The sequence below is a fragment of the Microchirus variegatus genome (assembly GCF_963457635.1).
Source record: "Microchirus variegatus genome assembly, chromosome: 15".
NCBI lineage: Eukaryota > Metazoa > Chordata > Actinopteri > Pleuronectiformes > Soleidae > Microchirus > Microchirus variegatus.
In genome coordinates, this window is record NC_139816.1 from 12,317,643 (window position 1) to 12,378,590 (window position 60,948).

The window sequence follows — 60,948 nt, forward strand, 5'->3', positions numbered from 1 at the left end:
AAAAGGTCACATTTTGGAGTTATAGTATAGTATAACATACTACATAGTATAGTATGACGTTTTTGTCGAGTTTTAGACCAAAAAAACGTTTTTCAAAAAAATGGTCAGATTTTGGACGACATAGTATAGTATGTCGTTTTTGTCAAATTTTGGACCCAATTTTTTTTTCTCCAAAAATAGTCACATTTTGGAGTCATAGTATAGTATAACATACTACATAGTATAGTATGACGTTTTTGTCAAGTTTTAGACCAAAAAAACGTTTTTCAAAAAAATGGTCAGATTTTGGACGACATAGTATAGTATGTCGTTTTTGTCAAATTTTGGACCCAATTTTTTTTCTCCAAAAAAGGTCACATTTTGGAGTCATAGTATAGTATGACATACTACATAGTATAGTATGACGTTTTTGTTAAGTTTTAGACCAAAAAAACGTTTTTCAAAAAAATGTCAGATTTTGGACGACATAGTATAGTATGTCGTTTTTGTCAAATTTTGGACCCAATTTTTTTTCTCCAAAAATGGTCACATTTTGGAGTCATAGTATAGTATGACATACTACATAGTATAGTATGACGTTTTTGTCAAGTTATAGACCAAAAAAACGTTTTTCAAAAAAAGTGTCAGATTTTGGACGACATAGTATAGTATGTCGTTTTTGTCAAATTTTGGACCCAATTTTTTTTCTCCAAAAATGGTCACATTTTGGAGTCATAGTATAGTATAACATACTACATAGTATAGTATGACGTTTTTGTTAAGTTTTAGACCAAAAAAACGTTTTTCAAAAAAATGGTCAGATTTTGGACGACATAGTATAGTATGTCGTTTTTGTCAAATTTTGGACCCAATTTTTTTTCTCCAAAAATGGTCACATTTTGGAGTCATAGTATAGTATAACATACTACATAGTATAGTATGACGTTTTTGTCAAGTTATAGACCAAAAAAACGTTTTTCAAAAAAAGTGTCAGATTTTGGACGACATAGTATAGTATGTCGTTTTTGTCAAATTTTGGACCCAATTTTTTTTCTCCAAAAAAGGTCACATTTTGGAGTCATAGTATAGTATAACATACTACATAGTATAGTATGACGTTTTTGTCAAGTTTTAGACCAAAAAAACGTTTTTCAAAAAAATGGTCAGATTTTGGACGACATAGTATAGTATGTCGTTTTTGTCAAATTTTGGACCCAATTTTTTTTCTCCAAAAATGGTCACATTTTGGAGTCATAGTATAGTATAACACGCTACATGGTATAGTATGACGTTTTTGTCAAGTTTTAGACCAAAAAAACGTTTTTCAAAAAAATGGTTAGATTTTGGACGACAGTATAGTATGTCGTTTTTGTCAAATTTTGGACCCAATTTTTTTTCTCCAAAAATGGTCACATTTTGGAGTCATAGTATAGTATAACATACTACATAGTATAGTATGACGTTTTTGTCAAGTTATAGACCAAAAAAACGTTTTTCAAAAAAAGTGTCAGATTTTGGACGACATAGTATAGTATGTCGTTTTTGTCAAATTTTGGACCCAATTTTTTTTCTCCAAAAAAGGTCACATTTTGGAGTCATAGTATAGTATAACATACTACATAGTATAGTATGACGTTTTTGTCGAGTTTTAGACCAAAAAAACGTTTTTCAAAAAAATGGTCAGATTTTGGACGACATAGTATAGTATGTAGTTTTTGTCAAATTTTGGACCCAATTTTTTTTTCTCCAAAAATAGTCACATTTTGGAGTCATAGTATAGTATAACATACTACATAGTATAGTATGACGTTTTTGTCAAGTTTTAGACCAAAAAAACGTTTTTCAAAAAAATGTCAGATTTTGGACGACATAGTATAGTATGTCGTTTTTGTCAAATTTTGGACCCAATTTTTTTTCTCCAAAAAAGGTCACATTTTGGAGTCATAGTATAGTATGACATACTACATAGTATAGTATGACGTTTTTGTTAAGTTTTAGACCAAAAAAACGTTTTTCAAAAAAATGGTCAGATTTTGGACGACATAGTATAGTATGTCGTTTTTGTCAAATTTTGGACCCAATTTTTTTTCTCCAAAAATGGTCACATTTTGGAGTCATAGTATAGTATGACATACTACATAGTATAGTATGACGTTTTTGTCAAGTTATAGACCAAAAAAACGTTTTTCAAAAAAAGTGTCAGATTTTGGACGACATAGTATAGTATGTCGTTTTTGTCAAATTTTGGACCCAATTTTTTTTCTCCAAAAATGGTCACATTTTGGAGTCATAGTATAGTATAACATACTACATAGTATAGTATGACGTTTTTGTCAAGTTTTAGACCAAAATAACGTTTTTCAAAAAAATGGTCAGATTTTGGACGACATAGTATTGTATGTTGTTTTTGTCAAATTTTGGACCCAATTTTTTTTCTCCAAAAAAGGTCACATTTTGGAGACATGGTATAGTATGACATACTACATAGTATAGTATGTCGTTTTTGTCAAATTTTGGACCTTTTTTTTTTTCTCCAAAAATGGTCACATTTTGGAGTCATAGTATAGTATAACATACTACATAGTATAGTATGACGTTTTTGTCAAGTTTTAGACCAAAAAAACGTTTTTCAAAAAAATGGTCAGATTTTGGACGACATAGTATAGTATGTCGTTTTTGTCAAATTTTGGACCCAATTTTTTTTCTCCAAAAAAGGTCACATTTTGGAGTCATAGTATAGTATAACACACTACACAGTATAGTATGACGTTTTTGTCAAATTTTGGACCCAATTTTTTTCTTAAAAAATGGTCACATTTTGGAGTCATAGTATAGTATAACATACTACATAGTATAGTATGACGTTTTTGTCAAGTTTTAGACCAAAAAAACGTTTTTCAAAAAAAGTGTCAGATTTTGGACGACATAGTATAGTATGTCGTTTTTGTCAAATTTTGGACCCAATTTTTTTTCTCCAAAAATGGTCACATTTTGGAGTCATAGTATAGTATAACATACTACATAGTATAGTATGACGTTTTTGTCAAGTTTTAGACCAAAAAAACGTTTTTCAAAAAAATGGTCAGATTTTGGACGACATAGTATAGTATGTCGTTTTTGTCAAATTTTGGACCCAATTTTTTTTCTCCAAAAATGGTCACATTTTGGAGTCATAGTATAGTATAACATACTACATAGTATAGTATGACGTTTTTGTCAAGTTTTAGACCAAAATAACGTTTTTCAAAAAAATTGTCAGATTTTGGGCGACATAGTATAGTATGTCGTTTTTGTCAAATTTTGGACCCAATTTTTTTTCTCCAAAAATGGTCACATTTTGGAGTCATAGTATAGTATAACATACTACATAGTATAGTATGACGTTTTTGTCAAGTTATAGACCAAAAAAACGTTTTTCAAAAAAAGTGTCAGATTTTGGACGACATAGTATAGTATGTCGTTTTTGTCAAATTTTGGACCCAATTTTTTTTCTCCAAAAAAGGTCACATTTTGGAGTCATAGTATAGTATAACATACTACATAGTATAGTATGACGTTTTTGTCGAGTTTTAGACCAAAAAAACGTTTTTCAAAAAAATGGTCAGATTTTGGACGACATAGTATAGTATGTCGTTTTTGTCAAATTTTGGACCCAATTTTTTTTTCTCCAAAAATAGTCACATTTTGGAGTCATAGTATAGTATAACATACTACATAGTATAGTATGACGTTTTTGTCAAGTTTTAGACCAAAAAAACGTTTTTCAAAAAAATGGTCAGATTTTGGACGACATAGTATAGTATGTCGTTTTTGTCAAATTTTGGACCCAATTTTTTTTCTCCAAAAAAGGTCACATTTTGGAGTCATAGTATAGTATGACATACTACATAGTATAGTATGACGTTTTTGTTAAGTTTTAGACCAAAAAAACGTTTTTCAAAAAAATGGTCAGATTTTGGACGACATAGTATAGTATGTCGTTTTTGTCAAATTTTGGACCCAATTTTTTTTCTCCAAAAATGGTCACATTTTGGAGTCATAGTATAGTATGACATACTACATAGTATAGTATGACGTTTTTGTCAAGTTATAGACCAAAAAAACGTTTTTCAAAAAAAGTGTCAGATTTTGGACGACATAGTATAGTATGTCGTTTTTGTCAAATTTTGGACCCAATTTTTTTTCTCCAAAAATGGTCACATTTTGGAGTCATAGTATAGTATAACATACTACATAGTATAGTATGACGTTTTTGTCAAGTTTTAGACCAAAATAACGTTTTTCAAAAAAATGGTCAGATTTTGGACGACATAGTATTGTATGTTGTTTTTGTCAAATTTTGGACCCAATTTTTTTTCTCCAAAAAAGGTCACATTTTGGAGACATGGTATAGTATGACATACTACATAGTATAGTATGTCGTTTTTGTCAAATTTTGGACCTTTTTTTTTTTCTCCAAAAATGGTCACATTTTGGAGTCATAGTATAGTATAACATACTACATAGTATAGTATGACGTTTTTGTCAAGTTTTAGACCAAAAAAACGTTTTTCAAAAAAATGGTCAGATTTTGGACGACATAGTATAGTATGTCGTTTTTGTCAAATTTTGGACCCAATTTTTTTTCTCCAAAAAAGGTCACATTTTGGAGTCATAGTATAGTATAACACACTACACAGTATAGTATGACGTTTTTGTCAAATTTTGGACCCAATTTTTTTCTTAAAAAATGGTCACATTTTGGAGTCATAGTATAGTATAACATACTACATAGTATAGTATGACGTTTTTGTCAAGTTTTAGACCAAAAAAACGTTTTTCAAAAAAAGTGTCAGATTTTGGACGACATAGTATAGTATGTCGTTTTTGTCAAATTTTGGACCCAATTTTTTTTCTCCAAAAATGGTCACATTTTGGAGTCATAGTATAGTATAACATACTACATAGTATAGTATGACGTTTTTGTCAAGTTTTAGACCAAAAAAACGTTTTTCAAAAAAATGGTCAGATTTTGGACGACATAGTATAGTATGTCGTTTTTGTCAAATTTTGGACCCAATTTTTTTTCTCCAAAAATGGTCACATTTTGGAGTCATAGTATAGTATAACATACTACATAGTATAGTATGACGTTTTTGTCAAGTTTTAGACCAAAATAACGTTTTTCAAAAAAATTGTCAGATTTTGGGCGACATAGTATAGTATGTCGTTTTTGTCAAATTTTGGACCCAATTTTTTTTCTCCAAAAATGGTCACATTTTGGAGTCATAGTATAGTATAACATACTACATAGTATAGTATGACGTTTTTGTCAAGTTATAGACCAAAAAAACGTTTTTCAAAAAAAGTGTCAGATTTTGGACGACATAGTATAGTATGTCGTTTTTGTCAAATTTTGGACCCAATTTTTTTTCTCCAAAAAAGGTCACATTTTGGAGTCATAGTATAGTATAACATACTACATAGTATAGTATGACGTTTTTGTCAAGTTTTAGACCAAAAAAACGTTTTTCAAAAAAATGGTCAGATTTTGGACGACATAGTATAGTATGTCGTTTTTGTCACATTTTGGACCCAATTTTTTTTCTCCAAAAAAGGTCACATTTTGGAGTCATAGTATAGTATAACATACTACATAGTATAGTATGACGTTTTTGTCAAGTTATAGACCAAAAAAACGTTTTTCAAAAAATGGTCAGATTTTGGACGACATAGTATAGTATGTCGTTTTTGTCAAATTTTGGACCCAATTTTTTTTCTCCAAAAAAGGTCACATTTTGGAGTCATAGTATAGTATAACATACTACATAGTATAGTATGACGTTTTTGTCAAGTTTTAGACCAAAAAAACGTTTTTCAAAAAAATGGTCAGATTTTGGACGACATAGTATAGTATGTCGTTTTTGTCAAATTTTGGACCCAATTTTTTTTCTCCAAAAATGGTCACATTTTGGAGTCATAGTATAGTTTAACACACTACATAGTATAGTATGACGTTTTTGTCAAGTTTTAGACCAAAAAAACGTTTTTCAAAAAAAGTGTCAGATTTTGGACGACATAGTATAGTATGTCGTTTTTGTCAAATTTTGGACCCAATTTTTTTTCTCCAAAAAAGGTCACATTTTGGAGTCATAGTATAGTATAACACACTACATGGTATAGTATGACGTTTTTGTCAAGTTTTAGACCAAAAAAACGTTTTTCAAAAAAATGGTCAGATTTTGGACGACAGTATAGTATGTCGTTTTTGTCAAATTTTGGACCCAATTTTTTTTCTCCAAAAATGGTCACATTTTGGAGTCATAGTATAGTATAACATACTACATAGTATAGTATGACGTTTTTGTCAAGTTTTAGACCAAAAAAACGTTTTTCAAAAAAATGGTCAGATTTTGGACGACATAGTATAGTATGTCGTTTTTGTCAAATTTTGGACCCAATTTTTTTTCTCCAAAAATGGTCACATTTTGGAGTCATAGTATAGTATAACATACTACATAGTATAGTATGACGTTTTTGTCAAGTTTTAGACCAAAAAAACGTTTTTCAAAAAAAGTGTCAGATTTTGGACGACATAGTATAGTATGTCGTTTTTGTCAAATTTTGGACCCAATTTTTTTTCTCCAAAAAAGGTCACATTTTGGAGTCATAGTATAGTATAACATACTACATAGTATAGTATGACGTTTTTGTCGAGTTTTAGACCAAAAAAACGTTTTTCAAAAAAATGGTCAGATTTTGGACGACATAGTATAGTATGTCGTTTTTGTCAAATTTTGGACCCAATTTTTTTTTCTCCAAAAATAGTCACATTTTGGAGTCATAGTATAGTATAACATACTACATAGTATAGTATGACGTTTTTGTCAAGTTTTAGACCAAAAAAACGTTTTTCAAAAAAATGGTCAGATTTTGGACGACATAGTATAGTATGTCGTTTTTGTCAAATTTTGGACCCAATTTTTTTTCTCCAAAAAAGGTCACATTTTGGAGTCATAGTATAGTATGACATACTACATAGTATAGTATGACGTTTTTGTTAAGTTTTAGACCAAAAAAACGTTTTTCAAAAAAATGGTCAGATTTTGGACGACATAGTATAGTATGTCGTTTTTGTCAAATTTTGGACCCAATTTTTTTTCTCCAAAAATGGTCACATTTTGGAGTCATAGTATAGTATGACATACTACATAGTATAGTATGACGTTTTTGTCAAGTTATAGACCAAAAAAACGTTTTTCAAAAAAAGTGTCAGATTTTGGACGACATAGTATAGTATGTCGTTTTTGTCAAATTTTGGACCCAATTTTTTTTCTCCAAAAATGGTCACATTTTGGAGTCATAGTATAGTATAACATACTACATAGTATAGTATGACGTTTTTGTCAAGTTTTAGACCAAAATAACGTTTTTCAAAAAAATGGTCAGATTTTGGACGACATAGTATTGTATGTTGTTTTTGTCAAATTTTGGACCCAATTTTTTTTCTCCAAAAAAGGTCACATTTTGGAGACATGGTATAGTATGACATACTACATAGTATAGTATGTCGTTTTTGTCAAATTTTGGACCTTTTTTTTTTCTCCAAAAATGGTCACATTTTGGAGTCATAGTATAGTATAACATACTACATAGTATAGTATGACGTTTTTGTCAAGTTTTAGACCAAAAAAACGTTTTTCAAAAAAATGGTCAGATTTTGGACGACATAGTATAGTATGTCGTTTTTGTCAAATTTTGGACCCAATTTTTTTTCTCCAAAAATGGTCACATTTTGGAGTCATAGTATAGTATAACACACTACACAGTATAGTATGACGTTTTTGTCAAATTTTGGACCCAATTTTTTTCTTAAAAAATGGTCACATTTTGGAGTCATAGTATAGTATAACATACTACATAGTATAGTATGACGTTTTTGTCAAGTTTTAGACCAAAAAAACGTTTTTCAAAAAAAGTGTCAGATTTTGGACGACATAGTATAGTATGTCGTTTTTGTCAAATTTTGGACCCAATTTTTTTTCTCCAAAAATGGTCACATTTTGGAGTCATAGTATAGTATAACATACTACATAGTATAGTATGACGTTTTTGTCAAGTTTTAGACCAAAAAAACGTTTTTCAAAAAAATGGTCAGATTTTGGACGACATAGTATAGTATGTCGTTTTTGTCAAATTTTGGACCCAATTTTTTTTCTCCAAAAATGGTCACATTTTGGAGTCATAGTATAGTATAACATACTACATAGTATAGTATGACGTTTTTGTCAAGTTTTAGACCAAAATAACGTTTTTCAAAAAAATTGTCAGATTTTGGGCGACATAGTATAGTATGTCGTTTTTGTCAAATTTTGGACCCAATTTTTTTTCTCCAAAAATGGTCACATTTTGGAGTCATAGTATAGTATAACATACTACATAGTATAGTATGACGTTTTTGTCAAGTTATAGACCAAAAAAACGTTTTTCAAAAAAAGTGTCAGATTTTGGACGACATAGTATAGTATGTCGTTTTTGTCAAATTTTGGACCCAATTTTTTTTCTCCAAAAAAGGTCACATTTTGGAGTCATAGTATAGTATAACATACTACATAGTATAGTATGACGTTTTTGTCAAGTTTTAGACCAAAAAAACGTTTTTCAAAAAAATGGTCAGATTTTGGACGACATAGTATAGTATGTCGTTTTTGTCACATTTTGGACCCAATTTTTTTTCTCCAAAAAAGGTCACATTTTGGAGTCATAGTATAGTATAACATACTACATAGTATAGTATGACGTTTTTGTCAAGTTATAGACCAAAAAAACGTTTTTCAAAAAATGGTCAGATTTTGGACGACATAGTATAGTATGTCGTTTTTGTCAAATTTTGGACCCAATTTTTTTTCTCCAAAAAAGGTCACATTTTGGAGTCATAGTATAGTATAACATACTACATAGTATAGTATGACGTTTTTGTCAAGTTTTAGACCAAAAAAACGTTTTTCAAAAAAATGGTCAGATTTTGGACGACATAGTATAGTATGTCGTTTTTGTCAAATTTTGGACCCAATTTTTTTTCTCCAAAAATGGTCACATTTTGGAGTCATAGTATAGTTTAACACACTACATAGTATAGTATGACGTTTTTGTCAAGTTTTAGACCAAAAAAACGTTTTTCAAAAAAAGTGTCAGATTTTGGACGACATAGTATAGTATGTCGTTTTTGTCAAATTTTGGACCCAATTTTTTTTCTCCAAAAAAGGTCACATTTTGGAGTCATAGTATAGTATAACACACTACATAGTATAGTATGACGTTTTTGTCAAGTTTTAGACCAAAAAAACGTTTTTCAAAAAAATGGTCAGATTTTGGACGACAGTATAGTATGTCGTTTTTGTCAAATTTTGGACCCAATTTTTTTTCTCCAAAAATGGTCACATTTTGGAGTCATAGTATAGTATAACATACTACATAGTATAGTATGACGTTTTTGTCAAGTTTTAGACCAAAAAAAGTTTTTCAAAAAAATGGTCAGATTTTGGACGACATAGTATAGTATGTCGTTTTTGTCAAATTTTGGACCCAATTTTTTTTCTCCAAAAATGGTCACATTTTGGAGTCATAGTATAGTATAACATACTACATAGTATAGTATGACGTTTTTGTCAAGTTTTAGACCAAAAAAACGTTTTTCAAAAAAAGTGTCAGATTTTGGACGACATAGTATAGTATGTCGTTTTTGTCAAATTTTGGACCCAATTTTTTTTCTCCAAAAAAGGTCACATTTTGGAGTCATAGTATAGTATAACATACTACATAGTATAGTATGACGTTTTTGTCGAGTTTTAGACCAAAAAAACGTTTTTCAAAAAAATGGTCAGATTTTGGACGACATAGTATAGTATGTCGTTTTTGTCAAATTTTGGACCCAATTTTTTTTTCTCCAAAAATAGTCACATTTTGGAGTCATAGTATAGTATAACATACTACATAGTATAGTATGACGTTTTTGTCAAGTTTTAGACCAAAAAAACGTTTTTCAAAAAAATGGTCAGATTTTGGACGACATAGTATAGTATGTCGTTTTTGTCAAATTTTGGACCCAATTTTTTTTCTCCAAAAAAGGTCACATTTTGGAGTCATAGTATAGTATGACATACTACATAGTATAGTATGACGTTTTTGTTAAGTTTTAGACCAAAAAAACGTTTTTCAAAAAAATGGTCAGATTTTGGACGACATAGTATAGTATGTCGTTTTTGTCAAATTTTGGACCCAATTTTTTTTCTCCAAAAATGGTCACATTTTGGAGTCATAGTATAGTATGACATACTACATAGTATAGTATGACGTTTTTGTCAAGTTATAGACCAAAAAAACGTTTTTCAAAAAAAGTGTCAGATTTTGGACGACATAGTATAGTATGTCGTTTTTGTCAAATTTTGGACCCAATTTTTTTTCTCCAAAAATGGTCACATTTTGGAGTCATAGTATAGTATAACATACTACATAGTATAGTATGACGTTTTTGTCAAGTTTTAGACCAAAATAACGTTTTTCAAAAAAATGGTCAGATTTTGGACGACATAGTATTGTATGTTGTTTTTGTCAAATTTTGGACCCAATTTTTTTTCTCCAAAAAAGGTCACATTTTGGAGACATGGTATAGTATGACATACTACATAGTATAGTATGTCGTTTTTGTCAAATTTTGGACCTTTTTTTTTTTCTCCAAAAATGGTCACATTTTGGAGTCATAGTATAGTATAACATACTACATAGTATAGTATGACGTTTTTGTCAAGTTTTAGACCAAAAAAACGTTTTTCAAAAAAATGGTCAGATTTTGGACGACATAGTATAGTATGTCGTTTTTGTCAAATTTTGGACCCAATTTTTTTTCTCCAAAAATGGTCACATTTTGGAGTCATAGTATAGTATAACACACTACACAGTATAGTATGACGTTTTTGTCAAATTTTGGACCCAATTTTTTTCTTAAAAAATGGTCACATTTTGGAGTCATAGTATAGTATAACATACTACATAGTATAGTATGACGTTTTTGTCAAGTTTTAGACCAAAAAAACGTTTTTCAAAAAAAGTGTCAGATTTTGGACGACATAGTATAGTATGTCGTTTTTGTCAAATTTTGGACCCAATTTTTTTTCTCCAAAAATGGTCACATTTTGGAGTCATAGTATAGTATAACATACTACATAGTATAGTATGACGTTTTTGTCAAGTTTTAGACCAAAAAAACGTTTTTCAAAAAAATGGTCAGATTTTGGACGACATAGTATAGTATGTCGTTTTTGTCACATTTTGGACCCAATTTTTTTTCTCCAAAAAAGGTCACATTTTGGAGTCATAGTATAGTATAACATACTACATAGTATAGTATGACGTTTTTGTCAAGTTATAGACCAAAAAAACGTTTTTCAAAAAATGGTCAGATTTTGGACGACATAGTATAGTATGTCGTTTTTGTCAAATTTTGGACCCAATTTTTTTTCTCCAAAAAAGGTCACATTTTGGAGTCATAGTATAGTATAACATACTACATAGTATAGTATGACGTTTTTGTCAAGTTTTAGACCAAAAAAACGTTTTTCAAAAAAATGGTCAGATTTTGGACGACATAGTATAGTATGTCGTTTTTGTCAAATTTTGGACCCAATTTTTTTTCTCCAAAAATGGTCACATTTTGGAGTCATAGTATAGTTTAACACACTACATAGTATAGTATGACGTTTTTGTCAAGTTTTAGACCAAAAAAACGTTTTTCAAAAAAAGTGTCAGATTTTGGACGACATAGTATAGTATGTCGTTTTTGTCAAATTTTGGACCCAATTTTTTTTCTCCAAAAAAGGTCACATTTTGGAGTCATAGTATAGTATAACACACTACATGGTATAGTATGACGTTTTTGTCAAGTTTTAGACCAAAAAAACGTTTTTCAAAAAAATGGTCAGATTTTGGACGACAGTATAGTATGTCGTTTTTGTCAAATTTTGGACCCAATTTTTTTTCTCCAAAAATGGTCACATTTTGGAGTCATAGTATAGTATAACATACTACATAGTATAGTATGACGTTTTTGTCAAGTTATAGACCAAAAAAACGTTTTTCAAAAAATGGTCAGATTTTGGACGACATAGTATAGTATGTCGTTTTTGTCAAATTTTGGACCCAATTTTTTTTCTCCAAAAAAGGTCACATTTTGGAGTCATAGTATAGTATAACATACTACATAGTATAGTATGACGTTTTTGTCAAGTTTTAGACCAAAAAAACGTTTTTCAAAAAAATGGTCAGATTTTGGACGACATAGTATAGTATGTCGTTTTTGTCAAATTTTGGACCCAATTTTTTTTCTCCAAAAATGGTCACATTTTGGAGTCATAGTATAGTTTAACACACTACATAGTATAGTATGACGTTTTTGTCAAGTTTTAGACCAAAAAAACGTTTTTCAAAAAAAGTGTCAGATTTTGGACGACATAGTATAGTATGTCGTTTTTGTCAAATTTTGGACCCAATTTTTTTTCTCCAAAAAAGGTCACATTTTGGAGTCATAGTATAGTATAACACACTACATGGTATAGTATGACGTTTTTGTCAAGTTTTAGACCAAAAAAACGTTTTTCAAAAAAATGGTCAGATTTTGGACGACAGTATAGTATGTCGTTTTTGTCAAATTTTGGACCCAATTTTTTTTCTCCAAAAATGGTCACATTTTGGAGTCATAGTATAGTATAACATACTACATAGTATAGTATGACGTTTTTGTCAAGTTTTAGACCAAAAAAACGTATTTCAAAAAAATGGTCAGATTTTGGACGACATAGTATAGTATGTCGTTTTTGTCAAATTTTGGACCCAATTTTTTTTCTCCAAAAATGGTCACATTTTGGAGTCATAGTATAGTATAACATACTACATAGTATAGTATGACGTTTTTGTCAAGTTTTAGACCAAAAAAACGTTTTTCAAAAAAAGTGTCAGATTTTGGACGACATAGTATAGTATGTCGTTTTTGTCAAATTTTGGACCCAATTTTTTTTCTCCAAAAAAGGTCACATTTTGGAGTCATAGTATAGTATAACATACTACATAGTATAGTATGACGTTTTTGTCAACTTTTAGACCAAAAAAACGTTTTTCAAAAAAATGGTCAGATTTTGGACGACATAGTATAGTATGTCGTTTTTGTCACATTTTGGACCCAATTTTTTTTCTCCAAAAAAGGTCACATTTTGGAGTCATAGTATAGTATAACACACTACATGGTATAGTATGACGTTTTTGTCAAGTTTTAGACCAAAAAAACGTTTTTCAAAAAAATGGTCAGATTTTGGACGACAGTATAGTATGTCGTTTTTGTCAAATTTTGGACCCAATTTTTTTTCTCCAAAAATGGTCACATTTTGGAGTCATAGTATAGTATAACATACTACATAGTATAGTATGACGTTTTTGTCAAGTTATAGACCAAAAAAACGTTTTTCAAAAAAATGGTCAGATTTTGGACGACATAGTATAGTATGTCGTTTTTGTCAAATTTTGGACCCAATTTTTTTTCTCCAAAAAAGGTCACATTTTGGAGTCATAGTATAGTATAACATACTACATAGTATAGTATGACGTTTTTGTCGAGTTTTAGACCAAAAAAACGTTTTTCAAAAAAATGGTCAGATTTTGGACGACATAGTATAGTATGTCGTTTTTGTCAAATTTTGGACCCAATTTTTTTTTCTCCAAAAATAGTCACATTTTGGAGTCATAGTATAGTATAACATACTACATAGTATAGTATGACGTTTTTGTCAAGTTTTAGACCAAAAAAACGTTTTTCAAAAAAATGGTCAGATTTTGGACGACATAGTATAGTATGTCGTTTTTGTCAAATTTTGGACCCAATTTTTTTTCTCCAAAAAAGGTCACATTTTGGAGTCATAGTATAGTATGACATACTACATAGTATAGTATGACGTTTTTGTTAAGTTTTAGACCAAAAAAACGTTTTTCAAAAAAATGGTCAGATTTTGGACGACATAGTATAGTATGTCGTTTTTGTCAAATTTTGGACCCAATTTTTTTTCTCCAAAAATGGTCACATTTTGGAGTCATAGTATAGTATGACATACTACATAGTATAGTATGACGTTTTTGTCAAGTTATAGACCAAAAAAACGTTTTTCAAAAAAAGTGTCAGATTTTGGACGACATAGTATAGTATGTCGTTTTTGTCAAATTTTGGACCCAATTTTTTTTCTCCAAAAATGGTCACATTTTGGAGTCATAGTATAGTATAACATACTACATAGTATAGTATGACGTTTTTGTCAAGTTTTAGACCAAAATAACGTTTTTCAAAAAAATGGTCAGATTTTGGACGACATAGTATTGTATGTTGTTTTTGTCAAATTTTGGACCCAATTTTTTTTCTCCAAAAAAGGTCACATTTTGGAGACATGGTATAGTATGACATACTACATAGTATAGTATGTCGTTTTTGTCAAATTTTGGACCTTTTTTTTTTTCTCCAAAAATGGTCACATTTTGGAGTCATAGTATAGTATAACATACTACATAGTATAGTATGACGTTTTTGTCAAGTTTTAGACCAAAAAAACGTTTTTCAAAAAAATGGTCAGATTTTGGACGACATAGTATAGTATGTCGTTTTTGTCACATTTTGGACCCAATTTTTTTTCTCCAAAAATGGTCACATTTTGGAGTCATAGTATAGTATAACACACTACACAGTATAGTATGACGTTTTTGTCAAATTTTGGATCCAATTTTTTTCTTTAAAAATGGTCACATTTTGGAGTCATAGTATAGTATAACATACTACATAGTATAGTATGACGTTTTTGTCAAGTTTTAGACCAAAAAACGTTTTTCAAAAAAAGTGTCAGATTTTGGACGACATAGTATAGTATGTCGTTTTTGTCAAATTTTGGACCCAATTTTTTTTCTCCAAAAATGGTCACATTTTGGAGTCATAGTATAGTATAACATACTACATAGTATAGTATGACGTTTTTGTCAAGTTTTAGACCAAAAAAACGTTTTTCAAAAAAATGGTCAGATTTTGGACGACATAGTATAGTATGTCGTTTTTGTCAAATTTTGGACCCAATTTTTTTTCTCCAAAAATGGTCACATTTTGGAGTCATAGTATAGTATAACATACTACATAGTATAGTATGACGTTTTTGTCAAGTTTTAGACCAAAATAACGTTTTTCAAAAAAATTGTCAGATTTTGGGCGACATAGTATAGTATGTCGTTTTTGTCAAATTTTGGACCCAATTTTTTCCTCCAAAAATGGTCACATTTTGGAGTCATAGTATAGTATAACATACTACATAGTATAGTATGACGTTTTTGTCAAGTTATAGACCAAAAAAACGTTTTTCAAAAAAAGTGTCAGATTTTGGACGACATAGTATAGTATGTCGTTTTTGTCAAATTTTGGACCCAATTTTTTTTCTCCAAAAAAGGTCACATTTTGGAGTCATAGTATAGTATAACATACTACATAGTATAGTATGACGTTTTTGTCAAGTTTTAGACCAAAAAAACGTTTTTCAAAAAAATGGTCAGATTTTGGACGACATAGTATAGTATGTCGTTTTTGTCACATTTTGGACCCAATTTTTTTTCTCCAAAAAAGGTCACATTTTGGAGTCATAGTATAGTATAACATACTACATAGTATAGTATGACGTTTTTGTCAAGTTATAGACCAAAAAAACGTTTTTCAAAAAATGGTCAGATTTTGGACGACATAGTATAGTATGTCGATTTTGTCAAATTTTGGACCCAATTTTTTTTCTCCAAAAAAGGTCACATTTTGGAGTCATAGTATAGTATAACATACTACATAGTATAGTATGACGTTTTTGTCAAGTTTTAGACCAAAAAAACGTTTTTCAAAAAAATGGTCAGATTTTGGACGACATAGTATAGTATGTCGTTTTTGTCAAATTTTGGACCCAATTTTTTTTCTCCAAAAATGGTCACATTTTGGAGTCATAGTATAGTTTAACACACCACATAGTATAGTATGACGTTTTTGTCAAGTTTTAGACCAAAAAAACGTTTTTCAAAAAAAGTGTCAGATTTTGGACGACATAGTATAGTATGTCGTTTTTGTCAAATTTTGGACCCAATTTTTTTTCTCCAAAAAAGGTCACATTTTGGAGTCATAATATAGTATAACATACTACATAGTATAGTATGACGTTTTTGTCAAGTTTTAGACCAAAAAAACGTTTTTCAAAAAAATGGTCAGATTTTGGACGACAGTATAGTATGTCGTTTTTGTCAAATTTTGGACCCAATTTTTTTTCTCCAAAAATGGTCACATTTTGGAGTCATAGTATAGTATAACATACTACATAGTATAGTATGACGTTTTTGTCAAGTTTTAGACCAAAAAAACGTTTTTCAAAAAAATGGTCAGATTTTGGACGACATAGTATAGTATGTCGTTTTTGTCAAATTTTGGACCCAATTTTTTTTCTCCAAAAACGGTCACATTTTGGAGTCATAGTATAGTATAACATACTACATAGTATAGTATGACGTTTTTGTCAAGTTTTAGACCAAAAAAACGTTTTTCAAAAAAATGGTCAGATTTTGGACGACAGTATAGTATGTCGTTTTTGTCAAATTTTGGACCCAATTTTTTTTCTCAAAAAATGGTCACATTTTGGAGTCATAGTATAGTATAACATACTACATAGTATAGTATGACGTTTTTGTCAAGTTTTAGACCAAAAAAACGTTTTTCAAAAAAGGTGTCAGATTTTGGACGACATAGTATAGTATGTCGTTTTTGTCAAATTTTGGACCCAATTTTTTTCTCCAAAAATGGTCACATTTTGGAGTCATAGTATAGTATAACATACTACATAGTATAGTATGACGTTTTTGTCAAGTTTTAGACCAAAAAAACGTTTTTCAAAAAAAGTGTCAGATTTTGGACGACATAGTATAGTATGTTGTTTTTGTCAAATTTTGGACCCAATTTTTTTTCTCCAAAAATTGTCACATTTTGGAGTCATAGTATAGTATAACATACTACATAGTATAGTATGACGTTTTTGTCAAGTTTTAGACCAAAAAAAGTTTTTCAAAAAAAATGGTCAGATTTTGGACGACATAGTATAGTATGTCGTTTTTGTCAAATTTTGGACCCAATTTTTTTTCTCCAAAAATGGTCACATTTTGGAGTCATAGTATAGTATAACATACTACATAGTATAGTATGACGTTTTTGTCAAGTTATAGACCAAAAAAACGTTTTTCAAAAAAAGTGTCAGATTTTGGACGACATAGTATAGTATGTCGTTTTTGTCAAATTTTGGACCCAATTTTTTTTCTCCAAAAAAGGTCACATTTTGGAGTCATAGTATAGTATAACATACTACATAGTATAGTATGACGTTTTTGTCAAGTTTTAGACCAAAAAAACGTTTTTCAAAAAAATGGTCAGATTTTGGACGACATGGTATAGTATGTCGTTTTTGTCAAATTTTGGACCCAATTTTTTTTCTCCAAAAATGGTCACATTTTGGAGTCATAGTATAGTATAACATACTACATAGTATAGTATGACGTTTTTGTCAAGTTATAGACCAAAAAAACGTTTTTCAAAAAAAGTGTCAGATTTTGGACGACATAGTATAGTATGTCGTTTTTGTCAAATTTTGGACCCAATTTTTTTCTCCAAAAATTGTCACATTTTGGAGTCATAGTATAGTATAACACACTACATGGTATAGTATGACGTTTTTGTCAAGTTTTAGACCAAAAAAACGTTTTTCAAAAAAATGGTCAGATTTTGGACGACATAGTATAGTATGTCGTTTTTGTCAAATTTTGGACCCAATTTTTTTTCTCCAAAAATGGTCACATTTTGGAGTCATAGTATAGTATAACATACTACATAGTATAGTATGACGTTTTTGTCAAGTTTTAGACCAAAAAAACGTTTTTCAAAAAAATGGTCAGATTTTGGATGACATAGTATAGTATGTCGTTTTTGTCAAATTTTGGACCCAATTTTTTTTCTCCAAAAATGGTCACATTTTGGAGTCATAGTATAGTATAACATACTACATAGTATAGTATGACGTTTTTGTCAAGTTATAGACCAAAAAAACGTTTTTCAAAAAAAGTGTCAGATTTTGGACGACATAGTATAGTATGTCGTTTTTGTCAAATTTTGGACCCAATTTTTTTTCTCCAAAAATGGTCACATTTTGGAGACATGGTATAGTATGACATACTACATAGTATAGTATGACGTTTTTGTCAAGATTTGGACCAAAAAAACGTTTTTCAAAAAAATGGTCAGATTTTGGACGACAGTATAGTATGTCGTTTTTGTCAAATTTTGGACCCGATTTTTTTTCTCCAAAAATGGTCACATTTTGGAGTCATAGTATAGTATAACATACTACATAGTATAGTATGACGTTTTTGTCAAATTTTGGACCCAACTTTTTTTTCTCCAAAAATGGTCACATTTTGGAGACATAGTATAGTGTGACGTACTACATAGTATATTATGACGTTCTTGTCAAGTTTTAGACCAAAAAAACGTTTTTCAAAAAAATGGTCAGATTTTGGACAACATAGTATAGTATGTCGTTTTTGTCAAATTTTGGACCCACTTTTCTTTCTCCAAAAATGGTCACATTTTGGAGACATAGTATAGTATGACATACTACATAGTATAGTATGACGTTTTTGTCGAGTTTTAGACCAAAAAAACGTTTTTCAAAAAAATGGTCAGATTTTGGACGACATAGTATAGTATGTCGTTTTTGTCAAATTTTGGACCCAATTTTTTTTCTCCAAAAATGGTCACATTTTGGAGACATGGTATAATATGACATACTACATAGTATAGTATGACGTTTTTGTCAAGTTTTAGACCAAAAAAACATTTTTCAAAAAAATTGTCAGATTTTGGACGACATAGTATAGTATGTCGTTTTTGTCAAATTTTGGACCAAACATCGTCCAAAAATTTTCAAAAACGTCATAGTATAGCATGTTGTCCAACAATGGTCAAAAACGTCATAGTATAATATGTCGTCCAAAAATGGTCAAAAACGTCAAAGTATAGTATGTCCTCCAGAAATGGTCAAAAACGTCATAGTATAGTGTGTCTTCCAACAATGGTCAAAAACGTCATAGTATAGTATGTCGTCCAAAAATTGTCAAAAACGTCAGTATAGTATGTCTTTCAAAAATGGTCAAAGACGTCATAGAATAGTATGTCGTTCAAAAATGGTCAAAAACGTCAGTATAGTATGTCTTTCAAAAATGGTCAGAATTGGTCAAAAACGTCATAGTATAGTATGTCGTCCAAAAATTGTCAAAAACGTCATAGTATGTCGTCCAAAAATGGTCAAAATTGGTCAAAAACGTCATAGTATAGTATGTCGTCCAAAAATGGTCAAAAACATCATCGTATAGTATGTCGTCCAAAATTGGTCAAAAACGTCATAGTATAGTATGTCGTCCAAAAATGGTCAAAAACGTCAAAGTATAGTATGTCCTCCAGAAATGGTCAAAAACGTCATAGTATAGTATGTCGTCCAAAAATTGTCAAAAACGTCAGTATAGTATGTCTTTCAAAAATGGTCAAAAACGTCATAGAATAGTATGTCGTTCAAAAATGGTCAAAAACGTCAGTATAGTATGTCGTCCAAAAATTGTCAAAAACGTCAGTATAGTATGTCTTTCAAAAATGGTCAGAATTGGTCAAAAACGTCATAGTATAGTATGTCGTCCAAAAATGGTCAAAAACGTCATAGTATGTCGTCCAAAAATGGTCAAAATTGGTCAAAAACGTCATAGTATAGTATGTCGTCCAAAAATGGTCAAAAACATCATCGTATAGTATGTCGTCCAAAATTGGTCAAAAACGTCATAGTATAGTATGTCATCCAAAATTGGTCAAAAAAGACATAGTATAGTATATCGTCCAAAAATGGTCAAAATTGGTCAAAAATGTCAGTGTAACATGTCGCCCACAAATGGTCAACAACAACATACTATAGCATCATCCAAGATGACCAAAAAGTCATTGTATAGTATGTCTTCCGAAATTCGACAAAACTCATACATCAGTATGTCGTCTACCACGACTTTCTGGTCAAATTTTATAGTATGTCGTCCAAAATAAGGAGTTCAGGATGTCTCAAAAATGTTACGGTGTATTAGGTCTTCAAAAACTGCCCAAATATAAACTGTCAAAAATTGTAGAAACGAACCAGATGCACCACGCCATGAATTCCTGGTGCATTTGGCACTTTTGTCTTGTTCTTTGTAAGACTTGAACCTGTAACATCAGAACTGCACAGCAGTGTCCTGTGTCCTCAGTGTCCCACTGAGCTTCCTGCTCTGACAGTTTCTTCCTGTTTTCACCAAGCTTTTGACTGTTTACATTCAAGAATAAGATTTAAAGAAACCATTTTTTAACGGTTTCTTTTTTCACAACTCTGTCATGAGTTAGTTCATAAATATGATAATAAACTTCATTTACTTTGTCAATATTTACTTGTATAAGATAACCTATGAATATGCAATTTGAGGTTCTCCAAGTCACGATAATTGAATGTTTTTTTCCTCTACCACAAAAGAAAAAAAACAAAACAAGACTCTCTAATATTCATTTTAAACAATGTGGCACATTTTATTTATCATTTATTGTTTGCACTTAATATTCCTAATTTTTAAACCCCCACCCCCACCCCCTTCCTTTCATCAACAGTAAATGAACACATCATATAATTTTGTTTTAACATGAGCCCGAGGTAAAAGGACCTTCTTTGAAACATGGCATCAAAACTTCACAGTTAAGGCTCAATCCAGTGTCAACACGACTGTTCACATGAATCTGACCCGTGACTCGCACGGCAGACAAAATTTAAAAACTAGGATGTCGTCACATGGTCAATAAAACAGAGCTGCAACACTTACTTGATACAAAGCAGTTTGAGTTTCTATCATTTCAGCTTCTCTGGTTTCTATCTTTGTTCCCCTACGACAGTAAACAGAAGATCTTTGGTTTGTGGACACATTTGAGGACATTGGGAAACAAAAATCCATGTTTTGTGTGCGTGTGTGTGGTTTTTTTTTGTTTATACATACATTTTCTCATGTTTTACAGATCAAAAAATGAATAGCTTCATCAAGAAAATAATAATAAAACAGATGAATCAGGTCATGACAATAAATCGTGAGTTACAGATGTGAGTTGCTGAAGGAAACGGTCACATTTTGCTTCAACACGTGTAGGAACCTGGAGTGCTAAAGTCAGTGCAGTTTAATCATCAACTTTTCAACCAAGGATTTTATATTAGACAATAGTTCAGTAGGTCTGACAAACATAATACTCACTGGCCTTAACACAATCATTTCTTTGTCCACTAGAGGGCCCTAAACACCCAGTAACTGAATTATAAACATCAGTTTACTCATGTTTTTTTGTTTGTGGTTTTTTATTTTTTAAAAACGGGATCCTTGTTTTTCATGCTTGTAGCACTACTCCTTTATTATTATTTTTTTAAACTTTAAACTCTAGACAATTAGTTAACTACTATGTACATCTGATGACCATTAAAAATGGAGAAGCCATTACGACACTAAGCCAATATGATGCATCCTTATGATGTTGCAATAGATATAGTAATACTAGAATATGCTACAAATTACTTTATTTAAACATTTTAAACGGGATTCAGATTTGTTGTTAAAACAGCTTTTTCTTTTTTTTAAAACTTCCTCACATCTTTAGGACATACAGTAGCTTCAGCACATGGTCAGAGGCGACACACCACTCTGGTACATTCTCCTGTTTGCCGTTTGACTTATAAAGTATAATGAAGTGCCGCTCAATGAGAAGCCTTATTAAATTTAAAATGATCGTGTCGTTATACACTGTGCTATCGGTGCTCGTTGGCTTTAAGCTACACGGTTACTTTGCCGAGGTGAGAATCTTTGACCACCAGGTGCAGTAACTGGAAAAGCTAAAAGAGAAACAAAGCTGACTGGCTTTTTCGACAGCTAGCATTTACCCTGGTTACTAGCTCTGTATACTGGACTGGCCCAGGCAGCCTGAGAGGCACTGTTCAGTAAAGAAACATGATGTGAAGAAAAGAAAAATGGAGAGAGGTGAGAAGGTTTAAAAAAAAAAATCCCATTCAAAAATCCCATTCATTTCTGAAATACGTGTTAACCAGACAGAGCTGAGGTCTCAAATAGAAGAGAGAGATATGTTCGCAGACTGTAAATAAAAGTGCAATCTGAATGGGATGACGACAGGGTGGATGTGTGAGCTGATCATAGGAGGAGAAGAAGAAGAGAGGTATAGGTGTAGAATACAGAGGGAGCTATACAGAATTGACAAGAGAGGAACTGTACACTGGATCTTGCATAGTACAGGTTTGTCTGTTGTGCTTTAGACGCCGTCGATCGCGACTCGTTTGTCTGTACGGAGATTTTAATGCCTTTGCCATTTTTTTTTTTTAAGGGTAGCACCATGTGATGTCTTTACATCGTCCGATCCTTTACGAGTAGAGAGGTGTGACCTTCTATGAGACGCTCGCGCGTGTGTGGGGCCGCGGCTGATGAAACGTCGGTCCTTTTCCTGTTCTTATAAACTACAATGAGCAGCCCTTTGGCGTGTGGTGGGCGGGGGGTGTACCTATGTCCATCTCTGCCTCTCAGTCCCACAGCAGCGCTTGAGCGGCGGCCTCGAGTCTGACTGGTGTGAAGCAGAGCAGAGACACAAAAAGGCACATGCCACAATGAGCCCCCCCGCCCCCCTGCTGCAGGGAGGCTTTGGCGTGCTCTCAGACATGGGCGGAGCCTCTGTGGTGGTGTGGCAACAGGATGGGCGGGGTTATTGCTTTGAGGGCATTGCCGGGGCAACTGAGGCTGCTGTGGTGGCGGTTGAGCAGCAGCGCGGCAGGCGGATCGGCCCGGGGCGGGATGAACACAGGGCAAGAGCGGGTGCGGGCGTGGCTCTTGTGGCCCCCGACGTGGCAGATGAGCTCGCTGACGGTGCCCAGCGGAGGCAGGTGCTGGCGCCAGCGCTCGGCGCGCTCCTCCTTGTGCTTGATCGAGTACCAGGTGAGGAAGATGAAGATGAAGCCCACGAACTTGAGGCTGGCGGCAAGGCCAAAGTAGACGAAGCGGAAAGAGGTGACGTCGTACTCCCAGCAGGAGCCGTGGACGCCGCAGTCCTGTTGCCACAGCATGCAGGTGGTGTCGATCACGGCGCCGAAGTAGATGGGTGTGGGGATGTAGGCTGCAGACGGGCAGAGTGGACGGTTTAATAAAGTAATATTACACTTATTTTTTAGTACAGCTTGTTCTAGCATTGTTCTTATTATCATGTATTTTAAGTCTCAATTAATGGAGCACAGAGAACTTTATCAAACTTCATTTCATCAGATCGAACATAAATGTCACTCTTTTTACTTTGTTTCATAGAGTTTTAATTTCACAACTTGTGTTATTCACGTCTGGAAGATATTAGTTAAAAACTCCAGACTCCAGATTTCATACAAAATTCACTATAAAGTGAAAAATGTTAAGGTAAAACCCTGAAAATGCACTTTGTAAACCAGCCTTCTATGATGCATGTTGCTGAATTTCTTAATTCCATAAATTAAAAAAATTGAGCGTTACGTGTAAATAAAAGGTTTTTTAAGTTTTTTTAAAGGAGTTTTTCATGACAACAATGTTTGGTTTTGCCATATATAAAAAAGTCCAGACATTTCAGAAACTGACAGCAACGCAGTCACAGTCTGTTAAACATTGTATTACATAGTACAGTATGTACTTTCAGTAGTAGGATTCAGGTGTAATATGTAATATGCGGAGCACCACTAGATGGCAGCATTGAGCTTCGTGCAGATCATAGGCAGATTAGATTCCCTCACATTAATTGCAGTTGCAATCTTGATTTGAACTCTAAATCTAAATATGAAAAAGATCTTGGAATTATTTTTGATTCACCAAAAAAAAAAAAAAACTAATGAGCAAGTAATAAAAATTGTCTATCACAAATATTACAGAGCTGATGTTTGAATTGCTTCAGATTATACGCTGTTAAGTGTAATATAATGAATTTATAACAACGGGAACACAGCTCACATTGCTTTACGAAAAAGTAACATGACAGGTTTGTGTTCATGCAGCTGTGCCAAGCAGCTGAGAGGCATGTTAGGACAGTGCAGCGGTTAATAACCTGCAGCGAGAACTAAAAGTTCACAGAGGTCCGTGCAGAAACGTTCATGTTCTCTTCATGTGAAATTGCAGCGTGTCAAAGACAATAACCGAGGGAACAAACACAGGACGACACCGAGCTGAAAAGTGAAGCCGGGAGACGAGACTGACTGCACGGTCGGTCACACGTTGTGCCAAATGCGCCGACCTGCGCAAGCTCATTTCCAGAACCACGACTGATAAATTAATTGCCAATTTCTTACACTAAATCTGTCAATCTTCATTTATATTTTACAATATCAATTCGTAAAATCCTTAGATCTTCTTTTAATATATGAAAATTCCTGTATCCTCTGCATAGACGACAGTGGGCAAACCGACAGGAACTTACCGAGAGTTCGGAGCAAGACGAACTGCATCCCAAGAGCGAAAGGCCTCTCTTGCTCATCAACAGACCTGAGAAAATAGAAAGTTGGCAACATTATCAAACACTATCCCCAATTTAAAATGTGCGAGACTAAAAGAAAAAAACCAAGAAAAAACCCCACATAATACAGTCTAAACAGTTGTCCCTCACCTGAGAGTGACGATAATGGCGGAGGGCTGAGCACAGGCAGTGATGAGGGTGACGATGAAGAGGAAGATAAGGAAAGGGATGAGCGTGTTGCAGGTGCGGTCGCATTTCCCCGACACGGCGTAGCCGTTCTCGTTCAGGTAGGTTTTCACGATGACCAGCTGCAGCTGGTTGACCTGGTTGCCAGAGGACGGAGTGATGACCTGTCTGCTCTGCACGCAGCCGCACTCGGTGTAGTTACGAATCTGTGGTCAAAAACAACAACATGAGGAAATCCTACTTTGTACTCGCTTTGAAGACTTGAAGCCAAAGGCCCTAAAAGTCAACAGTGAAATCAGACGCAGACAGACTGGGTGGCACCGGACATGTGTCGCAATTTGTGATCTGAACAAAGAATGTGGACTTTTTCTTTCCTTGAGTTGTTATAATTTCCTGACCGAAACTTCCTGTACTTTGAAAGCTATGATGAGGAGAACATGCAGACAACACGTCTTTGTTTCCTTCTCTGAAAACATTAATCATCATCATCATCATCATCGCAAATTGCTTTGTTGTATTTATTAAACCGACAGAAGAACAAAAGTGTGTCCTCACCCCAGTGCTGTCATTGCCCACAGTGCTACATCCAGCCAGGCAGGGATTGAAGTAGGTGATGCCGTCCGAGCCACAGACGGGCGCATACTCGTGGATTCTGCAGCCGCAGTTCACGTTGCAGCTGCCCGTCAGGTTCCTGTGGGTCATCGTCAAGGTCGGACTGCACACGACGAGAACAAGAGGGCGTGAATATATATGTATATGTATAAGTGATTACAACAATACAATTTGAAACAACGCAATAGTTTCAATTATGGTTCTATGCTATTTTAAGTCAGTCGTCATCTCTGCAACAAGAGTAAAATAGTTGATATTTTGATGATATCTCATGTGGCAGTGCTCTCATTTTAAATAAATATCAAATTGAAGCTTGGCTTAAAAAGGTTATACTGCAAATAAAAGTTGCTGTATACCATTTGTCTTCATTTCATCTGAGAGACTTCATGTGTCCATGTTTTTATAGTCTTTCAAAATCTATTGGATCATATTTTTGTTTTTCTTCTCCATTTTACTCACACTTACTCAGGATGTATTTTCACAGAGATGTTATACTAAGAGGTAGAGGCCTTGGGCATTCTTCCATCTATAGCAGGGTTTCTCACTCATGGTCCTGTGGAGCCACTGTCCTGCATGTCTTAGGTGTTTCCCTGCTCCAACACATCTGATATATATATATATATATATATATATATATATAAATACATGGGTTTATTATTATACCATTTGAATCAGGTGTGTTTGAGCAGGGAAACGCCTAAATCACCCAGGACAGTGACTCCCCCAGAAGTGTTTATTTTTCTAAACAATAGCTTACATTATTTACTATCTTTATCAAGGGGCCATGGCCATGGCCATGGGGCCATGCTGGAACACAAAGCACATCATATAAGAGTTTAAACTTCTCATAAAAAGTCAAACTCCCTGCTGCAACGAGGATAATACTTCTTGTCCCCACTTCCCTTCTCTGCATGGCATCAATCCACAAAATTTAGTTTCAGCAGAAAAAAAAGGACATAGGTAGTCATTAAAAAGTAAGAAAATGCTGTGTATATCATTTGGAAAGTAAAAAAGAAAAAACGTGTAGTGCAACGCTGCGGAAACTATAGGACACCAATCTTCCCTGCTTAGTCTACTGCCACGTTGTCGTCTTGTTATTAATCTGTCACACGCAAACCTTTTTAATTACTTTTGATGAGACATGAAGATGGAGGGACAGGGACGACACAGCTACGGCGGCACCACAGGCAGCGTGGGAACAGATGCTCTCAGCAAAACAAAAACTACGACTTTAACCTTAACCCCGGGGGGCAGTGAAGCGAAACGTGACGTGGGTTTTCTTTAGGAAAAGCCTCGCGCCGAGCCCCACGGAAGAGCCGGAGACAAACGCTAACAACAACAGCACCGTGTGATGCCGACACACACCACTCGCATAACACAAGACCATAAAATGATACTCATCCACGTTTTTATGTCGGTTGTTACAGGGGAAGCATATTTGTGTTTGTGAGCACATTTTGGGAAATTGTGGACATATCAGTGTCCTCACTATGAATGCTAAACAAGTGTCTATATCTGTGTAAGGAATAGAAAGAGGGAGAGAAGCATTAGCCTCACTAGGGTTTGAAGGCTCACTGCACTGATTGCCCACATCCTTTACCAGGCTAAACCCCGGCCCTTGCTGAACACTCTCTCATTTGAAAGCATACAGAGACAAGAGAGCGAGAGCCTTACTGTGCTTCAGTGCTGACCACAATGAACAGGGAAATTTCCAGCCAAATTTTCTGCTTTTGCAAATACTTAATATGTAATATCTTGCAGTGATTTCAGTGCAGTCATTTTGGTGTTTGACATGCCCCTTTGTCTCCTGCCTGTCAGTGTGGGGACAGCCACGTCTGGATTAGACTGTGTGAGTACAGACACTGGGCTAAACATTCCTCATGTGGATGCTTTCCAGTGACTGGTGACCGGTGCTGTTCATAATGAGGAGCCCCACAGGCTCACACGGTCTCGTTGACCCCTCCATAAACGGCGGCTCAGACAAAGAGAACAGTTACTAATGGGTCAGCTACCGGACTTTAAAGGACAAGCCGACTATTTGGCAAATAATCGCTCTGATTTGCTCCGCGATGTGAAAAGTAAACTTCGCAGAGGTTCGGCGGTTTTGCCCTCAAGTGTTGAGTGACAGGATGTGGATGATGCATGTTTTCTGCATTCAGTGTGCACAGGGAGTTACCACACAGTTCCTGTTCATACTAAAATGAACGTGTTGCACACAATACATACGCAATCTTATATTGGAGAAAATTGGTCCATTTGTATATATGGGGGTAGTGGTGGACCATAAACTCCCTGGTTATCATGTCCTTTCACCAAAACAAGATTACGCCACCAACTGGACTGCAAAGTGTTTTGCTGCATGCAGCTGATGTACACATTCTAGAGCTGTCAATAGATTAAAATAAATGTGACTAAATTAATGAGAACTACACATAGAACTATGTGATTTCAAAAAGCCTATAAACTCAATCCCATTAAGTGCCAACCAGGTCGTCTTAAAATCAAGGCCAACATGGATGACTGCCATCCTGTATGCAACATGGACATGTGTTAACATCACAACAACAAACAAATCCACCTGAGAACATCCTTAGAAACTTAAGACATTCACATTTTGTCTTGATGAAGTGAGAGGGGGAGAGAGAGAATGAAATCACTATCAGATATAAATAATTTTATTGCGTTAATCTTGGCTGTATTCATCGCAACAATTAACGCGTTATCTTTGTCAGTCACAGACTTCTGTGGACTGTTGAAATATGAATCCCACCTCATACAGACTAGCGCCAAGGTCCATCATCATGTCATTTTACAGTCTCACTGAAAACTTTGAAAATAATTTATGTTGTTCAAAATAAAATGAGGTTATACTGTTGAAGTCTATGTATAATTTGTAATCACAGTTCACAGAGTCTGCAGCATCACCCAAGGTCACTCTGTTCCGAGTGCCTTCCAAGTGTGTTCCTTCCTAAACGTGCGTGCCAACAGACGCCCCTCGCCATATTTCTGTCCGCGGGCCTGACACGTCACATGAGTGTCAACTCCCTGCAGCCGGGGCTGCTGATGTGGTGTCGAGCAGTCGCGTCAGAAATAGAGGTGGCAGTGATTCACCGGAGCCACGGGAGCAGACGTCAGTGTTGCTAATTAATCCTTCGCACTCCAACACAACATATGAGGATGATGATGAGCGCAGTGACAGTTTTCGCCACCCCCCTCCTCCCACTGTTGTTTCGGATACGACTTCAAATGCAGTATAAAAGTCCTATTGTTGTGTATAGTCACCTACCCAGACTAAATGCTAATGTAAAATGCAGTCATTCATGTTTGCTCACACCGGATCTCGATTTTACTGCACAATAATATAAAAAACCACCAAAGCGTGAAGAGCTACTGGCCAATTTTTTACAAGAGTGGTATGACTTGTCGAACTAATTACTTTGGTTATAAGTGGTGATGAGTCAGGGTTTTTGTCGAGTACCTCCTTATTCCTGTCAGCAGACCACACTTCCCCCCCCCCCCTACTGCAATGCTCTCAAATGCAATAACAGCCTTGTATTATAGTTTCTGTGGCGATTTATATGCATTACAATGAAGCTGGACAATGTAGGGGAAAATATCTACTTGCAATTTTGCTGTCACATATCGTAACCCACAATTTACAATTTGATTTGTTTTATACTTATTTATACATTTTGCTTCAGTTCAGTAGGTATTAAAGCGCAAGGAATCTGCTGAGGTTATTATTTACTGTGTTGATTGAAAACACGAAGAATCGTAAGAATTCGAGAAACCATTAAAATATAATATGTAAGAATGTGGCCAAAAACGGTTACTACATTCAAATTCAAAATACCTTAAGATCTTTTAGGTTTAGTTTTCTGACGTAACTGGCAACCTTAGCAGCTAAGACTCTACTGACTGCAATGATTGGTAGATGGCGGTAGGAGGCGCCACATGCCAAAACATGATTTCAAAAAATAAACATGATTTGCAGTCTGCTAAATATTTTTTTTATGCAAATATTTTGGCTGTACTGTTGTTGTTGGTGAGTTCAGTATGTTTTCATTATTCCTGAGTCTCTGTGACATATTAGGAGGATTTTATGGCCAGTTGCTTTAGATTTATTACATAATGCACCTTTAAAATATGAACTACTGATGGAAAAATATGACTTACACAATACATGTATTGAATGTTTTCATCCGGCAACAGAACTAAAGCAATCATTACGAAAACTGTAATATTTATATCACTATTGTCTAATTTCTGTTAATCAGGATTCATTGGGTTTAAGAAGTTTGAGACTTTGAGAATTCAGAGTTTGTGAATTGGTCGCTACATCATCTACATCAGTGGTGAGTGTCATGGATAATTATTAAAAAACAGGAGACAGGAAAATGGATGAAGATGTCCAAGCACAAAGTCCAAAGCTCGGTCAGATTTAAACTTTAAGTCACCACACATACTGACCTGTCCAGAGTCATCTGGCTCTGGTTTCATATATTTTTTAAACATTAATTCCTGTTTCATGATCTGTTCCTGCCGTTACATTTGCTCTTACCCGGTGGTGTAAGGAATGTTGATGCCTCCTAGATTGATGCTCTCGCAGCCCACGATGAAGAGCGTGGAAAAGCAGAGCAGCGACACGCCGCTGCAGATCATCGCCAGCTTGGCCGATTCCCTGGCACCGAGCTTCAGCTTTTTGATGATGTAACCCCCCAGCACGATGCCCACCCCGGCGCTGGGTACAATAATCACACCTGCGATAGAGAGAGAAAAAGTGGGGGAAGAATTTCACAAGAATTTTCACAAGTGTTGCAAACAGAACAGAAATAGAAAAAGGCATTGGAATCATGACAGAATTAATTACTGTAAGGCACGACTGAAGACGCACGGCATTCCAATTAGTGTAGTAACATGAATAATGATAGTGTTATGCTTTTTATGTTAAAGATTGTTCAGTGTCTTGTGCGATGAAAACAAGACATGTTAATGTCAACGTGGAAAAACCACACGAAACCAGGGATAATTAGCTTCAGTATCAGAGTGATCGGGCTTCACTGGAGCCACCAGTGAGTCATTTCAGGCCGTGGGTATCGCAGGGCCACGTGCTTTCAGTCCACTTGAGCTAATTGACAACGTGAAGAAAGGCAAAGCTGGCTGCGGGCAGGAACGGAGTGGCAGGCTGCACATGGTAGCCCACGAACCCAGCTACAGGCACTTATGACTGGGAAACAGGCAAGATGAGGTCAGCCGGCTGCAGGGGAGAGTTGTCAAAGACTGAGGAACAACAGAGATGTGTGTGTGTGTGTGTGTGTGTGTGTGTGTGTGTGTGTGTGTGTGTGTGTGTGTGTGTGTGTGTGTGTGTGTGTGTGTGTGTGTGTAACACAGATCAAGAGAAAGACAGAGGGAGGGCAACAGTTACAGACAGAAAAAAAGTGTCTCTTTGAGCCTGTGCAGTGGAAGCTGGGCAGTATAACATTATCCTGTCAGTGCATTTTTCTGAGCTGGTTCTTTCTGAAGGATTTGCCATAGGCCACCATTAAATATGTTGTTTAAGCAATGTAATAATGACCAATCTTTTGGAATATATAAAGAAAATATAGCAAAAAAAACAAAACAAAGAAACTTCTACAGGTTAAAGGGTCGAGTATTTAGTGTGATTGACCCTTTCACTAGAACAGTAGTACAACCCTGACTCTAAAACCTGGAGTGGAACCCTTATTTTATTGGTAAAACCTGTGTCTGCTCACCAACAGCATATAAGAACAATGTTCAGTCACGTCAATCCAATCCAAATGGCAATGACCAAAGACTACAAGATTTAAACAAATCTTATCTGGATTGAAAGCGATGCATGATGTAATTACTTCTTTCATATTAATCTGATAAGAGCATATCTGTGCGTTTGCCTGCAGTAAACAATATTTGCGTGGCTATCAGCTGCATTTTGTTACAGCACAGGCACGGAGAGGAAACAAAGGGGGTAAAAAATAATGACATAAGAAAGTGCCTTGTTAAAAAGGAGCAGTGGCTGAGATGAGCAGAGCTGCTAAAAGACAGAAGCAGGCAGCGAGTACAAACAGCAGCGGCGACGGGAGGCGTGTGATATGTTACAGTGTTATTTCTGTATCTAATGAGGATGTGGCAGTGGCAGCTCTTTAACAGGGAATGATACACACACACACACAACAAGATAGTCATTTGGGAGATTATTTTCATTTTAATCGGTTATATTTGGTGTTGTTTTTATAGTTTATGCCTGTCTGTTTCACATCTTTGAATAATTATGAAAAAAGCACATGAAAACAGTAGTTTTCATTAATTTATAATCAAAATTACTTGATTATATAAGATTTTTGTTATCTTTCAATGAGCCCTTTATATATTATAGTTGGAGTGGGCCCTCTTCCATGGAGTCCACCATGTTGTGCCACAAGTACAGTAGCCAAGAGAGGACAAATTAAACACAGACTCTACTCTGGAGAGGCCATTTCTTGTTGTGCTCACATGTGCCACTGCAGATTGTCATATACACTTCTGGTGTGTGAAGCTATGTAAAAACCAATAACCAAATAATTTTAACACAAAAGTTTGAAGAATGGCATTGACAACCAAACTTCAAACAACAACTCAACTGGCCTGACCAACGAATGTCACATTTTATTTCAAAAATTTAAAAAAATTGTAAGTCTCATCATCCAGTCAGTCAATCTTTTTTTTTTTTTTTTCTTTCCAAACAACATCACATCACCCAGCAGTTTGGCATCATCTGGGTAGCCATGGCAACCACACCACCCATTTACCCTTACCCTTGTATCCTGGCAACAGACAGACGAGATGAGGCAATGGCATTGTGTATGTGGGGGTGTGTTTACGTATGTGAGCCAGGATTTGACCATATGTTAGCCAGCACAAACACACACAAACAAACACTTTTCTTGCCGTCAAGGACATAATTGAGTTTCCAGTCACTACACTTACAACAATTCTGATACTCAGATAGTCGACGGAGAGTGGATGAGACAATTTTTCTGTACATCTGACATATACAGTTCACAAATCACAGGCAGAACAGAGGGAAGTGTGAGCGTGCGTGTGTGTGTGTGTGTGTGTGTGTGTGTGTGTGCGTGTGTGTGCCAGCACGTGATCAAATCATGTTCTCATCTCCTGCAGTCAAAAGAGATTTGTGTGTTACAGTCGGGGCTTATTACTGAATCAGAGTCTGAACGACTCCATGAGTCATAGAGCTGCTCTCCGACGGTGAATCATGCGCGCACGTGGAAAAGGTGTGAACAAATGCGATGCCAAAACTAAACCAGACCAGTGCGACACACGGCACGTGCTGATGTATCGCTCATCACCATGTCAAAGATCAGGTCGCAGTGGATAAAAATAGAATAATTAATACAATTTGACAGCTTTGTTTTAATTTTGGAAAACAGCAATTTCAATATTTTACATTGATTTAGTATTAATTTATGAACAGTATTAGTAATTTAATGTTTTTAGGTAGATAAAACTTGAATTATAATCATTATGATGCACTAAGGGCAATTTTCACAAATGGATTTTTACATTTTGCAGGGTCAGTTTGATGGATTGACACTATTTTTTGATTGATGATGACCTTATTTGTCAGTTAAGTCACCAAATGGACAACAGCAATTCTGATGATGCCTAAAATAATTAATAATAATTAAGTAAAAACTGCCAGACAGTAGCTGCTACTGAGAGCATGTGGGAGAGAATCCGTCATCACAGGCTGTTTGACAGCAACCCCACGTGGGACAGCGACTGCGCTGACTCACAGGAAAACTCTGCTGTAAAGCTTTTTTTTATAAAAAAAGAAAAAAAAGAAAAAGACTTACCAGTGTATATACTGGCGTTGGAGGCGGGGATACCAAACTGTGACTCAATGAATTTTGGAATGAAGGTGATGAAGGCAGTGACGATGGCGCACTCAGCCGTGTACGACAGACTGACGAACAGAAAGGTCATGTTGCTGAGGATCCTCAGCGCTGCCTTGGGGAGGTCTGGAGAGAGAGAGAGAGAGGGACACAAGACAGAGAACTCATTAAAGAAGTGCTGTAATTAACACACAATCAGTCTCTTAATTTGGCTCGAATTCACTTCCACACACATTCGACTCCATGAGATCATCTTAATGGCAGGCTGTGATTAAGGAAAGACACAGAGCTTTATCTGCAACCCAAATAAACTTTACACAGCAATTACATCAGATAATAGGAGCGTTAACACACTTTGCTTAAAATAAACACTCCTATTCAATCATGCACGTCTCATATCTGTTGAAGCAAACAATACATAAACACACCGATACTCTTTGATTCCCTACGAGGTTATAAATGAACCCAGCAACAAACAACTCTGTACTTTTAATTGCAAACAAGACGAGCATGTGGATGCAGAGTGCTGTAAACAAATGTTTTCCTTCTCCAGGGAGCAGGGAGACATGCTGTGGCTGAAAGCCTTACTGTGGCGTCCATATTATGTCTGGTAGTTTGACCGTTAAACCTGCAGAAATGGAACCGACCTGCCATGTTGATTTGTTAGAGATGGTTACAAGTGTTCCCATGACAGTTTCAATAAAGTGAACTTGCTTCCGTTCTCAGGTACATGAAGGAAGCAGAAACAATAGGATGCAGGACCCCTAATCTATACTATGGGTACAAAACAAACCATGATACAGACTGGACACTATCAACCTTGTTCCATCAAAACAAGGACAAACTGCTTGAAGACAATGTCCATGTGATTCTGCAGCATGCAGAATGCCCTCTTAGCACATCACTCAAAAGCCATGTGGTCAAACTGCAAACTACCGTTACTGGACAGACTGAAACTATTTCATCTTCCTCTCCTCGAATGGCGAGATGAAGACGTAATCCATGGAAACAACTCTGACGTCTGTTTGTCTTTATCAGACGAAAGAGTCATTTTCTAAACAGGAGCCAAACGGGACTCAGTATCTAACTCACAGACACATCAGCCGTGCAGATGCTTGCTGTCATGGCAACGCGGACTGGGCCTCCCTGTTGAAATATATCCCTCAAATCATGACATCAACCTGAATTTCACAAGCCAAAGATGTCAGATTGTTGCATTTATCACTCCTAAATTTAAAAAAAATAATAATGTTGTCCTCTGACACTGTGTCCATAAGTAACCCCTTAATATTTTATCGATATGATGCACCAAACATGTAGAAATGCATTTGTGCAGAAGACACAGAAGATTCCATCCCATAAAAGCTTAGCTGGTTATATAAACGGCACAAGTCTGCCATAATAATTAGTATTAATATTGCAGGCATTGCTCTTAGACTATAAGAATGCAATTTTTTGATGTTTTATGCACTTTGCATAAGACGAGTTTTGCTTTAATGTCCTTGCCAGAGGTACAAGGCTGTAGAAGACTTCTCGGGTCATTGGCACATCCTCCAGCTCTGTGCGTGGCTAAGGTAAAATATTACAGGAGCAGTGTGACAGAATGAGGATCTCTGCAATCCACAGGGATTCGGCTTTGCTACTTTAGGAGAAGGGAGCTCCAGTAGTTTGGACCTTATTACTATACGGGATGTCCTGAGGACGATGCAGGACATGCTGCAAGGGAGGTCTTCGAACTTGAGCCAGAGCAAACTGCTTCTAAAGTTTGTTTTATTTGCTCTGCTTACACAAATGGCAGCAGAACATATTGTACAGGGCTGTATGCTAATGTGCTTTTCACATGGCACTGGTACATTAGGTTTGAGGGCACCATGGGAGCGTTTTCTGCATCACGTGTTTCACACATAGATGCCACAAAGCCAAGAAAGAGCAGAAGAAGAGGCAGGAAGTACGCACAGTGGATTATTATCACCTTTTATCAGAAACGTTATTATAAAACTGGTTGGCACGGTGCTTTGGTTTGGAGATCCCAGTCTCAGCACCAACTCAGTTAATCTTGTTGTGGCTGGGTAAAATGTTTTGCATCTGTCAGTGTGATTCCAGATTTAACAGTATGGAATAGGATAGCGATGCTAATGATTTTATGGCAGGGGATATGGGTTATAATCGTCTAGGGGGGGGGGGCAGATGGTGTAGTACTGTTGATGTCTGCAGCAGCTGTTCTCTCTCAATCAGACAGACCACTGGATTGTGATAGTTGTGACACTTACTACTTTATTAGTGGGAATTTATTTTATGACTTTAAATATAAATAAAACTTTTTGTCTAGTGATCCTGCACGCTCGCTCAACATAACTCCGAACCAAAGAGTCACTTAATTGATTGATGCCCATTTCAGTAATCAGCTGTCCGAGTCATGTATCTGCCTTTTGATCCTTGAAAGAATTGCTGCTGGACTTATTGATTCTACTCACTCCTCTAATTACATTAAATTATGTCATAACAAATAGGGCTGAACAAGAAATGGTTGCCATACCTGATGGAATCTATTTGATTTCCCTAATATGTCAAATTGAATTGAAGCATTTTAGAACTCTGTGAGCCAGGCTTCAAAAACTTGGGGAGTATATCTTTGTGTATCCTTGAAATGGAAAACCTCGCCAGAATGAAACCAAAACACATTTGCCAGTGTGCCATCGGACTGAGGATGAAAAGAATGAATGCAGTAATGGAGTCTATGTACTTTATGTACTACATAGAGTACATATATATCTATAGCACAAACATCTCAAAGCCTAAAAATATCAAGATATTATTTATCAGCCGTATTACCCAGCCTTACCTTTAAGCTTGACAGAAGTATTGATTTTGATTTATATTGTGATATAGAATGATAGAATGAAAAAAAGTACATTGTGATAAGATTTATTTCCCATATCACCTAACCCTAACTGGAAGAACTCCAATTCACATTTCTTTGAATATACCTGCTGCTTTCTGGGTTCAGCACTCACCGATTGTTGCAGCGCTGCCTCCTTTTTCAGTTTACCGACTATGATATATAGTACATGTCTGCAGTTTTTCCATATACACTCGCTAAAATTCAATTAAATACACATTTGCAGAAATGGCTTGTTATGTGCTTTCATGCAGCAATTGACCAAGGTCCGGAACACTCCACGATCAAAACTGTATCCCTATGATGTGCATCACTAAAGATTATTCAGCGTTAGCATTTTTGCTGTGTTTGCTGATGATCTGAAGGGCACACAAAAAAAACATTATCGCTGAAAACGGCCACTTGCTGTGCAGCATATCTTTCACAAAAAGTGCTGAATTTGTACAGTAAAACACACAAACCTCAAATAGAAGGAGACGCACACAGCTCTGAAATCCATTACACATCCAAAGAGTGAAGTGCCAGCCTTTGCTAAATAAGCCATAGTTTGCACAACAGCCAAAAAATATCCTGTTGGGACAAATCAAACAGCAGGAGAGCTCGCAGTTTGAAGCAGCTACTTTATAATTCATTCATAGATACATATTCAGTCATCTTCCCTCTCCTTGTCTGAGCCGCTGCGGGCTTTGCACATAAGTAAATATGCATCTATTTAAATACATGTAGAATTTATAATAGTAATTTAGGCTATGATGGAGAGGGTGAGCACAAACACATTTTTTATCCCTGCTCTGCTCTGCAGCTCAGTCTGGTTGCTCCTGTGTGTGGAAACGTGACAAAATTCCCTTGAGAGCTCATTTAGGAGAGGGCGAGAGATAACTGTCTGAGTGTGGGAGGGAGAGAGAGAGAAAAATGAGATACGAGATAACTAGGAAACACTGGAGCAGGACTCGACTTATCCAGAGGGCTCTCCCAGAGAAAACCAGGAGATTCCCCAGCTATCTGGCTCAGATATATTAAAAATGTGCCGATGCACGGAGGTGCATAGTTAGAAGCGGTGAAGATTTGGTGACATGGTTTTTACAGCCAGTCAAGAAGCAGTTATATCCATCCACAGCTATCCATGATTGTAGTGGAGAAAGATTCATATTAAAAACCAAAATATTTAAATTATAATTGGCCACCAAGTAGATGTTTTCACAAGATCAGCGATTGTGTTGAGATTGTGCTGCTCACTGAACATGCTGGTCATTTAAATAGATCTATTTAGAGGGTGATGGAACTGTGAAAAGTTTGGGAAAGCATGCACTAGATGAAGTCAAATTCCTTCCAACCATTCCTTGGTTCACAGAACAGGACAGGTCCAAGGTCAGAGTGACCTTGGCCTTTGAGCCAAACTCATAATCTGCTCATCCCTGATTTGAATCCTCCGTTTGTACCAAATGTGACGACATTCCCTGCCATGTTCTTGAGATATCACCTTCATGAGATGGACAAAGGGACAGACAGACTGTGCATTCCTGGCGATCAAGGCTGCAAAGCTAAGCACAAAGAGGTCTTCAGCTGGCATCGATAACGTGCGATCTTTAGCCATGTTTACTACTCATTAACTGAGGTAAATTGGAGCCACTGTGCGTTTAAAAAAACATGTTTACAGTGAATTACATGCTTCATTGGCAACTGCGTGGACAACCTCTTCCATCATCAATCAATAATACCTTTAAATGAGATATCAATGGAGCGTCCAAGTTGACTAAACCCAGCCACTGATTGGATTATGAGTCATTTGTACATCAATAGTTCACAATTCCTTTTTTATAAAGGACTTGTAAAAGGAGGCTGAAAAGAAGGACTGGTATTATATCGTCCTGACCTTTGATGTCCTTTCCAAAGCCCATGGAGGAGGAGACGTTCTGGCCTTTACTCCTGGACTTTTCCTTCATCATGTCGTCATCACTGGACACATCACCTGGTGAGCCAATCTTTTTCTTCTTCCTTTTCTTGTGGCGGGGGGGAAGCTTTTTGGGGAAGGCAAACATGGGGAAGATGACCAGCAGCATAGCTATGGAACACAGGAGAAAGCCACTCCACCTGAAAGAAGGAAGCAACAGAGCAATCGTGTGTCTTCAAAAATAAGACAGTGATGTCATGTTGTTTTGCTGTACAAATAGAAGACAGCGTCCTCTTAAGCCAAATTCTGTGATCATTGGCATGTGGATAGCATGTCACATTATATTTGTTCAAACTTACCAATTGCCAACAAAGCGAGGGTCACTCTGGTCGATGTTCACTTCAGTTTTGGGGTCGACATAGAAGCCGATGAGGACGCCACCCAGCAGGTAACCAGCTGCAGGTCCCAGAGCTCCCATCACGTACATGATGGCTATCGAAAAAAAACAGAAAGAGACACAATCAGGAGCTTTAATCAATACACTGCAAGTTTTTCCCGCTTTTCCTCATTAATGCTCTTAATGACCCACTGTTACCTGTGACTGTAAATAAATTAGACCTGTGGGAGTTCAAAACACCTGCTCTGAGATCAGTGGAACGCACCAGCAGCCCTGAGGTCATTATTAAATCTTTTGAAGTCTCTGTAACAACTGGCCTGAAAGCTCCAGAGGTCTCACATTGACCTGAGGGCAAACATGCAACTTGCCCACTCCTGCAAACCACAGTGAGAGAGTGGGTGGGTGCAAACATTAACCCGCAGGGGCAGTGAGGAGAGCCAATCAGACTTTGCCTTTTTGCCACAGGAAGGGAAAAACTCATTAAAATGTAGATAAGCTTAGTTGGACAAGTGGAAAAAAGTTCCTGGAGTAATCCAGCAGAGATGTGACTCGAAGCCATTTAACAGCTGTAATCGGGGGCAAACATTCTATAATTACACCTGGAACATTGCCGCTAGCAACAAGAGCAATTATGATGGTTGTGTATGCGTGCGCGCACATACACACAAATTCTCATCCAAAAGCAGACTTCCCATTTAAATTTTAATTTTCAATGTTAAAACAGCTACATGCTAGTCAGTCACGAGCATCACCACACACTGCTGCAGTGCATTATAATTTCTTTGAGCCACAGAAAACATGTTTTGTGGGCACTTCTTTTGCAGCCATACCCCAAATGATTGGCAATTGGCTCGCTTTACTAGCACAAAGGTGCTGTTGCCTAAACACCACAATACTGAAAAACAGAGAGAGAGTCATGTGGAACTAATGGACTTCCTAATGTCACTTCCTTTAATGCTGACACTGGGTTTGCGTTGCTGTTTGTAGCAAACGTCAAATGTCTGACAGAGGCATCAGATGTGCTGATGCGCTAGACGTCCACAATGACTGACACTCACAAATGCCTAACCCCCTCCCAAGTCCAGAAAAACAAATTGTCCCTGCCATAATACATAACACATGCACACACAGACAAACGTACTTTAGTGGAAGCTCAAAAACCAATTATATCCCAGTCTGCTTCACCAAAACGTTTTTGCTGTCACGCCAACATTTGCATAAAACGCAGCCATGATTTCACCTGAAGGGGCTTGCATCTTTTACTAGCCTCATATTTTCCATCACAGGAACAAAAATATGCTAAGTTCACTCCTCAAATGTCATTCCAGCTAAATGTCAAGTCCAACTCGTTATCTTGACTTAATTAAATTATGACTTTCTTCAACACAACTTTAAGGGGGAAAAAAGAGAAATCAGAAAATATTGCTCCAAGAATAAAAAAAAGACCCTTCAGCTAGTCCACTTATCAGTAGTCTCACACACGGACACAAAATGGTCAAGACTATAAGTGATCCATCAGTGTGCACATACAAGGGGGAAAAACTGTAGGATACATGCAGGGTATTTAAAAAGAAAAAAAAAGAAAAAGTATGTATTTGTACATGTTTGAGCCTGATGGCTTCGCACAGCTTCATTCCAACATGATTTACCATTTACAATAATAGCACAGAAAGCAGGTGTCCATTACTCTTTCACTTACTTTTCTCTCTCTTAAAAAAAACAAAAAAAAAAACTCCTTTCACTTTGCTCATTTCTCATATCCTGCTGCTTGGAGAGACAATTCACTGCAGTAGTCAAACCATTACACAATGTAACAGGATATTACCGCCCAGAGACAATAAACAATTAATTATAGTTGGCAATGATGGCAAGAGGTGCCATCTTATCTCCATCTTTGAAATTAAAAACTTGCCACAAAGCCTGAGCTACTGAAAGACTCTTTATACACACACACAATATTATGAACTTCTATAAAGCCAAGAATGGAGTCGGTAACTTTGATACATTTTATAGATTGCAGAGGGTTTCAGATTTAAATCTCCTGCATGGAGACTGTTCATAAAGGAAATGTGTAATTAAATTATGCAAGTAAGCAGAACTTTGTGGCTGAGTTTGAACATTCGTCTCAGCACCTGTGAAAAGAATCATTGCTGGAAACCCTTCTTGTGCCACTGAAAAACAGTACACACACCCAGACGTTCAATTATCGAGTTAAGGTTGATCACCGGTTATGGTCATTTGTTTGCCCTCCAGTCTCCAGCTTCACCTTTCTCAGGCACCCAGGCAGGTACAGCCATGTTTTATCCCTCCTGGGTGATTATATCAGCATCTCTCTAGCCACTCCATCAATCAACATAACTGTTCAGCCCAACTGGAGGACGAACGGGGTCATAAACGGCTCCCGACGTTACGCTCCTACCCTGCCCGCTTGGCACCGAGCCGGGATTGTTTAGGACCACTGGGGTTGCCTTAAGCCAGGATGAAGGGGAGAGCAGGTTAGAGCCATCGGAGTGAGGAATATGCTGACACAGTGGCAGCGCTCCGTCATGTTCACGCACACATGGTGCGGGTGGAAAACGTCACCGGAGCACAGTGGATGCATGCCAATGACGAACGTATGGTGCGCTACGTGCTCACTTCACTCAATTACGCAACAGACCTTCAACACAAGAAGGACAAAACATGTTAAGTCAGCACCCAAACTATCTATATGGTCATTCAGGCTAACGTTCAATTGTTTTTTGTGCTGACTTTGCTCTTCACATTTGAATACATAAGTATGCATGAAAAGGGGTGCAAATAGGGCTATAGCGTGCGAGTTATCATGTATGAAGTGGAATTCAATATCAGCAATATCCAAAGAATGAAAACATGCATATGAAAGGAAATAATCAAGAAAGAAAGAGCACATCAATTACGACTCATTGACTTAACGTCAACCAAGGTGAGCTTCTCACGTGCACGCATGAACTTCTACGTACACATGAAAATAAAAGAGGTGCAAGTGCATCAATAGTATGAGTGAAGGAGGAATAAGGAGAAGCAGTTTTATGGGGGCATCATTGACCTCAATTTAATGTTTCAGCTCCAATGTTTATGATGGATGGAAGCGGCCACGTCAGGCAGCAGAAGGAGAGATTTACTTTGCAATAATCTTGGAAAGAGAAAGGCAATAAGGTAAAGATAAAACAAGAAATAAAAACTGGTGAACTGAGATGAAAGTGGCGGGGAGAAAAAGTGGGGACAAAGAAAAACAGATGATGTGGGAAGAAACAATAACAGTGGAGGGGAGGGAGCAAGGAGTGATGGAAGATAAAGAAACAGAGGAGAGAGGAGTTGGAGGCTGCAGTGGATCTATGGTGACCGATCTTTGCTGTGTAACAGTGATAAAGCTTGCTCAGCAACATCACTCTCATATCTAACCTTTAGGGACCAGTGCTGCGCTGTTGTTGTCCACTCTGCCTCCTCCACTACTGTAAGAACACTATATTCATGAGCTGCACTGACTCACTGTAGAAATGAATGAATGAGGATGAAGGAGACAGAGAGGAAAGGCAGTAAAGAGCAGGAGGGGTGTGTGTGTGTGTGTGTGTGAATCAGAGGTACAATTGCAACAATTTAAATGCTGCTGTAAGAAGCTGCTGATGCTTTTAAATCGATCCATACAGAGAAAATGGATTTGTTCCTTCAGACATTTCTGTTCTGGAGCTGCAGCTAATGTTTTTGTTTTTTTTTCATTTCCAACTACTTTACTCATCTCTTTATTGAGTGATAAGACTTTCACATGTTGAAAGAATGAACAAATATGAAACGGTGAAACGTCCGTGGCAATTTTACAGTCCTTAAAATCAAAGATGCCTGATCGAAGCCGATTAAAGAAAAAAAAAAAAAAAAAAAAAGCAGAAATCATGGTAAAATTATGAAGGCCTTGGTTTTCAATTGAGTTACTGTTCAATTAAGCATTCATAACTGACCAAAATTCATCAAGAATAATGACAAACTTCCTTTGGCTTAACCTTCTGCGATAACAGACTCTTTGGAATACACAGCACCAGCCATTTCCATAGTTGCCTCGACTGTGAACAGATTTTTAGGCATTAATAAAATAGCCTCTGTAGTGCCATCCCCCATCCCCCCTCCCCCCCAACCTCTCCTGACCTTCTGTTCTCCTCACCCCTCACCCCTGAGAGCAGGCGCCAGAAGCAGCAGAGAGTGAAGGAGGAGAGCGAAGACCAACGGACCTGATGAGAAGGCACATTTAAACCAGCCAAGCGGCTCCCCTGTGGTCAAACCAATTACAACATGTTAATGATTTGATTTAATTGTGTGGACCAGATACAGGACTGGACATCCACTGCCTTGTCACTTGACACCGCAGGGTTAAAGAGAGAGAGAATATAACGGACACGACAGAAGAGTCGTCAATGTCAGATCAAAACATCAGAGGAATATGCCTGGCTCCAAATCTCCACTCTGCTGTGGCTTACCAACATTGTCCCATTATATTGTTTCTGGTGTCATGTAAGCCATAACAAACGCAGCTGACCACAATAGAACCTGGCATGAGCAACGTGCATTTCACAGCAAAACAGACCGTGAAAATGATCTTTCACCTCATTTTCAGCATCTATATTTGTCGCATATGGCACATACACAACACAATCCCGTGCCTGGTTCAAAATAAACGCACTCCAACGTCAGTATCCTATTTTTCCCATCAAAGCTTTACATAGCAAAGGATACATAGCTTTATACTGTAGACTTCTAGCATTTTAGTTGGAACACAGAAGTATCTTTATGATTTTCACGAGCAAAACTTTTTGTAAAACACAGCAAAAGCCACCACATCAGCTCCACAGCAGACATGATCCCTTTGTAGTCAAACAAAGCTGCAACAGCCGCAGTAATACTGGGCTGCTGCTGTTGTCACACACTACATACAGTGTGGACCCAGGCTTAGTTAAGTTAACGTTTTCTAAAGTTAAACTTTTAAAAAGTGAACGCCTATGCTGATGTTTAAGTGGCATTTGACTAGAGGGAATTTTGGCATTGGAAATTAGGGCTCGAGAAAAAATATTGCTGTGGAATCATTTGCCCTGGGAATTTATGCCAAAATTCTCCTTTCACACTGAATACAAAGACCAGATGTTTGTGAGCGTTAGTGAGGGGTTTTTGTCTGGTGTGAATGGGCTTCTGGTTCCATTGAATTATACAGCCCTCTACCTGGATATTAGCCAACAAAGCTCAGTCAGCCTTCAAACCAGCCGGAGAATGGATGGCAGGCAGCAACACAATGACCTTGGATTTGTCGTTATTGCATTGCACTGGAGCCGTCTCATGTCTGAAAGATGCAATCACATTCTCGGCATAACTCAAGTGAGGTGTCATGACGATTTACACAGCATTATGCGTCACACATTACCTATTCATTCTGCAACTGCGATACTATCGATTTCCACACCAGACGTCAGAGAAAGATCTAAATTAGTTTCCCCGTGCTTTATTTTATAACATCCACTTTCTGTGATATGTAATCACACACTTCAGATCTGTGATTTGCTGCACTACACAGTCCAGCTCGATGCCTGCAGCTCTTTTCAGAAATGTAGCCGCAGGTGACATCAGCGTGACAGATGATCTATGCAACATTCGCCGTTAGAAAGTGAGCGACAGAGCGGAGAGGAGAGCCGACTCCATACAGTACACTGTATTCCTGTGTTATGTGGATCGATTCAGTCACGTGACACCGCCTTATACACAGGGAGGAAAAAGACAATGAAAAGGGGGGAATGACGCCACTGCAATGGCAATTTGCTGACACAGCAGTGTCTTCTTTCATGTCCTAACCTCACAGCCAGTTTTAACCAGAGGACATGCACAAGGAGACTCACATACATATTAACACAGAGCAAGATATAGAGAGATATCAGAGAGATATCCATTCACTGCGTGTTTGTCATGATGCATCATCAGAGTCGATGCAAACTTTTGGTACATAAAAGGCCTGCTAACATTAACCACTAGCAGCTACTGGTCCTAACAAGGAGAGAGTGGGTGTAACAGTAAAGACTACTGAACTGAACAATATTGTTCTGCATCATAAAGTTACAAAGGATGACTTAAGGACTCATCATATGCACATAATATGAACAAGAGCAACTGGAGCACACATGCTCACAGTATGAGAACTATGTTGTTGTTTTTTAACTGTCTCATCAGTAAGCAAATTAATGCAGCAAGGAGCACCATAGATATTTTATTATATATTATTATATATATATATATATATATATATATATATATATATATATATATATATATATATATATATATATATATATATATATATATATATATATTATTATATATTATTTATGCATCATTCTTGACATTACCATGGAAAAAAAATGTGTCTGCAGGAGTTATAGTGCACATGTAAGGTTTTCTTAAGGATTAATATTTTTTTTTAAACGACCATATGGGACAAAAAAAACTTGAATTCAGTGATTTATGCTACATTAAATTGGAGCAGCATTCTTCAAAAGTTGATACTTGATGCTGAGATTGTGCTGACAGAGTAGTAGGTGATTAAAAAAAAAAGCTAGAACATGTACACACGCAAACTTTTAGTCCTTGTAGTGCAGACCAGAGTACACGAACAGAACAAGGAGTGAATATTTGAATAGATTAAGCACAGAAATACTGGTACAGTCAAGCGCCTAGACTTTATCAAGCATGCTTGACTTAAACCATTAGAGACATCAAAGCCTATCTGATTTAGAAATCCACTTTCAGGCCACCCGTCATGCTTTTACAAGACTAAGCCCCTAAAACAAAGACATGGTGTGTCACAAGGGGCACGGAGAACTTAATCAGCATCTTATGTCTGAGTTTCTCACCCTCCCTCTGTTCTATGTTCTTCTGTGCAGCAAACTATGACCCAGTGACCCTTTTGGCATGTTTCCACCGAGTGGATCCGGCCCCAACCTCTCCAGTAAATGTACTGTTCACAGTCAAAATGCCAGCCAGCCTTTACCATACCAAACTGTACTGTCCTGTATCAAACCAGACTGTACCATGATGGAAACACAGCGTTTGTCTCATCTGATGCATTAATGTGGTGCCCAAATAATGAGGTCAACTTAAAGAGCAGGTGAAGATGCATGGACAAGGATTCACGTCACACAATCTCTTAAACGAAAACCATCACAACTTTTCGTCACTGAAGTTATATTTAAAACTAAAAACATTTTAACTCAAAACTGTGACGCCAATGTTCGTCACCCACACAGCACTCTAATCAATTTTTCATGCAGGCTTCTACGCTCTCCGTGCGGGTTTCCCCAAGCTTGCGATGCTAAATCAAATATTTAAGAAAAAATTGAGAAAAGAGAAGGTTTTTTTTTCCAACCACAAAAGCCAGTAGGGCAACTTTAGTCAATGTTAGAATGCATAACAAAAGCATGATTTTCACACATTTTTAAAGAGGCTATAAAGTAAAAAAAAAAATTGTTATCCTTTACCACTTTAGTCTCTATAGCATTCAGCATACTGGATTTCCTACATAATCCAGTAACAAATCCTAACCAACAAACGACCATTTTCTGCTGATTCTATTACTGAACTAAAGCTTACAGACCTGCACTGACAGCAGAAAACCACAAATCTGCAGCTACTGATGTCCACCAGAATTAAGATGAGAGGAAGAGCGAGGCAAAGCTGAGGAATGATGCGGCTGAACGCTAGTCACAAAAATTGAGCGATTCACTTATACATGAACACATTATTGTTGTATTATTATGGATCCGTCTGAATTGATTGCAGTGTTTCTCTAATAATAATCATTTTGTCTTATCAGTATGTTTGACTTTACGGCGTTAGATGCTTGATTCGTCAAGTATTTTATTGTGACGTCTTCTGACTTTTATATTGTTGTGAAGAGGAGCATTAGAATAAAGGTTGCAGCGTTTAACAACTGTAATAAAGACGGATTGCACCACCTGTCACTGATTAATGTGGTTGTTCTCTCACCCAGACCTGTTTACTGTGGTAAGAGAAATTGCAGTGGGAAATAGCACCGTTTGTAATATTTAATTAACATACATATACTGAGCATTTACTTATGATTGTATGATTAAATTAACTTGTTTTTTTGGGGTTATTTTTAAATCCTCAGAGAGAAAGATATTTTGTCAATGCGGTGCATGTGCAGAAGCTTTTTTTCCCCCCTCCCTCACCATCTTTCCCTCTGTATATCTCAATCTTTCCTCACACAATGACACTTTGAGGAAATCCCTTTGCCTTGCCTACTGAATTGTCCAATCCATCATCCTTTGTGGACTTCCCTCTGAATCCATCTTTCTGAGTGGCTTACACTCCCATTCATTTTACTTTGAACAAATACACTTTTCACAGCTCACGCTAGACTAACACCATGTGATGGATTATTGAAAAGGGCAATTTTGAATATTTTCCAGCAATGAAAGACTAGTACGAGGGCTACAGAGCGACAAGAAGAAACAGGCAGCCCACTTTCTGGCCGAGCAGTTTTCAAAGACCTCACAAGTTAAAAAGAGATTTACAATGTTGTGGCTTCATAGATCTATGAAACTGTACGAGTCATTGGAACGAGGTAAACTGGGCATTTACCTCGAGTTAATAAAAAAAAGAGGCAGTTATTCTGCCTGTAGTTGCTGCACTCTCTACGTGTGATTGAAAGTGTTAATCATTTGGCCAATCTGATCCTCCAAACACATGCACATATGATGATGATGTGTCATTTGAAAGGGTGGCAGGCTGATAAGTGGCCACGAATGAAGCATCTGGGGTGGGGGTATCATTGCATTATACTCGGGGGCTATGAATGTGCGTGCGTGTGTGTGTGTGTGTGTGTGTGTGTGTGTGTGAAGGCTGGGGTTTTAGTTTGCCACAAGGTTGCACCTGCTGCTTTTCACCATCTCGCATTGACAAACATGGCACAGCAATCTGGTTGATGGTGCTTAAAGCGGTGCGCCCTCTCTCCCTCCCCACTCGTCTTCAACTGACGCCAAGAAATTGCCACATTCATCACAACATCCTGCTCTTTCCAATTCCTCCACCAGCTCCTGCTCGACAAATCTACACGGCTCACTCAGAAACACTGATATAAAAAGCAACATTTAAAATAATCTACATTAACTCAGACCTTCAAGAAACCATTGCGTCATCTCAGAAAACCTTTAATCAGATTTACCGTGGTCACTGAAGCCTGCACCACATCCTGTCCATTTTCCATTATCTTCAAAATGATAGGAGGATTATATTAACTGGTATCTTAAAGAATAGAACAGCAGATTATATGATCTTAACCACGAACCTGCTCAGCTTGTATTACCGAGAGGCTGAACATGCATTAGACGGAGGGACTGTGCAGCACAGAAAAGGTCACAACACACTTCTCTGCAGCACAGTGACAGGAATATTTGAGGGCAATCTAGACGTCGATGGGTCAGACTTCTCTGCAGTCTCTTCACACAGGCACAGATGTTTCCACTGCAAAGCTCGCAGGGAAAATCAAGTGCATGTTTTTCGACACAACGCTCTGCCTCCTGCAAACACTCGACAACCCTCTAACCTCGTCCACCCCAATTCCCAGGGTGCACACACAAACGGTGAGGATAGACATAGATATAATGCATTCCCCAGCCACTTAACCATCACAAGTAAATGTGAACCTTAACCCGAGCCTAAACCTAAGTCTTTATGCTTTAAAAAAGCCTCTTTTTAAAGTTGTGAGGACCTGTCAATATGTCCTCACAAAGACAGGTTTGAATCACAATTTGCCCTCACAGCGTAATACAGACATATATACACGCACGCACACACACCCCCCTTGTGCAAGCACCCTGCCAGCTCACGACAGCTGCTTTCCCTCTATTCATACCCTGGATCATCTACCAACAACCAGGGCCCCAAATGTAAAACGCAGAAGAACAAAAGCCTGAAAAGATAAGCTTGACACCAGCAAGCATTGAAAAGAACAGCCATAACGTACCTGCTATTAAAAGAATCATACGGAGTATTTGCAATGAACATTTTGTCCCTAACTTTGCAAAAATGAGCAAGGATTCACTGATATCCCATGTTTAGTGGCATTACGGAGTCTCTGGCAGAGCTACTGTGACAGACAGATGACTATGCTCAGTGAAATCTGTCTGTACGGCTGTCAGGCCAAGGCCAATCCCCCCCCCCCGCCGCATTATTTCTCAGCATGTGTGTGTTGCATGTGTGTCGTAGTGATCCCTCTGGGTGAGGTCAGGAAATGCTTAGTCCCATCCATCTCCCCTCAGAGCGCCTCCTGTCCCTTCAGCGGGCTTTCGACACTGATGATTGTGTGATATTCAGCCAACAATGTAGAACAAGAGCTGCAGGTCAAACTGGTGCGAAAAATAATTCAAGAAAAAACTTAAAAAACAGTGCATTGAAGGGCTAAATGAAGCCAAGGAGTGCAACGGCCAAACCACCACCCTAGGGCATCAACACTAAAAGAAGAATTTTTTTTTTTCCATCTTTAAAGCAAAACGACATTCCTAAAAGGCCAAATCAACATGGGAGGCAGATTACGCTGAGCAGATAAGATGCCCAGCAGGGAGAGGGGGATGAGAGTTAGCTCGACATGGATTTACAGGCCGTTTTCTGTTCGCAATATGCAAATATTTGATCCACAGAGGTTTCGATGAGTTGGAACGTGTAGAAGCTCCAAAGCATTTCAGACACAGGTTACGTCCGTTTGGGGAAAAATGGTATCCATCGGCAAGAGAAACGGAGCCGACTATCCTCGGCTCTGCACCGCAATAATCACAGAACATACTGCACCCATGGCAACAGATAAACATCTCGTAATTATTGACAGTGCAACTCATTTCCTGACTGGACACAAGAGGCAAAGGGAGGAGGACGTTTCTATTCACAATGCTGATTAGCTCAATCAGAGAACAGTGAACAGAGAGAGACTGCAGGTTTTCAAGTGTTTTCAAGTGTGGCCCCGTCGCCCCCTCCTTTTACCGTTCGTTTTAAAGCACCATCAGGGATGAAAGAACAGTGGCAACAGTGAAGCAATATTAAAGCAACTTGTCTTGAATTAAATGAAGGAGAAAAAAATACACATTGTTGCATTAAAATGTGCTATTTATGAGATGAGAGAGATTTGTGGATGAGGAACAGTAAGTTGACAAATTCAAGTGATTTCTAGATGATCATGAAAGAGTATCGGTCCCATGTTTTGGGATAGAAGCGTCCGATTATATTGACAGGTATTGCGACTGCGATATTGGAGGGAATGGTCATTTTTACATCATTAATCTCATTTTCATTAAAAACAACACATTTTAAATGATTACTGAGCGATATTTGTGCAGATCTGTGAGAAACAAAGATGTTCTATTTAGTCTGTAGAATATGAATAAATCAAGACAACAATTCACCTAAAACTACTGAATTCCATTTTTTAATCAATGCTTCAGTAAGAAATAGAATACAGGCAAATAATCAAAGCCGACATGTTGTCACATGTCAGTCTCAGTGCTGGAGCTGGACATGCTGATATAATGCTGAATTGTATTATCCTAGCCTATATTAATGAGCTGTGGGGGCCTCTGTAATGCATATATCATGCAAAATAGATTGCTATGGCAACAGTCGAAGCTTCTAAGCAAGCATTCATATACAATATCTGGTAACCACACAGTTGTAAAATTAATTACTCTGAAAATCCGAACTACATTTTGTTTTCCACGCTAATCTCTTAATGTGACACTGTCCCAGAAGGAGCGGGACACTGCAGCGCTTCTGCAATAATTAAACCAGTTCACAGCTATTTGGGGACATTATTTAATAGAGAATCTGAGGAAAAAAGAGCCAGGGATCAAAGGGGATTTTGTGGAACAGACAAAAGAGCCTGCATAGCTGAAAACAAAAGGTTTCTCTGCGTTCCTGCTGTCACAAGAAAAACCCTTGGCATTTCCTCAGGAACATTCCCACACCGTCAAAACAACCCAGGCCAGTACACTGAGAAATAGCCACCAGTCATCAGGCAATATGGGTTGAATAGTGACTCCACTTAAGTTGACTCCTAGCCTTATGTGAACTTTCCCTGCTTTAGTCTATCGCTCCTAGGCTTCAAACAGAAAACATTTGAGAGACAATTGTCAGCAAGTACAGCAGATTGATAGCGACAACAGCACCCACTCACACACAGAGGCATGAGTGGAAGAGTATCTGCCACAGAGGGGTCACGGGGGCAGTCATAGTAGTAGTAGACAGAGTTGGCAGCTCTGCAGTCTGCAGCTAAAAAGGTTGCCTACTGCTGAGTAACCCTGAGGGCCTGTGTGGCCAACAGGACCGAGCAGAGGGAGAGGGGGCAGTGATATTTCAAACCTCTGTGAGAAGAAGCCAAGGGGACAGTAATGAAACAGGAACAGCCTTCTTTCTATACGAGTGCCAGCCTCTGACGGGGCCAAACATGAACCCTAACCAATCCCTGAAATGTGAGCTGTCAGCCTGAAAGTGGAAGAGAGGAAAAAGGGGGGGGGGGGGGGTCAAAGGCATTAGATCTCTGGGGACTTGGGTGTTTGCTTCCGTGTGTGTGCACAATCTGCATGTGCTTTGGCTGCTGCAAAGCAGAACACCACACACTATTTAATGAAAGTGACTGAGCGAGCAGAGAGAAAAAGGGTCACGCCAGGGCTGTGACTGATAATCCTGACTCATAAAAACATAAACACAGTGAAGTTTCAATCCCATTTTTTTTTGCTCTAATCTGCAGGGAACACACATTTCTCTCTCATACACACACACACACACACACAACACCCACTTCAGGAGAGAGAGAGCGAGAGAGACTGGGAGCAACTGTTCTTTCTAAATTTGTCAGAGACAGGAGAGAACACACATCTTGTTCTTGTACAAGCATGTGAGTGTGTGTCTGCGAGTATAAGAGGAAAGACAAGAGCAGTGTTCAGGCTGTCAATGTGGGCGTTGAACACGGTCAAGTTAAAATGTTTTTGTGGTAACACATGTATATATATATATATATATATATATATATATATATATATATATACATATATACACACACACACACATATATATATACATATATACATATATATATATATACATATATGTATATATACATATATACATATACATATATACATACATATATATATACATACATATATGTATATATACATATATACATATACATACATATATACATACATATATACATACATATATACATACATATATACATACATATATACATACATATACATACATATACATATATATATATATATATATATATATATATATATATATATATATATATATATATATATATATATATATATACATATATATACATATATATACATATGTATATACTCATATATACATATACACATATATATATATATATACACACATATATATATACACATATACATATACACACATACATGTAAGAGGATGGAGAAGCAGCACAGTCCAGAGAGCAAGAAAATGTGTTTGCCAGCGAGAAACGTCATGACCAAAATAGAACGCAGGTGTCAGTTTTCACAGCTGTTAATAAGCGAAGGAATTAAGTTTAATGTAGAACGCATTACTGGAGAGAGATTGGTTCATTGATCTTGACAAATAACAGTTTATTTTCAGATTTCAATCAAAAAATGCATTGGTGTTACTATGAATGCCAATTTAAGATTCAATTTAAGATCCGATAGCCTGCGTTTTCACTTTTCAAGCCACCATGCCCTCTCTACATATGGGTATCAGCTCAAGGATGATTTGATTCCGATATCAAAGCAGTCCGTATCTTAAGGCCCTTTGGATCATGTTGTTATTTATATTTTTCCATTTCAGCTATCCAGAATAGATATTTTGACCAGTATCGCAAATGCCATATCGGCTCATCCCTTGCGTCGACCACTTTTTGCATCTTTTCTTAATCACAGGTACATAAACAGCGGATCATGCTATGACGCAAGAGCAGATACTTACACTATATAGCACCTTTAAAGCCCCACACTTCAACTCTACACTTCTTCATCTCCATAGTACAACACACAACCCTCTCCAGTCAGTAAATATTGAGCTGGGTCTATGTCAGAGGTCCTTGGTTTTTGGGAAGTATCTAATAAAACATTAATGACGCACATGCACCGATAGCACACCAAGTCCTATATAAGGTGCATAGAGTCACTGTCACCTGCTTTGGGAACTAGTTAATGCAGAGGCAGTGAGACTGTTTTGGCCAAGAGGAATCAATTAACCTTATCCTGCTTGTAGAGAGGGTGCTGGCATCCTTGCATGCAAAGAGGCTGTGAAGTCTAGACAATAAAAGTTTTATGAAAGAACAAAAGAGATAAACAAAAAAGGGGGATGTAAATTTTCCGTTTATACACATCGTCTTACTTTTAATGTGCACGTATAGCAATCTAATAGGACACGACCACTCAATTCATCCCACATCAATAACAGCTTCTCAGCATCATTAGCTTGTATACCACAGAGGCTGTCCCCTTCTTTTACAACCCGAGAGGTCACAGCCGCTGTTCGGATCTTTTTAAACGGTTTGACAAATCAATGAGGAGCATCGTCTAGATTATTGGTCAATTTGAACTGTGGGTCAGTGCCATTTCCAAATCGGATAAGAGACGGTGACAAGGAAAAAAAAAGAAGTGACAACAGAACCTCGTCCAATGCAACAAGCCACCAATTCATACAAAATGGAGAGGCTTCTGAAAAAAAAAAAAAAAAAAAGGACACGGACAAATGTTCACCATAGTAACACCAAGAATGGTCGGTTGTAAATCTGTCAGAGGAGAAAGAGGAAAAAAGGACTGAGGATGGAGGTGGAATGTGCACGTCGTGGCGACAACGCTGGGCCAGCAGGATAGTTAGAAAAACTTTTTTCCCCCTTCTTCTATTCAGCAAGATCTGCAAAGCCAAGTGAACTGTACACCGATTCCCCCACTGACCCTCAAACTAGAGCACACCAGGTTGAGATCTGATGCTGTACCCGTTACATTGCCATAGCGATGTGGGGCCAGAGCTGGGAAACAAGGGTGTTGGGTCAGAGGGAATGCCTGAATGTGTACGCATGCATACACAAAGATAACACCCTGGGAAAGAAAAAAAACATACAGTCTCTCACACACACACAATCTTGCTCTTCAAGGTCATCAAGTACCCTTCATTGTAAAGTTGCATTGTCCTACAAAAGTGAACAACTCCTCCCCTCTGAGCCAGTGCAAATTGAGATGGGGTTTACATTAATGGGTTTGTGCAGGGGGAAACCACCAAGAGGTAAATTTAGACAAAAACCTCCTCTAGATACGTGTAGCCTCCATCTCGATAAAAATGGAGGTTGTAAAATGTAAGAAACGTGTCAGAGAACAAGTATTTGAACATCCTTTAAAAACAACTACAAGGGCAAAAATGTCTCCAAGAAAAAAATACTAATACAACCAAACAGCAAAATGAGCCTCAGCAAATGTCAAAGATAATAATGTGCTCAAAATACCTGAATAAGAAACCTGAAGCTCAGTTTCCATGGTTATTTTTAAGTGTGTACCAGAGACACAAATCAAATACAATTTTCTTCCATCACGTTTTCTACCCTTCAACTTGTCAGGACATGTTTTTGTGTCGTCCCAAAAGGTGCTTCGCTAGAAGTAAACAGATATTGTCTCTTTGAAATCTCTGAAAATAGCCATCAAGGTCAGTGGAACAAGAGCTTCTCTATACCTGAATATCTGTAAAAGGAGACAATATGGATACACGTAAAGAACCTGGTGTGTTAGCTCGGGAGAACCTTGACAAGGTGAGGACAGAGCAAGCTGCTGCTGGTGGAGGTTGTTTTCGCCTTGTTCTTCAGGCAGGTTCAATAGCTACGCTGCATTGGCTTCCTCTGACGCAGGGATCTGATCAATACTGGGTCTCAAGAGCAGTGGAGGAAGGCAGCGAGAGGAAGTGGACAGTGAAGATACGCTCCACAGAGCTGTGCAATAGTTGTGTGTGTTGAAGGTACACATGCACAAATGGTGTCATTAAGAAAGGAGTGAATGAACGACGAAGAATCCAAGCGATTTATGAAGCACAAATACAAACACTCAGCAGTTCTTGCATTTGAGAACGACATAAGTATGCCACTGCGAGCTGAACACTGAGGTTTCAACTAAACCGGCAATTTAAAAAGTGAACTTAAATGTCCAGAGTGCAAGAACTAGTGACATCTAATGGAAAGACTGCTGATTGTAACAAATTAAGGACTTCTCAACTCACCCCTCCCTTTCACTTACACTCCCTTCACATACCATAAAGAAGGTCATTCTTCTGTGTTTGCATGGTAAGCTCCCCCTTACTCTGACTAGTCTGTCCATATGGGGCTCCTGTAGAAACATGCCATCCCAAAATGGTGGCCTACGTACAGTAAAGCAAGACCCTATAGTACATTTAAAGGGCTTATTCTAAGGCTATGAAAGCCAAAACAATATTTTAAAGTCATCATATACACTTAAGAAGAAACACATGGATGGGTAGCATATTCAATGTATACCCTCGCAAACCTTAAGCTCTGTGAACAAATGCTTGAGACTTTCTGGATTGAACATCTAATGGAATAAATTAAAACAAAATATGTATTATTTGAATTGTAACATTACATGTAACCCTTACAACAGTCAGAGGGACCGTGGCCATCTGTGTGGAATACTGCACCACAATGAGGGGCGCACTACGTCCCAATAACCCAATTTAAGCGTGAGGATTACTTCAGCAATCATGATCTACTACCCTCAAAACCATTAAGGGCCAGCGAAACCCCAGGCACACCAGATACATTTACATGAAGCCCGAGATTTAAGTGAGGAACAGCCATACAGGAGTACAAAGAAAAAGAGTCTGCTCACACTCAAACACAGCGAAGTCGGATAATTTCTGCCAGCACACGAGTATCTTGCTCTGCTGCTGCCAGCTGGATTTTGTGCGGACACATACAGGCAACACTGGACCATTAATCACGAGCGACCCAGTTCTGCTGTGCTTCTGGTCCAAGGTTGACTATGCAGTCTCTGTATTTACCTCAGCGTGGTGCAGAGGTTGCATGCCGCTAAAATTAAATCAAAAGGACAGAGGGCTGGGGGGTATCCGTGTGTGAAGATACCACTCTGGGTAAAGCACCAAGGCCAAAAAAAAAGTTGGAGAGTGTTTTTGAAAAAAAACTAAATGCATCAATTTGAAATAGAAATGTAATCAGCTAATGGTATGAGCACAACTGTATAAATTACACCTGTTATATTAGAGACCCATGAGTTCTGCATCCTTCTAGTCAGACATTTAACCTGTATCACAGACTGATGAAAGTATGCAAGTCTAAAAAGCAGCCTATTATTAAAAGAAAACCAAGTCTGGCTTATGTAAAATGACTTAATTATTTTGCACTCCATCATAACTATTTCACTTTGTATAAATGTCAATTATATGGAAGGGTGATTTAACTTGAAGATACGGTTGGCCAATAAGTAAATAACATATTTCAATTGTAATACAAGAGAATATATATTGATATTACATTGGTGTATTGCATAAATGCACTGACAAAAAAAGGACATTTAGTTTTTATTCTACTTAGCTTTATCATGATTATCGATAAACTGATTTGAAAATGTTTATCATGATAATGTACTCGACCATATCGTCTAACACTACACTGAAGTTGTAAAATCTAAAAAGCAGCTCCCATCTGTGCTTCTGCAAGTGTGCCTTGTATAAAGCCACCTCATGACTTTGTGCTCTAAGACAATTCCCTTACTTTTTTGTAAATGTCAGTTTAAAGGGGGAAATTTAAATTTATCACAGGGACAGAAGGATTAATTCCCTACGACTGCAGTGCTTATGCGTACCATTAATCTACCTGCTGTCCAGACACCGGTCCTATCGATTGCTTACCCAGGTAGAGAGATGCATTTTCTTTCTTCACATTGTCGTCCAGGTAGGTGGGCCCCAGCGTGTAGATTGGCGTTGACCCCATACCGATGAGGATCTGGGCGCAGATGAACAGAGCCACGTACAGGTTGTGCTCATTGCCCTCCTGGTCGCGAGGGCAGGATGCGACGTCCAGCAGTTCTCGGCCACTGTTGTTGCCGCTCTGACAGAGACCTTCGCGACCGGTTGATGAATTCATCTCCTGGATCTGGTAAGGTGGTGAGATGAAGTGAGGCAGGGAAAACAACCCGGCCCCTATGGCGATGATCACACCACCCACAGCCAGCCAGCGTGGCCTTTGACCCCTGCCACCAAAGTAGGAGATGAAGACCACCACCAGCAAGCTGCCGATGTCGAAACAGCTGACCAGCAGGCCGGATTCTGAGCTACGGAGGCTGTACCGCTTCTCGATGGTGGTGATGACACTGCTCAGGTAGCCTGAAACCATCAGGGACTGAATGAAGGTCAGGTAGCACATGCAGAACAGGAAGCAGCGTGAATCCCTCAGGATGACCCGCACATACTTCCTGGCTGGAATGTGGATAAGGCGGGTGAGAGAGAAACCAAGTTTGTTGTCTCCAGATCGACCAGGCAGAGAGCTGCTGAGTCCGACCATGCTGCAGACAGAGGGGGAGAAGTCTGTCCTGGATGAGGGCGACTCTGCTTGGCTGGAGCTTGGGGTCTTCAGCTGGAGCTCGCCACTTCCTTCCACTGCCACACACGTTTTGGTCGTGTTGACCAGCTGCGGCTGCGTAAGTTGACAGGGTTCAATCAGGATGGGTAAGCTTTTCGACTTGAAGCTGTTCTCCGAGTCATTGTACTGATCCTGGAGCTCACGGATCTCCAGAGAGTCGGACAGGTCACTGCCCGTTTCGTCGTGGTCCAACGAAGTCATGGTTGCAGCTTGACTCTGGGCTTCAGTCAGGGTCCTGGCTGTGCTTGCAAGTCAGTCAGTGGCTAGTGCCACATGAGGTGAAGCTGCTGCAGGGCTGAACACTGGCGCACAGAGAGCCCTGAACCCCTCTAGTCATGTGCATGTTTTATTCCATATTTCTATTTACAGGAAAACCTCTATCAGAGCCACAATGTCCTCACAAGCCACTAAAGAGTGATAGGGGTCTCCGTCTCAACACACAAGAACATCCCCTCCCTTCAGCTCTAAAGAACAGCCACAGAGTGATTAACTCACAATAAATATATGTTACTAATAAGAAAAAAAGGTGGAGAGTTCCCCTAAACCAGGATAAATATGTTTATATTGCTTTTATGGCTCTTGTTGTTTATTTTTTGTGTTTCCTTTGTCCCATTGCTGTGCAGCATCCTGGAAAGAAAACAAAAACACGAGAGGAAAACATTAGACTGGAAACGTTCATTGACAAACAAATCAGTGTCATTCGTCACTGTGTGTTTTGGTTTAAATTAAAAACCAAAGCATTCCGTCAAAACCACTAAGACCTTCAGTGACAAACGACTGAAGTGCTGTCAAATACCTGTCGCGGTAGGTTGACAAAAAATAACAGCCGGCTTCTCCTTTGTCAAAGCGAGAAAACACAGCAAGAGAACAAAAGAGCACGCTGTCCACAAACGCCTCAGACATTAGTTTGGAGAAGCGAATTAAACCACAATTCAACACGAGGCGTCGGAGACATTAAGCGACAACGAGTCCCCGTCTTGAATTAAAAAGACAAAACGGTTTAAAGTGAAAGACAGGGATACTCACACAGGACAGACGGAGGTAGTCTGTTGTTCTCGGAGCTCCGACCACTCACTGACTGAATGAAAGCTGCCTGATGCGGTTGGCTACTGCTGGCTTCTGTGGCGCGTTCACAGACCGTAGGTGTTTACAAACCTGGGCTTTAAAAACTGTGAGGGACTTGTCTGACGTCACGCGCGTTATTAAAATTTAATTGATTTTCACATGAAAATCAATTAAATTTGATCTGTATGTATGGTGTAAAAAGGTCTGTGAACAATTAATTATCGTCGAACAAACGACAAACACTTGTTAAACACTCACACATATATGGTGAAAATGTATACAATATATGATATATTGTACACATTATATAGATGATATATGATGTTACGTTGACCACTGAAGAAAGAGAATAGATATATTATATATATTATTATTATTCATGAATTATTGTTCACTGTTCCACTGGTTTGCAAACGAAGAAATGCCATGGACTGTTAAAATAAAATAAAATAAAATTCCAGACAAGAATAACTGGAAAAAAAATACATAAAAATGAAAACAGCACAGGAGATAAAGTGACTTAATTGAATTAGTTAAATAAGTAGAAGTAAATATAAATTATTTGAATTTCCTCGTCTCTTTTAATGTTTTTATTTTCATCATTCCCATTAAAAAAAAGTTTTAATTAACGAGTTTTCATCCCAAAGAGGGGAATGGAGCGTGAACGCAGCACACGTTGGAGGGTGAATTGTTTTTCATGACACACACTGGGATTTGTAGTTGTTTTCTTCTCGGTCTGGTGCGTTCATGGCCCTGTTTAATCACACCATGGAGAATTGAGTTGTACAAAAACGTCTCCCTGAGACTCAAAGCAGGCTGACGTCTTCCAGGATATTTGGAATGATATTTTCATTCAGCGAATTTCTCTTTGTAGTGAGTGTTGGACTTCATTTCCCAGCGTGCCATGCGAGACCATATGGCGGCTTGTTTTGTCCAGCACGTTATGTGAACAGTTGGGTGTCAGTGCTGACCCAGCAGTACGAGCTCTGTGCTGGGGCCTCAATCCTCAGGGGCAATAAACTGTGAAAGTGTGGAGAAGACAGTTCATCTCCTCTGACAGTCTGTAGACCTGCCTGTGTCAACGACGGGCAAGTAGGAAACACAACACAAATAATATTAAAAGTAATCATTTCAATACTTTTAATGAGGTTTGGAAAACACTGTACCTGATCTTGATGTTTTTGTATGTTTAAGAAGGTAAACACATCATTGTAAAGACATCTTAGTTATCTTAAATCACATTAAGCATGTGCACTGACAGTGATTAAAATATACATATTTTAGAGAAAGTTGACTCGCCGTGACTGTCAAAGTGGATGGATGACATTCTCCAAGGTCATTAATTCACCGGTTGAGAGTGGGTGATCAATCTTCCTCTTCCTACTCCCATCCTCCTCTCATTCAGATGCTCCTCAGTTCCTATTAGGATGTTTACAGCGTGAGAATGTTTGCCACACTGATGAAAATTCACATGCAAAAGTCAACACTTTCTAATGCTTTTTTCCTCCTCAAGTCAAAGACAATATTAATGTGCATTGAAAAAAAAACGCAGTCTACCATTTCCTTGCAGTGAAGCGACAGGAATCGATGAGAAGCATCATGGTCCATCATAGAAGCCACTGTTGCCCACTGTTCATCTCTGCCTTTGGCTATGAGCATGCTGCAGACCAATCAATACCACAAATCAGCATGAAGACATATGCATTTTTTTTTTTTTTTTTTAAAAGAGGAAATTATTAAACAGATAATAGCACTGTATCATTACTTTGTACTGTGTATATGATGCATCGCATTCGCAAAAAAACAAAAAACACATGGCTCGGTTAAAGATTATATCCCGGCTTGGAGGATATGGTTCCGTATATTTTTTTATTTCTTTTATTTTATGGCACTAAAGGCAAGCGGAACAACCACATATAAAAGTGACTGAGTGATAGCCGCAGGGCTGAGGGGCGAGTCGTAGAGCTGTCTCATTTTATACAAAAACCAGTGTGAAACCAGAATAATTTGTATGGCTGCTACAGAGCCCATCGACTGTAACTTTTAAAACCTTGTTTATCAGCAAACGTTGCTTCACAAGCACAGATGGATGTGTATGAGACGCAGTGTATTACAGTTTGTTGCGTTACATGTGGTTTTGTGTGCTACACGTGGTATGAATTGTGCAAATATGCAAATGGGGAGAAAACATTAATATTTACAGACATCCTTCAAAACACTATGCTCCAACACAACATAAAAATCCATGAGGTTTCTCACTCATTTGCAAAATTGGCACCATTTCCTTCATCCTTTACGCTCCTCTTAATTTATTATCCTCAAAGAAATGCTTTATCTACATATTTCTGTCACAAAACTAATGCATCTATCCAGAATTCCAAAGTAATATCATGATATTCATTATTTTCAGTTATAGTGATGGAGAGTTTGGCTATTACTTTCTGCTTTCCCTTTTTGCAGTATCTTGTGATTTGCACATTCTGAACCCTAAAATAATGTAATCATCACCTTTAATTTGTTTTAAATCAGGTCTGTTATTAAAGATGAATATTATTATTCAGTATATGGTGTACATAGACTAAGGTCGAACAACGAGTAGTTTT

The 60,948-nt window shown here is 37.5% G+C and overlaps 1 protein-coding gene across 1 annotated transcript; it reads right to left on the reverse strand.

The window, feature by feature from the left end:
• Positions 1-22,853: 22,853 nt before the first annotated feature.
• Positions 22,854-57,481, reverse strand: slco5a1 (solute carrier organic anion transporter family member 5A1; the record flags this gene model as incomplete). The annotated part of the gene is made up of 9 exons (XM_083901993.1): positions 22,854-23,311; positions 24,626-24,690; positions 24,812-25,053; positions 25,403-25,562; positions 30,021-30,219; positions 33,331-33,495; positions 38,142-38,359; positions 38,519-38,651; positions 56,551-57,481. The coding sequence occupies 9 exons, from the start codon at positions 57,479-57,481 to the stop codon at positions 22,854-22,856; spliced, it is 2,571 nt and encodes an 856-aa protein (XP_083758119.1).
• Between the last annotated feature and the right edge of the window lie 3,467 nt (positions 57,482-60,948).